A 72,089-nucleotide genomic window follows, 5' to 3' on the forward strand; every position below is an offset into this window, starting at 1 on the left:
TAATTATATTAATTACTCTTAAATCCTAGCAAACACATTTAAAAAAATTAATGTAGAAATAAAAGAAAAATTGTAAATAAATCATAAAATTTACTAAACGTTATTAGTATCCTTATTTGGGCCAGAGTGGTACAACACAACATTTTGAGGGTTACTCCCTGCACCACGTCACATTACTTCCTGTACCACCACATACCAAAAATACCCTTTTTCAACGGATATCGACATTCATTGAAGAATTTTTCGAAAACTTCAACGAATGTCGACATCCGTTGAAGGCTTGAAAAATCCTTTAACAAATGTCGACATTAGTTGAAGGATTTTTCAAGCCTTAAATGGATGTTGACATCAGATGAAGATAAAATCTGCATACTCCTGGCAATTTTAGGCACTCCACTAGTTTATGCAATGGTGAGCTGAACGACGGGAATAAAAATCCCCTTGTTACCAAATCAACCTTCGGAAAATTGATATATAATTCCATCCAACTCTCAATTTTGAAGTTTTATGCCTTTTACAAAATTTTGTCACCAAAGTTGACACGTTCCATATCTATTTTCAGTCAGGTATTCCACATGGTATTTGTTGAATGACTATGGCAAAGATGTGCTTATTTTTTAGACAGAAGAAAGGAAAGAAAGATTTGGGGGCTAGAATAAGAGAATACTTCATATCTCTCACCTATTCAATAAAACTTTAATTTGGGCATATTTATTCCCTAACCATATGATACTAACTCATTGATTTGAACAGGCAAAATGTTACTAAAAAATAATTCTATTACCTTTGCTTAAATTATTTTTCACTAAGTTGTCAGATGTTCTTTAATTGTTGCTACACTAACAATTATTATATTATTAATGCAACATGAAATAAAAAAATAAAATTTTATAACTGTCAACTTGTATTCTATTATTAATGCTACACCAACAAATAAAATTATTATATTATTAATGCTACACCAACAATTTCTCCAAGTATTCTATCTGTCAACTTGTATCTTAAACTACTGCATTACTGAGCTGGAAGTCATGTTAATAACCAACAGTACCTTATTACTGAGCTGGAAGTCATGCTAATAACCAACGGTACCTTATTACTGAACTGGAAGTCATGCTAATAACCAACGATACCTTTATATAAAAAAAGAATATAAGGAGGGCATGAAGTTATTACAACGGATGTCGACATTCATAAAAGGCTTGAAAAATTCTTCAGTTGATATTTGTTGAAGGATTTTTCGAAAACTTCAACGAATGTCGATATCTGTTGAAGGATTTTTTTCAAAAATTTCAACGGATGTCGACATCCGTTGAAGAAAAGAAATGGGGGTGTAGGATTTTTTAAAATATAAAGGATAGTTTTAAAATTTTTAAAAAATGAGATGATATGATGAACAATGTGGGATGGTGTAAAGAGTAACCTCCAACTTCTTTTGCGGAATAGTAATATTATAATAGATGATGAATTAAAACTCATAATAAAATCTATTATCACATGTTGTTTTCAGCATCTCATGATAAGTTTTGAATTTATTATAAAAATGACATTGTGTAGGCTTATTATAACAAGTTTTGTAAAATAAATTATAATAATTTTTTTTATTACGAAAATTAATGACAGGTAAATTTCATTTGTCAGAATAAATATCATAAAAAAACATTTTTTCAGTAATGGATGTGAAAACTACTCATGCATTTACCATGCAAGTCAATTTGCAGCATTTTCTTTGCTACATTAGTGACTCAAAGATGTTTGTTTGTTTCCACCAATAATTTCTGAATACTTACAAAGGCTGGCGTCACGTATTATATTATAGAATATCTCATTGAATAATTTTTTAGAAAAAAACTTAAAACCTAAAAGACGACATCGGTTAGTGATATGCATGGTACGACATGCTTTCACTGCTGAAAAAGATTAGAAGAGTGCTGTCGTATCTCAGTTTGGATAATGTCAATTTAGATTCAAAATATTGTAGTGATATATATCCACAGATTCATTTCACTGATAACTCAAATGTCTACCCATGACTGCACATATGCTTGAAACCATGGGCGGAATCTATCTATTCGAGTTTGGGGGCAGCCGCTCCACAAATTTTCTTAATAAAATATTGTTGTATGTGAAAATTAGATTTTGAAATCGATTTAATTAAAAAATTATAGATTTTTTTTTTCATACTAATTATGTTAATGATTTTCAATTTGAGTGAAATAAAAGTACTGTACAAACAAACTTGAATTTATGGAAGGCAGATAAATTCAGTTTAGACTGGTGGTTGTATTTTTTTTTTTCTCTTTTATGGTGTAGTAGGTTACAAATGATTATTTAGTGCACTAATACAAAAAAATATTTAATGTATGTTATTTTTTATTTTTGACATAAACCTTGACATCATATTTGATTATGTTAAATTGATATCAGAATTAAAAATTGATGTTCAAGAATGTCGGTTATATCAGAATTCGATGTCCCTTAACGACAGGGACTACAACACACTAGCATCAATGAACATCATTTCAAACTAAAATTAGATAATATTTAATGTCTATTCGTATTCGTGTATTAACAACAAATCTTTTTTTAATTTTATTTTTATATTTACAATTTACATGAACCTAAAAGGCAAATAATATCCCAACACAAAGAAAATCTCTCAACACAGATTATATATCAAAACTATAACTATTAATACTAAAATTATCAAAACTAAAACTCTCAAAGCAAAATACTAATATTATTGTAATCCTAACTCCATCGTTTCAGTATATATGTTTTTATTCTTATCTTATTTTTTTCATGGTATCATTATTATAGGTGATGGATTCTTTAATCGTTAAAAAAATAACATAACTTCATTATGCATGTGTATTAATGTTTAGAGTTTGATGTTTCTAATATATGAAAATTATATCTTATTAACTTTGTCCAATCTTCTTTAATTGTAGTTCTAATGATGATTTTTATCTAAGACATGATGTAATAATCACATTTCAAGGAATCTTTATGCTTGTTACACTAAAAATAACAACAAAAATAATCACATATCAAAGTCATAACTTAACATGCAAAAATTAATAACTTTAAGATGAAAGAGTTCTAACCTTTGAATATATTGAATTTGTTGTGATATGAGTTTACCTACAACTCTAATAAAATTGGAAACATAGGTTAGAATAAACTAAGTAGATGGTATGAAAAAATAAGTAACACTTATGTTTGTAATATGGATTTCAAATCAAATTTCCTTATCTTATGTAGAGAAGTAATAGATTTTTATTTCAAATTTAATTTTACAAAACTAATTTATAAAAGAAGATTTTTTGCTTACTTATATACTATAAATTTATCTTATTTTTAGTCAACATATAATCTTTAATAAAGTAAATTATAATTTAAAAATGTTACATGGTTCAAATAATTTAAAAATAATTTAAAATAGTTTAATAAGATTCAATTTCTTAGCGCCAATGAGAATGTAGAAATTGATATGTGAAATAATGGCAATGAATTATGACTACTACCACTTGCCACTTATTCATTACCAATAATAATAATCACAGATACTGTCATTCACAATATAAATAGCCAATCTCAGCGTATAGACCACAAGCTCAAAAATTCAAAATCGAAAAGCTTTCAAGAAGAAAAAAACTAGCATTCAAAAGTGAAGATGATGCTTAGGTCTTTTGTTGGAAAGGTAGAAAAGGGTGTTTCAGACTTTGTTCACAGAAGACCACAACTGAGGTACTACAGTGAAGCCACAAGTGTGGGAGATGATGTTAGGGAAGGATATTTTGCTGTTCTTGCAATCAAAGGTGGAGAATCCAAAAGGTTTGTTGTTGGGTTGCATTACTTGAATGATCCTGCTTTCTTAGGACTGCTTGAACAAGCCGAACAAGAGTTTGGTTTCAGACAAAAGGGAGCTCTTGCAATCCCTTGTCAGCCTCAGGAATTACAGAAGATTCTAGATGGTCGGAGACCATGTAGATAAGCACCACACCAAAGGTGGAAAGGATGTGATTAATTAAGATACTATATATGTTCCTAAGTTTCCATCAAGTTTTAATTTTTTGTTATCATTGTCATGAGTATGTAATCGATTCGTTATATTCTCTAGATCAATTGATTTTCACCACTTCTTTAGTTGATGTAAAGGTTTTCTAATGGAAACTTTTTTCATGTACATGTTGATAGTTGGACATCATTCAAGACTGATACCTAGGTTAGAAATTTTGTCTCAAGATGGTTGGTGAAACAAAATAGTTTTAACTTGTATTCTAATAGATTTTGATGTAGACCGACTTTGCGTGGCATGGATCATATAGATAAATAGAAGATGAAGACATTTTCTACAACACATAAGTAAAGTTGAAGAATATTTTGTTATCCATAGTATAAGATTTAGGTTTGTGCGTACACTTTAACGTTAGATGAATATTTCACTCGTCAAATTAAGTGAAAATCGTAAGGTATTGTATTGTCTATTAAATAAAGTACTTATGTGATCTACTCTTTTTCCCAATACAATATCTTTCAAGCAAAATTTCTTCATGTTTCTTTGTTTGTTGTGACAACCACTTAATCAAAATTATGGGACTATTAGACTTTGCTCTAACAATCTTTCTCCTGCTTAAGATAATAAAGTTATTTTAAAAAACAAATCCTTCTTTAAAGTTGGACATAAATGATATACAATTGAAAAAAAAAAGTATTTCTGCTTTATGTTTTTATATTGATTTGTCTATTTCACTAAAACAAATGAAAATACTGATAAAGTGTCAGATAAAAATCAATGCATTTTGTATTTTGTCTATCCCACATTCACATAGTCATCAGACCTACACAAAACAATAAATAATTTATATCTAGACAATTAGATATATATTGAGATACATCTTTTGTACATAATTCAAATCTAATTTTCTATATATTGATTCATGGTAGTTTTGTTTAGTATCAATGTGAATACCCTTAACTAGAGCATTGGACTCCCCACTACACTCACTTAATCTAGACTGATCCAATCCATTCGTTTCAACTTTTAAATGTAGTTTTATGTCGTTAGACACATATGAGTAAGGACTTTTTCCACTTTCCTGTTTGTTGGTATTGTAATGTTTGTCGTGAGATACACTTTATGCATTTAACTCTATCTCTACAACTACCTTCTTGACTTTAAGATCTTTTTTAACCAAGTCATCAACATTCTTAGCAAGGTCACACCATTCACCATTCCTATAGAACATCAAGCTCTACAGTTTCCCACTCTTGTTTATCATACGTTTGGCAAACATGCTCATTAGTGACACATACACTGGCCAATGGACTAAAATTGGTTTTAAAGTTGCACTAAAATGTGTAGCTCGTCGGATCGCTCGTTTGCACCATTGGGTCACTCCACTAAAATGTGAAGCTTCATTTCTATCTATTAGCTCAATATCTATAATTAGATATTTCTCCATTTCTATCTACTACCCCAATATCTAAAAGCTCAGGTGCAACAATTAAATAGAAACCTAGAGCTTCAACTCTTAAATAGAAACTTCTCAAGACATGTTAATTTTCCACTCAATCACCACCATCTCAAGATAACTTTGGTGACAATAGTGATACTTGAAGTATGCCTTTCTAAATTCAAATCACTTGTACAAAAATCGCGTACAACGTCGAATATTTTGAGCTTTTAACAGTGAATTCGCGAACGACGTTATATTAGGAGACGTTAAATTGACGTCGAATTTTGTTAATATATGATGTTAATCACCTTTTTTTTTTAATTAATTGTGATATTTTTTACAACTCTACGAGATCTGAAAAAGCAAAAAACAACAAATTTTAGTTTTTGGTATTTTATAAAGCAAGAACTATGAACGTAGTATCAAGAACAAACAACAACAAACAAATTCAATCAAATAACAACAATAACAAACAAGTTCAACCAAACAATAAGAAACAAATTCAACAAATAAGTTCTTCAAAACGAAAACGAAAACTAACTTTCAAAAAAGTTGTGATATTCGTTCTTTTAAATTATAACCTATATTAATAAAATAAAAATACAATAAAAACAAAAAAGTCATAATAACATATCAATTTCTACTATTTACTTATCTTATGCTAATTTTTTACCTAAAAGAAAGTATGGGAGTGTATTACCAAAAAAATAGATACACTGAGATAACAAAGCATCTAAAACACCTATTGGTCACTCCTTGCTGCAACAATCTAAGCTTTTTTTAATTCTATAATATAGTTTTTAAAGATATAATAATCAAGTGACTTCTACCGACGTAAAAAATATTGAATTAATTGATGGCATATGACATACATATAATTTTAAGTAACTTAATTTTAGATGAGTGGTTGATTACAAACATCAACCAAAATACGAAAAAATACTTTTAAATACTTGTTATGATCGTGGTCCATATTTTTATTTGCATGTTTTGAATGAACAATAATATTTGACAATATTTTTTGATAATATTTTAATATTATTTACGTGTTATTATGTTACTAGTTTAAAATTATTTTAAATCAATAACAATAATCATAAACACCAATATAAATCAATCACATAATAACACATAAATGATATTAAAATATTATAAAATAATTATGAAAATATTATGAAAATATCATTATCCTTCCTTAATATCTATCCTTACGTTTACTTGAGTAGCTCTAATTTATACTCAACGTCAACTTAAATAATACAAATTTGAAAAATTCTTAATAATAATTATAATTATTTTAGTTATGTATAGTCAATCAAAGCGGCCACCTTTAATAGCTACTATTTTTGTTGGCATTATATTCTGACACTTAGTCACCACTGTTGCTGTAGTGGTTGTAGTGGTTGTAGAAGACATAAATGCTTTGAAATAGATTCCTATATCAAATCTCTGAGCCGACTAATTAAGAAAAATTGTTGGAACAATATCATTGTCAGCTTTTTTATAGGGAGAGATTAACATTATAATTCAAAAATATTCTGATTGTTTTAGTTTAAACGTTTTTGAAAAAACTTTTGACGAGAACATTTTAAGATCTACAATACAAACTTTGTGAAACAAATGGAATTTATTATTTATATAAATGATATATATAAATTTTTATATTTATAAATGTTATTTTTTATTTTTTTTTAAATATAATTTTTTTTATAATTATTTTATCTTTATAATATTTATTAAATAAATAGAAATATGTAATCATTATTATTTGTGATTTTATGGTAAAGTTATCAGAAATGTAAACGGCTCTTCCACTGCTTACATTTGATCTCAAACGATTACAAATATCATCTATATACACTGATTATAACAGAACGATCTCTATTTTTAAATCATTTTGATGTTCAATCATCAATTATTTATTACAAATTCGATACACAATGATTACTAGACCATTAAATTATTCCCACTGACCTAATCTTTAATCATGTAAGAACAAACTTTCTAATAATTTTTTGATACTCAAAATTACATTATTTCTAATAAAGCAAAGCATTCATAGTGAGTTAAATTACTTTGTGAATCTACCACTCTATTTGTGGAAGTTTGGATATTGTTCCAATAATTTTTTATTTTACAAATGAGGTGCAATCTTTATTTTACAAGTCAAATTTTTGAGTTTGAGTTAGACATACAAACCACACTGACTAAGAAAAACTAATATTCACCTGTTTCTTGAATTCACCTTAGATTGTTTGTACGAAGGCTCCTTTTGTTGTTTTTTCATTTTGATCATTGTTCTGTAACTATGTTTAGAACTTTATCATTTCACGCACCTGATGCATTGTGTTCTGGACTGGTATGAACGTATTGGACAGAGATTGATCTATGCATGCAATCATGCTGTTTTGTACTCACATACTTGTCTCCAGGCCCCCTCCTCCCCTTACGCGTAATGGAAGCGGTTTGATGAAACAGTGTAGACCCCATTGACATTGCATACAATGAAGATATTGCTAAATGAATTAATAATAACAATCACATGTAAACCTCGGTCACACTCACATTAATCTCCAACCACAAGATAACTAAGTGGTTGAGGTTCGTTAAGATAAACTTAAATTTAGAAGTTAACAGTACTATTTTAATGTTTTAGAAGAGCAAAAATCAAGAAGTTAGTGTGTTATGTTCTAGGTATTAATATTATCGTTTGGAATAAAAAGTCAAATATTTGTCTTATAAGTTATAATGTGCAGTTGACATAAAATACACAGACGAAATAAATCAATTTATACATAAAAGAGTGTATTTGCTAATTAATTGGTATCAAAACCAGATTAATACGAGTGTTTGAGTGCTTGAGAAAAAAAAATTAGAGCGTTAGAGAGTTTAAGTGAGATGACCAACCTTGTATCCTTGTTCCAGTTGAACAAAAAAGTCAATTGTGAAAACTGGAGTATGTAGATGAGAGTTCTCCTTGGTTTCTAAGACGTGTGAGATGTAGTTGAAAATGAATACCTAGAGTTAGTAGAATATGTAGAACAAACAATTGCCCAAGTTATTGCGTTGAGAAAAAACGAGTAAAGGACAAAATAACCATGTAAGTGTTGTACCAAGTTGTCGATGAATATAATTTTAAGAAGATAGCAAATGTTACATCTTCAAAAAAACATCGGAGATATTGGAGAAGGCATATAAAGGAGATGATCAAGTAATTTGGCCTCAAACTCTCAAAGGTGAGTTTGAAATCTTGAGGATGAAGGAGACGAAGGGCATAACCGAGTACATAATTCGAGTTGAGACTGTTACAAATCAACTTGGCCGAAACGGAGAGTCGTTACCCACTAGCCGAGTTGTAAAAGAGATCTTGAGGTTGTTGAAAGACAAATTTGAGAATATATTTTACGTCATTGAAGAATCCAAAGATTTCTCAATGTTCACGGTTGAAGAACCTACGAGGTCCCCGAAGCGCACGAGTAGTAAGTTAGAGCCACTCGATCAAGTACTTCAACCAAATGTGGCCTTTAAGGAGAAGAAGGAACCTTAGAACATAGGTCACGGTGGTCAAGGCTAAGGAGATCATGAAAATGGAAAAGAAAAATTCGATCTACAAAATTGACATGTCCAAGGACAAGGTAGATGTCGAGGAGGTTGGACAAGCAATTAAGGAGTCAAGTGCTATAAATGTGAGAAGTATAATCATTTTGTTAGTTATTGTAATTTAGGAGTCAAATGTTATAATTGTTGGAAGGCCTATCATTTAGTGAAATACTACTAGTTTGAGAAAAAGAAGGAGACAAACTCTTATTTATGAAGAAGTTGTTCTAACAACTTAGTTTGGTATCTTGATAAAGGAGTGAATAATCACATGTGCAGAGATGCAAACCTGTTCAAAGAGTTTTCCAAAATTAAGGTTGAGCACATATAGTTTAGAGATGAACTCAAGGTTGAGCATATTTGTTTTGTGCGGGTCTAATGATTATGTGAATGTAGGATAGACAAAATATAAATTGCATTGGACTTTGCCTGACACTTACCGACAGATATATCGACAAATATATCTTTTAGTCATATAGTGTTTAGCGAGTTATCTTAGACAGTCATTTTGATAAACATTATTTATTTCAATAAATAATTTTGTTAAACTTTAAAATTAAGAGTATCTAAACTATTTTATTTTAACATTTTTCATCTTTAGTTCTTATGTATTTTTCATCCATGCTTTCTATTTTCATTAATCTATTTCTATATTAAAATCAGTGGTAACAAATACTAGAAAGGAGAGGCAGGTTGATATTGAAACCAGTGTGGCTGCAATATATTAGAATCAGTTCGACAATATACTAAAATCTGCAAATAAATTTAAAATATGTGATTTTGTTGTAGTGTAAGAGAAAAAAAAATGGTAATGAAAGGATTCTAAAGGGGTATAAAATATAAACATTGAACAACTATATACTTAATAGCGATTGGGGACCTCAACAACAAAGACTTTTTTGTTTGGTATGGGTTTCATCAAAGGTAAAGTGTTCTGTGAGGAGAACTTTATGGAATAAGGTTAACTTGTAAAAAAGAAAACTAAAAGTTCACATTCTAACCATTTGTCCATTTTTTTTTTATTAAGAGGAGAAACATGTGTAATATATGTTTATTGGTGTGAAAGACTCGTTAAAGATGGGTGAACTTAATTACTACTTTTCATTTTATCTACATGTGCATTTTTGTCTGCGCAACGTGAATATCGGTATGATTAAAAAATGTTGAGTGACACATTTTGTAGTTTATCATTTTTAAAAAAATATATACGGAAATAGTAGAACACATTGTTTTAGGTAAATTTCTTGTAAGCTAATATAATTATTTAATTAATAAATCTCTGTTCTTTTTTGGTTATGGACAAATGTCTTGTATCATTTAACAACTTGTTCATACAATGAAAAGTTAAGAGATGTGTATGTTTTCTTAGATAAAGTCATGAAAAATAATTGAGCGCCAAGACAGAAAAACTCGTTGTGTTAAAATTCAGATATAGGCATTTGAATAAGTCAAAATATTAAATCAATAAATTATTTATTAATGTGAAATAAATCAATATATACATACTCTTTAAATAATAATGCACTTAAAAAGATTTTTATTATACTTATTTTGATAACATATGTTGTGGCTGTAGTTACAATCTTTTTATTTAGATTTTTAATTCTACTCCTCACAATCTCATACGTTCACAATAGTTGAATTTTGCTCTCTTCTTGTCTTTTTTATTAATTGATCCATAACATTCATCATTTGAGTTATCATTATATATCATCTTTTTTAGTTCTTCAATTACTTCTAGTTGGTACACGCATTTTATTTTATTATAATTTTGTATCTAATTACTCTTTTGATTATCTTTGCTTAAGATGAAATTCTGGAAGATTAGGATGTTCAAAGAATGTGGGCTGGATATCTGGGCCTTAAGAGTCAAGAGAACAGTCGAGAAGCTTATAAATTAAAATAAAAATAAAAAATTCCTAACAAGTTGACTAGATTATAATATTATTTTTTAATTTACCTAACTTGACAAATTAGATTATTGAATTTCTATTTTGCCTAACCAAATCAAATAAGATGATTGAATTTCTAATTTACCTAACCTAATCAAATTAGATAATCTAGATTATTAACTACTTTTGACCTAAACATCACTGCAATTTAATTATTTATAGAAATCTGTTCAAATAATAGGTAATACTGCACAATACATTAAAAATACCATTAATAATAAACTTTTAGATCTTTTCACACAAAATATGGTATATATTTTCTATTGAAATTACAAATATAATTGTAAAAAAACTAAAAGGTTTTGTAAATTTATATTTCAATCAGATCTCCATCTTATCATTTCTACACAGAACTTTCACATCCTTTCACAGCTACAAACACTTATTCAACAAAAAAGCAAAAATCTAAACCAAAAAATGATTAGAAAAATTAAAACCTCTGACTTATACTCCAATCATAGGAACTTAGGTACATATAAATCCCTTCCTGCAGCTTTGATGGTGTCTGGTCTCACTCTCCAACCATCTAGAATCTTCTGTAACTCCTTAGGCTTACAAGGGACTGCAAGAGTTCCCTGTTGCTTGAAACCATACTCTTCTCCAGCTTGATCTAACAGTCCCAAGAATGCAGGATTAGTCAAGTAATCCAACTCAACCACAAACCTTTTGATTTCTCCATCTTTGATTGCAATAACTGCAAAATACCCTTTGCTAACATCTTCTGGCACAGCCCCTGTGTTTTCCAATTGGTTTTCATTGATGTAGTTCAGTGCAGGTTTTCCAGGCACAATCTGCGAGACACCCTTTTGAATCTTTCCAACGAAAGACCTCATCATCGTGAAATCTAAGACTGGGTGATGATATCTGATCGTGATTTTCAACTTGAAAGGTGTGAACTTTGAAGTTGGGGTGCGTGTGAGAAGAAATTGGGTATTTATATTGAGATCATGAGGAAACGCACACGAAGTTTCTTGTGAGGAACCATACTTGCTAGTTCGTCTTGACAAACATTGCATTCATTATTAATTAATGCATTATTTGACAGGTCATTGGTCAAAATCTTTAATTAAAAAATCGAAATCCTCGTAGGGGGGAAAACTTGCCGAGTTTCATGACTTGTATGTATCATTATGCAATCCTCTGTTTTCTTGGAGTGTACGGTGTTTTCTTCGGGTAGATGGTGACGTTGAAATAGGAGACATTTTTCAAACATAGGTTTGGGTTAATAATTGATTAGAAAATTAAGGGTAGTTGAAATGATATATAAATCTATTTTCGTAAAATTTTGTGATAACAATCATCTTATAATTTTTTTATATAAACTTGTTCATAATTTCGGTATTTTCTTTTAAAAAAGTCTTACATAATCTACTTCATACTTTCCCAAAGTATTTTGAAATTCAATTTAACTATTATATATATTTAATACTTTATTTTTACATTTATTAAGCGTGATGTAACTTAAAACACGTGTTTGATAAAAACTAAAAGCTTAACTTTTACTAAAGTAAAACGGACTTTAAAATATTTACGGGAGAAACTATATTTTATTCTATAAATTATTTTAAAAGTTTTTTGGATGAATAATAATACTACAAGGCGGTGCAAACTAAAGTTTATGAGTTCTACAGCAACACGTTTATTACATTTATGAAGAGTAACGGAGTTACCTTGGCATCTTTGAAAAGGTGAAAGAGAAAGACAAAGACCATAAGATATTAATGTTTATATATCATTATCTTATTTAATGTATATTAGAGCTGATAAATAAAAATAAAGTAAATTGAAAAGAGCTTAGAACCTATAACATGAGTGCGAGACAATTTTGCACGAGTAAGAGAAAACAATAAATTAATTTGAAGAAATTATGAAAAAAATTCAAGAGAGATGGAATTATACATTTTTTTTGTTAAGAATTAAATATTTATTATTCAGTTAGACAAAAATAAATTAAAATGTTTAGTTTCTTTTTTCTAGAAACTTCCCAAGTTTAAAAATGAGTGAAAAATTAATTAAAATTAAAAAATATATAATTCTATGTTTTGCTATAATATATTCATGTATATTTTTTTTCCAGGATAGCACTAAACAAGTTGATCCGTAGGTTTGATAGTAAAATAGTTAAGGATCTCGTCTATTAAACAAAGTATTGGTGACGATCACTCAAGATGACCATGATCGAAACGCTCAAAGGACCTCGTTTAGCTCCTATATGACCAATGTTGACAAATCCCAATAAGACTCGGTATGTCAAGCCTTCAGCATTCTACAACAAGTCAAACGCCTACTTGTTTTGGCAACAAAGTCTTTTTAGCTAAACAAAAGCGTCTAGGCCTCTTCATGCCAATTCAAGCCAGCATTCCCTACACGAGTATGGAGAAGGGATATTCCTCTTAGAACAAGCGTTTTGGAACTTTGTCAAGTACATCACTTTAATGATACAAACACTACCTTCCTGGAAGATCCAAATGCTCTAAGAAGAAGTCTCCTACCAGCATTGCCCCTCGACGCTCCCCTCAACACCGCTTGATGACGCTCTCCAACAAGATCGATCTCTTATCGTCGTCTCTTCGATCATAAACGTTGCAGAAAAAGAAGCACTCTAGGACAACTGTATTGATCTAATGACTTACATTCTTGTTAAAGATACTAATGATGAAGCCCCCAAGATGTTGGATGACACAAATGGTTATCAACAAAGATCAACCTTCTACCCCTACCACCAAACTACCAAGCCTTACACCTCAACCTCCTAGCCCACCTTCTCAAAAAATGTTTATCCACATCCCACAACCTATAACCGCACTCCCACCTGATACTACCTTAGCTTTACCCCTCTTAACCTATCAACCATCCACCTCATCCATTATTGATTGTGTGCATTCCATCATTGTTGACAACAATGCTTGACAAGAAGCAAAAATTATCGCAATGTTTGAAGCTAATAAACAAGAACATATGCCAAATTCGCTTCCATCGTCAATACCCTCAATAACCTAGTCTCCCAACTTTTTCCACCCAAACCACCAACCCAACCACCACCTCCTTCATTTGGGTCACAATGTTTTTATTTCGAACCTTTTTTTATGTTTATCAAATAAAGGGTTGAAATTCATGCATGCTAACAAGGGGGAGTTTATGCATCTAGGGGAGTTTATCATTTAAAGAAAACAAATTTTAGTCCTATTGTCTCATCCACTTCATACATAATTTTTATTATGATAAAATTTATGTGTATAATTCATTTTTAGTTGGTTATTACTTGTAGGAAAATATCACAACTCAACTATTTTTTGGCTTCTTCACACTTAGTTGTAAGGACATGGTGGGTGGAGGAAGAAGTATGAGTGAGTAAAAAGATTTTTCATCTAAATGTTGACTTTTAGATTTTGTAAGGACATGACTTCTTCACACTAATTTAGAATATATAACTTCACAATACTTTAACCTTATATAAATATAAATATTGAAAGTAAACAAATTTCTTGTAAAAACAAACACTAACCTATTTTTTTTAATTTTTTTAATTAGCGTTCGTCAAATCAATATTAACTTATTTAATTTTAATATCTATTTTAGTTTACCAACAATAATATTTGAAAGTTGTTTCTGTATTCGAAGGTCGAAGATCGGTCTTCCTGGATGTGTTGCTGTGCAGAATGATCGGTTTCGCTTCTCCCAAAATCTAGTTAGATATGTCTCTTACAAAGGTCTCCGAAGAATTGAATTATTATGAATTAAAAATGTCTTTACCTCGACATCAAAAACCTGTATTTTATAAAATTTATGACAATCAAATCTATTAATTGACCACTAATAACCACTAATATATCTTTTAACAGTCCATTAATGAGTGTTATTTCCTTAATTAGCCTTTAACTACCTTCAATGATCCATCCCCACTAACAAATCATCCAATAAGGGACAAACTGATTAGTCTGTCTTGTAGTAGAGAAGCTAAATTATGTTTTCTTGTAATGGCTTTATGGAGTGATTCACTAGTACAGAAAAGACCTTTAACGTTACCCTTCAGACGTCTGACCCTCGATTATCCAACATAAAAAATGATCGGTGATATTTTCTGTAAATAAAACAACTATTTAGACGTCGCCTATGGAGGGGCCCAACGTCTAAACACTCATATACGTCGGCTCCCTCAAATGGACGCCAAAACTAAATGAAAAAGTTAAAAAAAAAATAATTTTTTATTCTATTTAGACGTCTGTTATGGGGAACCGACTTCTAAAACCCTTTAGACGTATGTTATGAGGGGAACCAACTTCTAAAACCCTTTAGACGTATGTTATTGGGGGAACTGGCTTCTAAATACTCAGCCCAGAAATTTAAAAAGTCACTTTTTGACTCCATTTAGACGTCTGATCCCGCCACTCCGACTTCTAAAGCCCTTTAGACGTCTGTTATGAGGGGGAACCGACTACTAAATATCTGCATTAAAACACTGCGAATATGAGGCAGCCGTTACGCGTACTCACTTTTCATCATCTTCCTCGCGTTTTCTCTCCATGGGCTATGTTTTTCAGGTTCGTTTTCTCACTTTTGCTCTGTTTTAAATTAACTTTACTCCGATTGCATCACTCTTTGATGCATTATCTTTCATTTGAACCAATTAAAATGTATTTTCGTTCGATTTTGGTGCAGTTTTACTCGTGTTCTTGGGCGGTGATTTCTTGCGTTTTGCACTCCTTTAATTCCCTTTTAAAATCATCCAATACAAAAAAAAACGTACAATACATTCTCTTCAACTAAAATATAAAGTTATAAACTCGAATCACCATAATCAGGATCAACTCGAGAGGCCTCAAGCGGAAAAAGATCCAATCAAATACGGCGACGTTTTAGACGTCTGATCTATAGTGTCAGACGTCTATATAGACGTTTGACTTGTATGGATTGAACGTCTATATAGACGTCTGACTTATAGAGTCCGACATCTCATTAACGTCACCTATATAGACGTCGGACAACATCAAACCTTAAAAGGCCAAAATAATATATGTGTAAAGCTCTTTCTGCACTAGTGATTTTAATATTAAAGCATCCCGTAATTAGTTATAACACATAATTCATTATCTAGTTTGATTTTTTCTACTTTTTAGTTTTTTCTAACTTTTTATGCAATAAACTTTTATTTCTTTGTTTTTGTTTTCTTTCCACTCATCAACAAAGCATAGCCTTGGCGATATCGTAAGGTACTTAAATTGGAGGAACATGGACGAAATTTGTGGAGCCTGAGGGAAAAACGGTGTCAGTAAATGCAGCAGCTTCTGAGAGTCCTTTTCGAGACGACACTCAGCGTGTGTACTCGGTACGTTGTGTTTCTGAGTCGCTCATCGCTGCATTATTTTTGGTATCTTTCTCCAATGGAATTCATAATTCAATGATCCAAGTGTCGGCAAAATGTATTGGTTTAAATGTTTATTCAAGTTTTTCTTTTCTTCACTACGCTCATTCAGTACACAATTAAGTGCTTTTCTTTTTAATATTGACCTGCATGGTATAAATTTCATGTAAATCATGAATTTTCAGAATTTGATGCTGATAAATCATATGATCAAGTTAGTGTATAAAAAGACTGTGTCTAGACTTTAAACTTCATGAATTAGTACTTAATTAATTGAATTAACGTAGATTTAAACTTTCATGGGTGATCTAATAGTATATTGATGGGTCTAATCATACGTTATTAAGACAATATCAAATTATCTACCGATAATTAACGGTTTATACAGCCAATTTGACCAAAATAGTATATACAAATAAACGTGTTAATGAATGAATCTGAACAAACACATTATATACTAAAAAATTGAATGTGTTGGTCTCAACTTATTTCGATAAAATAACCAAGTAATCTGACAACATTTTAATTTCTATTTGATTTTTTTCACGGGCTCAAATGTGTGTTCAGTAATAATGTATTTTTGAACCCTTTGGTCAATCAAAGACTAAACAAACATAGATTTTTTAGTTGATTAATGTTTTAATAAGTCCAATTCAACCCTCCTTGGTCTTGAAGTGTTTTAGATTTAATAAAAATGGAGTTGAATAAAGAGAACAAAAATAACGTAAAAGAAAAAGTGCATGAGAACAATACTAAAGATGAGGAAGAAAAGAAAAAGAAAAAAAAATAAGAAATGAGGTCCTCTCATAATGAATTTGCCTTGTCCACATACTCCATTTAGGAAAGACAAGGAAAAACAATTCACAATATTCCTCAATATGATTAAGAGATTACCTATCAATATTTCATTCACTTAAGTAATTAAACACTTGTCAACTTCCGAAACAGACATCACAAGCAAAGTTCATCGACGAACGAAAATATGGGAAAGTGAGTGACGAAGAGGTGCACATAAGAAAAGGGAAGAGTGCACCAAAGTGAAGTGCGAATGCAAGATAAAAAGGAGGATTAAATATTTTATACGAATTATTGATATAGAAAATGTCCTTCAATATTACATTTTTTTACTGCACTAATTTTTATATTGATTCTTGATCTAATTAACGGATATGAAAATCTTTGTAATTAATTACAGTTTTGTTACTGTTCCACTTTTTATAACAATTCTGAGTATTACTGATATAGAAAATTTTTATAATCTATTACAGTTTTGTTATTGTATCACTTTCTATACTAATTTTATGTGTAACCGATATAAAAAGGTTTTTTAATTTATTATAGTTTTGTTATATTTACGACTACCGCATTATATTTTATACGTGATGAATTTGAATCGGTATAAAATGTCGTTATAAGATATTTTATACCAGTGTCTGTTGGTAAAAATGTTGCTCGTAATTTCTTGTAGTGTTAACCAAAGTTCTTTTTTGATCAACCTTTCGTGATCTTTCTTCCAAGTTGGAAATGTTTATTACAGGGGACTCTCAAAATTCTATAGAAAGCGATTTCTGCATGATGCAAGAAGCGCTTTGTCATCTCGTTCAACGAATCCTCTGTTAATTTAGTTTGATTCACCGCGCTCCAACGCGCTACTTGCACTAAAGCAGGAATTTATGTCTTTTTATGTTTTACATTTCTTGAACTATATATAGCAGATTTCTTTTTTCAGTTTTGTAATAATTCAGTGCTTTCTTTCAATGAGAGTGTTCTTTTCATGTTTCTGTGTTTCTGCACTTATTCTTTCGCGCTTTCACAAGCCTTTTGATGCATTCATGAATTGGAGCAAAACCAAGCGCGTATGGATAACAGACTTTGCATCAGGTTCTTAAGAATAACTATTAATAAATAAATAAATAACCCATAATAGCTAGTCGTCGCGCTCCCTTTGTTTCTACGCCAATTTAATTACGGTCATTCTTAAAATATCCTTCTTATTATTATCAATGTTTCTTTCTTTTTTTAATATAACAAAAAATAGTAAATTATTATTATTATAATATAATTATAGACATAAACATAAATAAATTTTACACTTTTATTATAAATAGTATTTTGCTTATTTTGTAGATAATCTTTTATCAGAGATAGTTATTTTAATTAAAAACATAGTTGAATTATAAAAAAAAAAGGTTACATTTAACTAAACTGTCACTCAGATAAAATTAGTAAAGTAATTACTTTAATTTAAAAGAATGGTTATTTAAATCATAAAATTAAAAAAAAAATATGTGCATACAAAAATAAATAATAGTATAAATTTGAAAACATTATTTGATTAATTACAATTTTGTCCTCTTCCATTCTAAGATCAATTTTGGTTCTTCCATTTTTTTTTATCGATTTTGGTACTTTTGATATATTTAATTTTATCTTAATAGAATATATTAGGTGTAGCATTCGGTTGGACGAAAATAAATAAATAATGCATATGTAAGTATTATAATAAAATTAGGAATTTATTTGAAATGAAGCGACTATAATTGCAAAAGTAAATAAAGAAAAATAGTACATATGTAACCTTAGACATTATAACTACATACCAATTTTAAATTATAGAAATCTGGAAAGTTAATAAGAAATTCAAAATATTAGGGCAAGGATTTTGGTCCACTGGGCTGTGCATTCTCCTCCGACAATCTACCATCTGCAATTTCTTAGGTCGACAAGGGAGTCATTACTGTCTGACTGCAACTACAGCATTCAGGCTGAAACAGTAATCTTAGGGTAAAAAATTATATATATTGTTTGAAATTTAAATGTATATTAAGTTAAATATTAAATAAAAATGTAAAAGTAAATATTATTTATAAATTTATTTTAATAAATTGAAAGTATAGTCAATTTTTTATACGAGTTGAATTCGTATATAAAATGTCTCAGTGAAAGTTGGAAAAATGTATCACATATGTTACTAGAATGAAAACTTGAAAGAAGAATTTTACCACGCAAAAATTAACTCTTAGATTGCAACAAACACGAAAAAACCTTCCCTTAAATGGTGAAGAATTTGTTCTTCGTCATAGTGGGTGTTGCCAGACACTGTATCTTATCATTTGATGAGTCAAAACTTAAACTATGCATACGCTGATAACAGTTAAAATCCCAAAAGGGAATGAAAGCGTTGCTGTGAGATGCGTTTCATGACTTGCAATTATCATTTTCTTCACTCATTGGAATTATCATATTCTTCTCCTGTTTTTTCTTTAAAAAACGTTTTTGATTAAGTCTCGATTATTGGAAGTACGAAAGTAAGATATTTTTAGTATTATCTTTTACTTATTATTGTCTCATGTCAGCGAATGGCAATGTGAATGCAGCAAAACGCTTTCATTGTACATATGTGCAGTAGGGTCATAGGGCCTGGGACAAGTGAGTGCAATAATGCATAACTGCATGGATTCTTGTAAGAGTACAAACATAAAAAAATCCTACTCCTTGAGAATTTTTATGAAATCAATAATAAATAAACAGTAGAAAAGAATAAATTGGGAGAAGACCTGCATATTAAGTCTGTTGTCATCAATTTCTTCCTGAATGGTTTCTCTTTTAGGGTGATTTTCTTTTTGCGTAATTTGTTCTCTGATGTCTGAACAGCATAGCTTTGACCCCATTTATGCATACTTTTTACAGTACTACAGCGATCATTGAACAGGTATACAAGAAAATGTTGCATAAAGTACTTGAATTAATGCATAGAATAAGGTCTATCATTGGATACTGATATATACTTCCCATATATTACCATGCTTTAAAAAAAGATATATAAACATCAGATAGCCAAATATGAGGCATAAAAAACATTGCATAAAATTGAAACATGAAGTCATTCTATCTTCATATATCAAAATTAAAGAAGGAGAACGATATCAAAGAAAAATGCACTTTGGTTTGTAAAAGCTTAGTTGTATATTTATTATGATACCTATATAGTATTAAGACATCAGACCCCCATGTCATATGGCTGAGATTACTTGCAAGTGAGAGGTCAGATTTGGTGATATTAAAATCTGAATTGGTCGATTTCGATTGAAGAACATATGGTAGCCAATTGAACTGACTACACAGAATCTCCAACACTGCACTAAATTGGGGTTATTTATAGACTTACTTTTACACTAGCTCAGTACTTATTTTGCTGTTTCTCCTCTCTCACTTTCTTTTGTCATTCAGGCTTGTAAGGAAGTACTGGAGCTTTCCTCTGTCTAAAGTCAGATTCTTCTGTAGCTTTCCCTAGTAGTCTCAAGAAAAATGCAGCAGTTAATGAACTTTTTTCCTTAGCTTCTGACATCTGCCACCACTGTTGCTGCTGTAGTTTCCCATGTGATCTCTTGGAGCTAAAATTCGGAGACCCTTTTGTTAGATCTTCAATTTGCTTTATTTTCCATTTGAAAAATTATATATTTTTATGATTCAAACTCAAGAATAGAAGTTATGAACCCTAAATACTTCTTTGATATGTTTTAATTAAAGTTTTCCTGATCTGGTGACTTTTTTTTAAGAGTTGCTCCAACTTACAATCCAAATAGGAAGAAATTAAAAAGAGAATTTTGAACAAACATACATGATGAGGATGAGGATGGAGATAATCATAGAAAAAGAAAAAGGTTGTATAGTGGTTGCACCAAGCTAAATCAAAGAGAAGTTTGACTCTCAATTGATTGGTGCAGTGAAGTTATGCTATAATGAGCTATTAGAAATTTTACACTACTGAATTATTAGTAATCATTTAAGCAAATTGTACAGATTTGTTCAACTGCAGGAGATACAATGCTACATTCAACTCATTTGAATTGAATCTGTTAATTTGCTTCCATCTCCCACACTTTGATCTCGTCTTTCTTCTAGAATCTTCTCTAATTCTTGAGGGTGGCAGGGAATTTCCAAAACCCCCTTTTGCCTGAAACCATACTCTTCTCTTGCTCTCTCCAACAGTCCCAAAAATGCAGGGTTACACAAATAGTGCAACTCCATAACAAACCGTTTGGTTTCTTCACCCTTTTTAGCAACAACCACAAAGTGTCCTTCCAAAACGTCATCTGGCACTTGTGCTGATGCATTCAGTGGATCGTCGTTGATCATCTGTGTTAGTGATCTTCTTATTGGTGCTAACACTTCTGAGAAACCATCGTGAATCTTGCCAAAGAAAGACAAAAGCATCATGAACTTAGTAATGCAATATTATCTTAATTAAACTCTTGATGATCGAGATATGACAGGAAAGGCTTACTTTTATAGATGAGGTTGCAGTTTCATGATAATGGAGTGTGGATATTTATAATGATGACAAGGAGGATAAGATGCATGAAAACTCTTGAGAGGTACCACTGTGGAGCCTTTGCTTATTGGTGCAGAAACATGGACACTTAATGAAACATTTTGAAGGTCTTTTTCAACCTTCTGGACTCACATATAGATAATTGGCGTGTATTTCTTACGCGGTGTCTCCGTGAGGACACCCGTGCTATTTATTCATGTAAATTGAATCTAGCACTATCATTTCTTTTCTTACAAGCCTTGCCATCTTTTATTTGTGCCCTTCTCTTGTTTTTTATGTTTCTGCATGATTAGGTCATACACTGGAAACTATCTTTTTCAGATGTACTGATATGTTTGTACATCACCAATGGAAAGTAATGAGTCTCTTTTCATGATAGCTACCACGTACCCCCAAAAATTTACCTTTATTTTAACACTTTCTGGCAAGTGGCAACACAATTGGTGTTTCATTTTCGTCATCAACATCACTAGGATGAGCGATTTTCTGGGTCCAGAATGTGGATGACCCTTGAATAATACCTTTGCAAGCAAGGATTTTGAGAATCTTCATTAGATTCTCCACTTGATTTCTAATGGAATTTCACAGTTAGATTTATTTTAAACCATGAATTTAAATTGCATCACAACTGTAGTGACAATATAAAGAAAAAATTGGTCATTTTAAATGATTTTTCAACTGAAATTTGAGTTGAATCAACAACTATTTTCTCACAAATTTTCACAATAAACTGCAACCACGATTTAGATTGATGTTTCAGATCATTGCAGGAATAACTAGAATTGGATTTTGATGGAAGAACACGCAATATGTCTCCATCATTGGGTGTCTAAGCCAGGTAAGACTGGGAGGCATTCCACACATGTCATTTAATGCAACATTTGGCTCATTCAATTCTTCCATTTGTTGAATCTTTAAACTGTTTGCAAGTCAAAATGATATGTAATGATTTTGAGATGTTCAAAATTATCAATGCAACAGACAAAGTTTTGTATGTAGCAGTTGAGTGTTATTGATAGTGCGATTTATAAACTCTCTCACCCTTTGAAAATCCTTCGGCTTCTTCAAGAATTTGCTTTTGATTTTGAATCTCGACACTCTTCTTTCTCTTTCTCCTCTCATTTTCTTCCTTGTGTTTAAACTTATTCAATCATTGATTGGTCCAAAAACAATCCTTTAAAACTATTAAATTTGTCTGGTTTTATGACTCTTAGAAGAAAATTAAATTTAGTAACAAAAAATAAATAATCTCTTGAGATATAATTTATAAACTAAAAATTATTAGTAATTAAAATAGTTTTAAAAAAATTATAATTAATTTCTAAATTAATAATTAAATTATTTTTTATTATAAATTGATTCCTAACATTAACTATCAAGATTATAAAAAAAATTGTTTTTAATTATAAAATTGATCTTTAAATATATTTTTATCACAAAAATTAATTATTATTTAAGAGTTTTTTTGTATTAAAAAAATTTAGTGATGAAAATATTTTTTCTAAACTAGTATTTTTATGCATTGTGGAATACAGAATAATGCTTCTTCTCCATTTCTTGAAAGACAAGGGAAAAAAAATAATGTGAAAAATGTAAAAAGGATAAAACCTTACTGGTCGAAAGAAAATTATACAAAGTCTTAAGTAACTAGCTTAATTTATTCAAATCAATTTATTTAAATCCTTAACAAAACATGCCTTCCCAAAATTTATTGATGCAGTATGCAATAATATATAATTTTTATTAGTGAAAAAAATATTACCAAATAATGTTCGTTATTCACTGTAACTTTCCTAATGACAGGAATTTATATTGTTTACCCTATTTTTCCCAGTGAATGAAAGATACCACTTTTATTTTATTGTAACCCTCCTTATGAGTTAATTTACATGTGGCACTACCAAAAACTTTTTTCTTTATTATAAATAATGAATCATAAATAGTAACAAATGCTAATAAGTAAATAGCTGTGATAGATTTTGCGACAAAAACATGTTATTTCTATATATTTCGCACCAAAAGAGAATTAGTGACAAACATTTATAATATAAATAATTTGAAAATAAAATATGTATCAAAAAATATATTGACAAAAATTAGTGATCACTTATGTAATGACAGGAGTACAGCAATTAAAGAGAAATATATGAAGCTTTAAGTTTTAAGCATGCTACATATTTTGTGTTAAAAACTTTTTACTTTAAATTTTTCCTAAACAATATAAAGGATATTTTAACTGAGAGGATCGAATTTAAAATGGTTTTAGTCTTTTAATTTGAGCGTGTATGTTTAAAGAACTCCGTAGAATCTCACTAATAGATAAAAATTCAATTTTATTAATGAATTTTATCAGTAAATTTTAAAATTTTTATTATTGATAATAAATTGTGTAATTTCAAATTTTTAGACTATTTATACATATTTTCATTAGTAATAGATTAGTCAATAATTTGTTCATAAATGGATATTAAAGGTCTTGTATTTTATTTCGACTTTGGGATGAGTTCCTTCCAAAATAAATGTCATAAAATTTGCTAATAACTGAATTTTTCAGTAATTTATTCGTAAATTTTTTCAATAAAATAAGTTATAAAATTTTGTTATTTTTTTTAGACTTTGATTACATAATGATAAAATTCGTATAATTAATATTTTTTAAAAATTATTCAATAAAATGGGTATTAAAACTCTTACAAAATCCAACTAAATATGGCTTATTAAATCCATTGAAGACAGGTGAGAAGAAGGCGAGAATTTCAATCAAAGTTTATATGAGACCCAAGCACCAATCTAAGTATGTGAAGCCGACTTTGGGGCCTAAACTTTTATGTGTTGTACAAAAAATCTATTTTGCATATCTACCCTACCATTCTTAAATATCACATTATTTCTATGGTTTCATATATTTCTAATGAACGTTATCCACGTGCACCTCCAAACCCTGTTTCCTTTAACATTCATTTTCATTAGATTAAATTATATACATCTCTAAATTATCTGAAACAAATAGTATCTTGGTTCGTCTACACATCTTACCACATTCATTCATCTTCTTTACTTTTGTTTATCAAATTTTGTGCTAAGATGTTCACTAATTCAGCCACTTGAGGTTTTTCTCTTCAAATCATTCTCTTTTATTAATTTATCCATCCACATAACTCCCTGCACTAGCTAACTTTTATTATTGCTTTCAAGAATTTAAACATGTGTCTTCTTGGAACCTTATTCTTGATCTTCAACTTATCCATTCTCATCAAATTAACTGCCTTCCTTACCTCCTCACCAAGATGAAACTTGGTATTATTTCTTTCAATTAAGTTTCTCTAATACCTATATTTTGAATATTAGATGTCTTTTCATAGGCATTGTCTTTCACTACCTAGCCTCGAGTTCCACTTTGCTAACAGAGCATTATTAAATAGCTTAGTTTCACTCCAAGCGGACCCTCGTGACCCCAACGCCATAGAAAGTTTATCCGAATCCTTTCATTATCAAGACTTGCAATAGTTGATGCCTTACATGACATGGATATGTGATGACTGATTTTATAACGTATATTTTCTCCACAAAGGATACAAACTTCTCCGTTTCACCTTGATAGTCTTTCCTAATCTTATTATATTTTTCTAGAAATTTCTTTTCCATTAAATGTATCACTACGAAAACTTTTTAAATTACTAACGGAATTTTACCAACAAAAATAAATTCATCATTAGATTTGAATTACCGATGTATTTAATTGACAGATTTTAAAATTTTAATTACTTATAGATTTTAGCAATGAATTCATTACTCACAAAAGAGTTTGTCAGTAAAATCTATCAGTAATATACATTCCACTTATCGACAAAAAAAGTCATCGATAAATTAATAATTAATACATATTTCACTTATCCACAAAAAAATGTGTCGAAAAAATTTGTTGGTAATGCATTATTCATTTATGGACAGAAAAATCCGTTGGTATGTATATTTCACTTATTAACAAAAAAAAATCATCGGTAATGCATATTTCACTTACCAAAAGAAAAATGTCAAAACAATTTGTCACTAATACATATACTTCACTTACCAACGGATCTATCATTAAATTTGTTGATAAATGAAATATACATTACTGACAAAAAATTATGTCGGTATAAGAGCAAGAATTTCTCCATCCATTTTGTCTCCTTGTCCGCGAGACACATTATTTATTTCTTCTTCATCTTCTTTGCGATATTTATTGACGAATTTTATCAATGAATTTTTTTTCCGGTAATTATCGACAAATTTTTCCATCAATAATTATTGACAGAGTTATAGACAAAAAAATTCATTGGTAATTACTGACGGAACAAAATTTCATCAGTAAAATTTACCAACAATACTTTTATCAATAAATTTTATGCATTACCAATGAATTTTAGTCGTCAATGATATCAATTTTTCTTGTAGTGCATTGATTTACAAAATCGCTATATATTCATAATGTACAATAGAAACCTTCATTTCACTAATCACAAGTTTTCTCTCAGTTCACCTTAACCACTATACAAGTCTTCTTCCTTTTAATTTAAACTTGTTATATACCCTTGTTTATGCTTTTAATTTTACTGTTTTATACCTATATTTGATCTCAGCGGAACTTGATTTAATGGTTTGTGCTTGTAGGTTTTAACTTCTTACTTTGAAAGAGTTTTCACATGTTAAAAAAATTGATGTTAAATATTGAGGTTATTTTTATCAATTTCTTTTTGTTGTTCTTTATACATTCTTACAAATTTGAGAAATTATTTTCACGGTATATTTTAGTATTTTTGGTTGCTATTATTTCCATCATATTTATAGTAGTTTGAAGTTCGGGTATAAAATTAATTGTACCCACATATTCATTTGTTTAAATTTTCCTCAATTCGAAAAAACACCCATTTTCAAAATGATAAGAAACGGATGAATCAGGACATTTTGGACTCTACTATGTCATGATTTGTTGAAATTTTATGTTCATGTGCTACTAGAGGTTATCGTGATTTGGGGGAATTGGTGTGTCAACAGAAATGCTGGTATTGTAGGCTTACGAAGCTGAAGTACAACTCTTTTTTTCTTGTGATTTTGATACTTAACATATTTTATGGGTATATTTTATGGGTTATGAGAGAGAAATTATTGGAAAGACACGAGTTCAATGGACCTTAATAATTGATACTTAGATTCTCAACAATATTTGAGTAAGATATGATTCTTCTCAGCACCAGGAGAATGGCAGAATAACGAAAACAATTGGCCTTGGAAATTGCTTGACTTTCAATTGCAAAGTTCACGGGTAATAATAATTTGCATGGAAGTATGAAGTATGAAGTTCGTGTCTTCTGTGAGCATAATCATTTTACTCACAACCTGGCTGAGCAAAAGTGCCGTAGAGAATCGGAAACTGTGGTGCTACAAAAAGTTATATCTCAAGTTACTTTTTTCTTTTAATACATTTATTCTGCAATACCAAAAGAAAAACGCTGCTCAATCTTTCTATTTTCATCTACCATGACATTTTTTTTCCTTCAAACTTACACTCCCAACACTGACAGGATATAATCTCTCTGACAACTGATCTACACAGTTGAATGTTTTCTCTTTTAACTCTAAAGTAATACTAACTTAGAAAATTAATTTAAAGCATCTACAAGAGAAAGCTTGGATGTGATAAAAATCAAATGTTTTTGATGCCTCATCTTTGTGTGTCTCTTTCATGTTTCTTCTTTTACCCTCTTGATTCAAATCAGTTAATTTGACTTGTGAAAAAGCAAAATATAGAAAGTTTTAAAGCTACCCAGAATAAGATAATAGTTGTTATTTACTTGTTTCATTGAAAGAACAAGAATGTTTGGAGATACACAAAGTAACAAGTGATTATTATTACAGAGTTTGTTTCCTAGCAGTTGTTCTCTACAATGGGAAGATGACAATCCATTTTCATTCCTTTCATCTGTGGTTATGCTTTTGGAGCATCTAGAATCTTCTGCAACTCCTGAGGTCGACAAGGGAGTGCAAGAGCTCCCTGGTGTCGGAAACCATACTCTTCTTGAGCTTGATCCAACAGTCCCAAGAATGCAGGATCAGACAAGTAATCTAACCCAACAATGAACCTTTTTCTTTCCTTACCCTTCATTGCAACAACAGCAAAATAACCTTCCATAACATCATCCGGTGCCTCATTAGGGGCACCGTCTTCACTCAAGTAGCTGAATGCAGGCCTTCTAGCCACAAACAGTGAAAGACCCTTTTGTATCCTCCCAACAAAAAACCTAAGCATCTTCGATCGGACTTTGTTTTCTTCTGATACAAAACAGTGAATTAATGAGTTAGAAGTTTCGGTGCTTGGTGTTGTGTTCAGAATTTGTCTATTTATGCTAAAGAGCAAACGCGGAATTTCTTGACTCTATCTTGGTGCGCATTGCAAACAGTGGATGACGTGTTTTTATGCACTGCATTTATTGCCAACTTGCTATTATTTGATGGATTCTCTTATCTTTGAGGGAGGGCCTAGCTGGAATTCATTGACCCCGTTTTTCTCTTATTCTTATAATGTACATGTTCAATTAGCACAATCCAAGACTTTGGCTTCTTTAAGACTAAAATTAATGTTTCTAACTGTTTACGCAGATTTTTTGTTGTAAGCGAATGCTAAGTTTTAAAAAACCATAGGTTGTGATCTTGGTTTTGAGTTGCAAGTCTAGGTGTTGAACCTTTGAAACTTAAATCGGTATTCTGAGAAATTGCCAAAGAACATTAATATATATGCATGTGCAATTGCCATAGCACTGGTTGCAAACACCTCAGAATCTTTAATATTGATTGCAGAGTGTATATTAAAAGCAGGTTTTAATGTAATGATTAGTTTGGTTTGTTGCTGTCTGAACAAATCAAAACAAACACAAAGTCTTTTTATGCAAATTGTGAGTCTTTTTTGGCTTAGGGTTGAATTGGCTTAAGATATGGGAAGCTGAAATTAATTTAGAGTTTGAGGTAGCAGAAGAGAAAACTATGTGTATGTGTGTGTGATCTTGAACTTATCTGGACTAAAGGTTAATCTTTAGTAGTGTCGTGTGGAGAACCATTTGCTTTTGGGAGCTTCTAAATGTTAGCATTTGTTGGGAACTTTAACCAAATCAATGAACTTTAAAAAATAATGCATATGAATAAATCATAATATTAAAAATAATCGAATTTTTAAATCGCCACTTTTTTTAAATATAAAATCATAACTTAAAAAAATTGATTTAACTGAAAGTGGATTTTAAAATGTGATTTTAATGAACATTTTAAAATAAAATGTATGTTTTAAAATAAAAATTTAATATTTATTATTAAGAAAATTAGAGGTTTGATTAATTATGTTTTCAATGCAAGAAATTTGCAATAAATTTCTTTCTAGTGATTCAAATTAAAAAGAAAAGAGGGAAAATTATTTTAGTCTTTCGAATTTAGTAAACTATGATTTTAATAAGTATTGACTTTAAGAAAAGCAAAGTCTATAAAACCAAAAGGATATTTTTAAATTGTTGAGAACGTTTAGGCTTAGATTCTTTTAAAAATTGAATTTGGAATCACTGTAAGGTTCCAAATAATTTAAAAAATATTACTTTTATTTTTTATATTTTATTTTAGTTAGGTTTTAGTTGTTTGTAAAGTCAAAGCCTATTTGTGTTTAGACTTCGGTTTTATAAACAATTGAAACCCAAACCTTTGCTCAAGGTTAAATTTTATGAATTTTACACTCGCGTCAACTTCTTGTTGCATTGTTTTGTTGCAAAGAAGTTTCACACTCTACCCTCATTCCAATCTTCAACCGTTGATTAATTCTTGTAGTTGTAACTCCACTCGTACACTTTCTAGCCGTTGTAACGCCATTTTTTAAGCTAACACTTGTGTCCTTCCATTTTTGCCACTATTAACTCCTTATTGTCAACACTTTTGTTCTTCCATTTCCCTCATTATGAAGACGTCGCCCATTTTTTTTTCCATTACGTTTTGTTAATGTCTTCCTAAAGCACGCATTTTGTGCCACCATTCATGTTAAGGGTACTCCATTATGGTGGCATTGCGTAGGTCATATTTCCTTACTTCCAAAATAGGCTCCATTATTGTGGTTCCTATCATCAGCGTTATGAGGTTCTTATGGTTAAAAGTTTATATTTTTTTAATATGTTGTTAATATTGTTGTATGTTTGATATGTTTAATTGTTTATTTATTTAGGATTGATTAATTATATGTTTAAATTTTTCTTATTTGAGATTGTTGTTGCATTGAGTTAGCCATAGTTTTCCGTTTGAGATTTAATACGAAAATTATACTGTTTCAAAGTTTTTTTATGAAATTGTACTTTTAAAAATTAATATAAGAGGAGGTAATATTAATAATTTATATGTATTGAATCTTAAATTGTTCGGTTGGATAATTTAAGAAGACTAATAACTTTTTCATAGTTTAAGAGTGTATACATATTTTAATATACATATGTGAAAAATCATGAATATTTACCAAATGTATTTTGTATTGATCTTTCGATGCATATTTAATTGTGATTACTAATCACTTCCATTTTGTGTAATCTAAAAACCAATGCAAAATGCTGACAAAATTTCATGAAATTTAAGATATGTTGTTTAAAATTGATATCTACCAATAAACAAAAAAAATGATTTTTCTTTAATGCAATAAGGTCACACCTTGAATACAAAAGTAAAGTGATAATTCATTTAAAGATGAGTATCGTATAAGAGTAGAAAAATTAATACAATTTGCATAATGTAATGAGTGTAGAAGTGGTAATGAAGTCAAGTTTAAATGTCCTTGTGTCAACTGTTTGAATAGGAAAAAGTTGAATGCAACTAAAATTAGGGAATACTTTATATGTGATGGTTTCCTTTAAAGTTATACAATAGGGACATGACACGAAGAATTAGTAGACTCCCCAACTGTAATCATTGAATCATTGGCAACCAATGACCACCAAACTCAACATGACACGAGTTAACTATTTAAAAAGGAAATTTTGGAGTTTGGAACTCAAGATGTGATCTTAGCCCTAAACAAAATCATTTCATTGCAGATGGACGAGCTGAACAAGCAAATGACGAAAAATTCATCTTGATCCAAAAAAATCAAGGCTTGGCGCAACAAGTGATGAAATGTTATTTCAGTTCAAATTATCATGAAAATGGTCTGTATTATAGACTTATAAAGGGAAAAAGGTGTATTCATGAACAATAATAGAAGGTTAGACAATTATTCATGGACAAAAACTTGTCCATCGTGAACAAGTTTTTGGCATCATTATAATGATTTGAGCCAAGAAATCTTTGTTTAAACCAGATTTATCATTATACAAATATGTAATTAGTCATAAAAAGAGCTAACTAATTTTTTTTCTATTTTAATTTACTGTTTTATTGGATACTTTTACATTGAATTTCACCACTATTTTTGAAAATATATTGTGTTGTAAAGTTGCTTACCACTATTTTAGTTGTTTGTGTAATCAAAGGAGAAGAGAAAAACAAGTTTTCTCACCACTCTACTCAAGGACTACACCACAAAATTTATCACATTTCTTCCTGTGTCTAAGCCATCTTAGTTAAAAAACCATTTTGCAAGATATAATGAATTTGCTTCCAGCTCTTCGTCTTTCATAATACAACAAAACACTAAAAAGTTAATATACTTTTATTCTAACCAAAGCTCGAACTCACCACCTCCAAATTCCAAATAAATACTCTAAACTAAACAGACTATCACATTTATCTTGTTATTCATATACACAACAAACACTACAAACAATCATCACACACACAATCACGTAAAAAAATAATAAAAATATAAATCGCATACAAAAGAAATCGAACACATATCCTTCAATCCATCACAAAGAACTTTAACCAACTGTGTTATGCTTTACTTCAGAATAATTTGTTATTTATTGATTTAAATAATGACGTTCACGCTTATACCACCCTTCTTTTATTTTTTTTCCTGACTCTTAAATTCTCTCGAACTCAAAAATTTTATTTTTTGAAAATTGTACTTACTAGGGAAAAGACACAAATATGTCTTCCTCATATTGTCTATTGTTTTCTATGTTTATCTGGTCAGAGGTGCAAAGATCGAAGTAGGTATGGGTGAGGAAGCTTGAAGGAGTAATGCCTCTTGTTTTCTGTGTGTTTTTCTGACCTAATGATGAATGATTAATATGTAAGGAAAGAAAGGATGAATGATTAATATGTAAGGAAAGAAAGGGAGTGTGTGGAATGTTAATGGGAAAAGATTGAGAAAAGATTTGTGCCCTCTTGGAAAGCAAGAGTTTGTTCATTGTAAGGAAGGTAAGGATTGAGAAAGGAGAGGATTGATGTGCTAAAGGAGAAAGGAGAAAAAAGAGAGAGGTGCAGCACATTTTATTAAAACTTTTTTAAGGGTAAAATGGGGATATTGAAAATTATAAGGTGCATGAAGATAAAAATAGAGGTACAAAAAGAAGGGAACAAAGTAGAATGAAAACAAACGAGAAGAAAAAGAATGATAAAAAAAAGCTTGTGGTTGTTTTCACTAAAACACTATTAACGAAAATGGAAGAGCCGGTGAATCTTTCATTCATTTATTTTTAATTATTTGAGTAAAATTGAGAGTGCAAATTTCAAAGAGTGAAGAGATGTTCTTTGATGAGGTGAGAAGACGAGAAGAGAAAGACAACTCATATTGTATAAATTGACACAAAAGTTGTGTAATTATATTGTGTGCTTACTTAGTGTAACTGCTATTGTTCACTCATACCATTAAAATATATATTAATGAAATAAGAATGCACAACCAAAACAAATTATGGACAAAACTTAACATTAAAGAGTCGATTTTTTTTAAAATGTACATAATATATATTGAAATTTCACATCTAATTAATGATAAGTTTAATTAGTTTTATATGATTAAATTAAGTTTAAAGATAACTTCTTATAAATCAATTTTATATGATTAAATTAAGTTTAAAGATTACTTCTTTATATCATAACCATGGTAATAAAATTTATTGTTTAGAAGAGATATTTTTTCAACTTTTGTCTAGTTGCTACATGACCATTTATAAATAATTAGTCTGCACAATATATATATATATATATATATATATATATATATATATATATATATATATATATATATATATATACTTGGTATGAAAGAATATATTAAAATTTTTAAATTTACTAATGACAAAATCACTTTGAAATATATACGAGTAAATCTCACTTTATAAAATGATTTTTTAGAATTAAATTAGATTTAAATTTCAGTTCTTAATAATATATATGAATCAACTTTTTATATATTATATAATAAAATAAAATAATAATAATCATTAATTAAATAAGAATCCACAACGAAAACAAATTATGGAGAAAACTTAATTTAAAATGCACATAATTTCAAAAAATATAGAATCAATTCTTGATTCTTATATATGAAAGGATTTTGATTTTTTTATATTATATATAAAATAATAAAATAATAATAATAAAATAAAATAAAAATTGATAATACAAAAAATAATAATAATAATAATAATAATAATAATAATAATAATAATAATGAAATAATAAATAAATAAATAAAATAATAATAATAGTAATAATAAAATACAACAATAACAATAATAAGATAAAAGAAGTTTTTCAGTTGTGGGGTATGATGTTTGATTATGAGTGTGGGTGACAGGTTGGAGTGAAGGAGGGTTGCCTCTTGCGATTACATGGCTTTCTCGTTGGACTTTCAAATATTATGGAATTGTTTAAAAGATTAAGTTCAAGAAAATTCACTCTTTAATTTTCTTTTAACGTGTAAACACAAAAACATACATTTGTTCATAATTAGTATGATATTTCTTAGTTTCAATTCCCTTACTTTTTTGTATAAAAGGAGGTACAATCTTTATACAAATTACTTATGAGGGAGTTTACGATGGAGAAATATAAAAGTCATTTGTATTGATTTATGAGAAAGAATAAACCACTTACACATTTGTAAAAAGTTTAATATGATTTGAAAACATTTAGATCAATTCAAGGTCATTTCGCTTGCTAAAGGACTTTATAAATTTATTTTTGTTCATTAGAAGACATGTGAAGGATTTTAAAGGTTTAAACTTTGAATTTATCTTCTAACACTCTTTGTAGTTTTGCTTGGAATAAAAGTTTGTTCCTGCTGCTATGAAAATGACGAAAATCCAATTTTGAGTACATGCCTTATGGCCTCATTTAGAGTATTGGCAGCTAAGAGTATTGGCGGCTAAAGGCAATCTTCTAATTGGCATGATATTGATACACCTTATCCTTGGACGATTAGACGATTGCATTATGATTAAGTCTGGAATGTCTTAATTGATGTCGATATGTTATTTGATGTTCCAAAACATTTGCATACCTTCTAATGAAAGAAAAGCAAACTTATAAAACCTTTACCAAGCGGAATGATTTTCCATTAACCTAAATACATTCAAGCCACATTAAATATTTTACCAAGATCCAAACTTGTGTGTGGTTTATCCCCTTTTTGTTAACAAAAAATATGTCATGCAAATACTTTTTAAATTTTCCAAATCAACTTGATAAACTTCTTTGATAATTTGCACAGAGACTATATTTACTTTATACAAGAAAAAAGAAATTGAAACAAAAGAATATCACACATATTATTAACTATATAAGAAAATGTAAGCTTTTATACCTTCAGACTTGCAACTTAAGGAACAAATGCATTGTAGAAGGACTAAATAGAGCCTAAGTATTAAAATTGCATCAGACTAAAAGCTAAATTTACTTATTCTTCTCCATACACAATTTATACACCACCAAATCATCGAAAAAGATAGGTGCACAGAGATTCACCGCCTCAAGGTCGGTGACAGGTACGTACGAGGGAAATTACCGAATTGATCGAAGGATAGAAGATCAAAGCGTTGGCTTGCGGTGAAATCCAGTGCCGGGATCATCATCCGAGGGAAAAACCTGAAGCCCCGTGACAAGCGCATCAGGAGGGCCACGTCGACACCTTTGCTCCATCTCCTGCACCGCATCAACATTCCCAGAGAACAGAGCCTCCACGGACCCGTCCTTCCGGTTGCGCACCCACCCCTTTAACCCTAACTGCGTCGCATTTTCAATCGTCCAGTTCCGGTAGAACACTCCCTGCACCCTCCCCTTTATCACCACTCTCTCCTGCACCCAATCAGCTTGGCCAATCTAAATCACAATCTCACCACAGATGGCATATAACAATAATCAAGATTGAGTTCGTCACTACGCACCGTTTTGGTAGAAGAGGATCCTTGCTGTGTCGTCATCGCAGAGATAGAACGCGTGAGAGGAGAACGGAAATGGAAGATTCTAGAAGCGTTGTTTCTAGGATAAGTGAAGAGGGTGAATCGTGGCGGAATAAGCGTAACAGTAGATGGTGCCATTGCTCCAATTAGTATTATCCTTGTTGCCACATTCGTCTGGGATTAAAAACGGGGTTTCTAGATTTGTATTGGGCCGAGTGAGGAAGGCCCAAGCTATATTGGGGAGCCCAAAGCGTTGGGATTGGAATGGGGATGAGGTATGTGTTAAGGGTTTTCGTGTCGGCGAAGCACATGACGGCGAAGGTGGTGGAAGGGAACAACGGGAGAGAGGTGGCGAGTGCGTCCAGCGTGGAGCATGCACTGAGAAGCGCGTTCGAATGGGGGAAGGGGTGTGACGCGAGAGCGGCGGCGTCCGTCGGGGAGGTGTTGGCGATGCGGCTGAAAACGGAGGCGCCGGAGGTGGGAGTGGGAGGTGGGGTCCACTTAAACGTTGAGAAGGAGATTAAGAAGAAGAGTGTGGACAACGGAGATAAGGTATGGACCGTGGTTAACGCTTTGAGGAAAAGAGGAATCAAGGTTTTCGTCACCGACGATCACAGTTAAGGTTCGCGTTTTCCCAAAAGTTAAAGAAAAATGGCTGTTTATGAATATTATTTTTAAAATTAAATAAATTTTCTTGTTTATAAGTTTCTAATTTTTCATGAAATCGATTTGGTAGGGTTCGTTTATAAATCAAGTTAAACATATGCCACATAAAAAAAAAGTATACTAGAAAATAACATGTAGAATTTATATATATATATATATATATATATATATATATATATATATATATATATATATATATATATATTGTTCTTGCACTTTGTCAATGATTTTAATGAAGGCATAAATTAGAAAATGCAGAAGCAAAATGATATTTTATTGTTAGTCTCAAACCAAGCTAAAAACTTTGTATTGACATTTTCGTTCTTGCTAACTATCTTATCAATTTAAAAGTGATCTTTAAACAAAATTGATTGCTGGTTTGGAAGATGAAATGCTAACCTCTTAACAGTTGGTCATCTTTAATGGATATCAAAGCTAAATTATTTTTTCAAATTGCCTCACATGCTAACAAATATTTATAATCATTGTATCTTTTTATTTCATTAACAATAACTGTTTCTTAGAGTGAACTTTATTATTTGTAATCTATTTGATATACTTGTGATTATTTCAATATCGTTACTTTACTAAATTGCTTGTATAGGATTGAAGTATTTTATGAAATTAAATAATCAATATTTATAATTCAGTATTGAATCAATAATAAATAAAAATACAACACAATTACAAATACAGCAATAAATAATTATGAATACATAAATATTGAATCTGAATATATATAATTGAAATATTTAAATAATTAATAATTAAATAGTAAATACATGAAGAAATAAATAAAGCAAACATAACCTATAATTTTAATAGTCCAATGTGACATGTGGCAATGACACGTAGAAAACTACCATATGTCATTATCTAGATTTCTATTTATTCTTTACGTATGTTTCTTTGATTCTATTTAGTCCTAATATTTTTAAAATTAAACAATATTGTGCTTATAGACAAAATTTATTATTTATGTAAATGTTATAATGATATTTTTATTAAAAATGACTTTTGAACGTATATTATTAATTTATGTTTTGTTATATTATATTATTGTATATTATTAATTCATATTTTGTTAATCATGACTTAACTTTTAAATTGAATATAAATATGGTTTAATCATTCATGAATTCATGAATTCATGAAGTTCCTATTTTCGCATGGAATCTCAATTTAGTCCTTTAGTTTCTGGACATCTCAATTGGGTCTCAAATTTATGAAAATTGCAACAATTGGATCCTTTCCTTTAAATTGTGTCCAATGGCGTTAGTGTGTGTCTGACGTAGCACGCTGTAGTCAGTTTCTTAACTAACGTGGCTGACTGAAGAGGGGCAGTGAAGCACGTGGATAATAACAATTTTTTAAGTCCTCCCCACATAGTGCGACCTTATCAACCCCTGCTGAAAGGGAACCCTAGCTTTTGCAGCATAGCCAAGCATAGCCACCACCCCAGAATCGGGAACCGTAATCACAACGTCGCACTCAACGGGGCTCTCAGTGGCCAGTATTTCCCCGAATTTCCTCCTAGACTCGTACACAGACCTCCTGAAGACAACATAGTTGGGAAGTGCGAAGTATATGTGCTCGAAGATGCATTGCTTTGTCTCCTGATGAGTCACGAGGCAGAGGGATTGGATTCCCGTGTGGTCCACCACCACAACCTCACCCGGGTTCACCTTTCTCTCATACGTCGCATCGATCAAATCCAGCGCGCATGTCTCCGAGGCGAAAACCATAGCGCCGTTCTTTCTCCTTCCCATCACCAAAGGTCGGAACCCGAAGAGGTTCCTCACAGCCACCAGCTTGTCCTCCGTGAGGAACACCAGGGAGTACGCCCCCTTCAGATTCTCGCAGGCATCCACGACTCTGAGTAGGAAAGGTCTGTGCTTGGAGGTGGCAATCAGGTGGAGCACGACCTCGGTGTCGGAGGTCGTGTTGAAGATGGACCCATTGTCTTCCAGTTTGGAGCGGTAGTTCACGAAGTTTCCATTGTGCGCGACGGCGACGGAGCCGAAACGGTAGCCGGCAACGAAGGGTTGGACGCTCACGAGCTTGGAGTGGCCAGCGGTGGAGTAGCGGACGTTGGCAATGGCGCAGGAGCCGAGCAACTCAGATAACTTCGATTAAACCCTAAATACCCAAATTGATACCCCAATTTGTGAAATGGAATGAACTTTGGACGAACCGAACCCTAGAAGTACTCAGAACAATCCCAATCCCTAATTCGATCAATTCAAAATCTGAATCCCCATTTTGGTTTAAAACATTTATTTTCTTTTTAATTAAAAAATTGTTATTATCCACGTGCTTCACTGCCCTGCTTCAGTCAGCCACGTCAGTTAAGAAACTGACTACAGTGTGCCACGTCAGACACACACTAACGCCGTTGGACACAATTTAACGGAAAGGATCCAATTGTTGCAATTTTCATAAATTTGGGACCCAATTGAGAAGTCCAGAAACTAAGGGACTAAATTGAGATTCTACGCGAAAATAGGGACTTTGTGAATGATTAAACCTATAAATATTAGTATAACATTTATACATATGATAAATTTGGTTCCAATCAGAAAAGGATCAATTTTATTATTTTGTATAAATTGTATAATTAATTTATTTTTATAAAGAAACATCGATTAATAATGTATTAGTTTTAAATACTTATTTTTTCGTAAAAATATTTATACTTAATTAGCTTTAATCTTATAAAAAAAATATGGATTAATAATATATAATAAAATAATATGTTAAAAAATCATTTTTAATAAACATATCAATATAACATTTATATAAATGATAAAATTTCTCTCAATTTGGAGAGTCAATATTACTTCATTTTGAGAGAAAATTGGACTAAATTGAATCAAAGAAATATATTAGAGACTACATTGAAATGTAGATAATAACACTTGATATTCACTAACACGTGAGAGTATCCTCCCACGTGATACTAAAAATGTCACGGGTCATATCAAGAACATGATGCGTGGTAACAAAATTTTATAAAAAATATAGAAGAAACACATATTAACTTCTGACATATGATTAACGTTATTAGTAATTTATTTTAAGAGAACATAATTGAGACACTTTCTTTTTCAAAAGTTAGAACGAAATTGAAATTCTTTTCAAAAATTGAGACACCATTAAAACTTTTTTAAAAGTAAGAACGAACTTCAAACATTTCAACCAAAGTGGAAACTAAAAGAATAATTAAACATTAAAAAAACACAATTCTTTCTTCTTATTTTTACTTTTATTTTTTTTGTAAAAGATTTATAATATCTACATGATGACTAAACAAGTAGTATAATGATAATTTAAATAGTTATAAGAAAATAAGGCTAACCCATTAGTAACTTGCAAAATTTTGGAATGGGCTTAGCTAAGCCCAAATTAAAGTAGGTTAAAATTTTAAAAGTAGCCTATATCTTTAGTAAGTTAAATAAAACGATGTAATGAAGCTTGTATAGAAGTTCATGTCGTCTCGCCTACATCAAATGTAGATATGAGAGATGCACCTTCCACCAATGGAAGTGTAATGTGATGCAGTTAGAAGAACCTTCCGACAGCAATGGAGGGTGACAATGGAGGTGAGACATATGTAGTTGCTGATGTATGTATCGAGTTGAAGCGACGCTGCTGTCATGAAAGGAAGAGGGAGTTTTTATTATTTTAGGGTTTAAATTAGAGTTTTTATTATTTTTCAATCAAGGGTAATTTGATCATTTTAATATAGGTATGGGGTGGAGGAAGAAATTAGGGGTGCAGAAAGAAATGGCCTTCGTTGGAAACAAAATTGATCTTTAAAGCCCTTTACAACATTTTGGGTACGTTAACGTGTAGCGAAAAGGCAGCATTGTTATTACACAGGCTTCTCTAAATTCATTTTAGGAGAAAAGACATAAAAAAAATTAAAATTAACTTTTTTATAAACTTAAATTAACTTATGTACAAGTTAATTGTTAAAGTTCTCTCAAAATATCTCGAAACTCTTAATTTCAATTTGAGCATAAACTAGTTTTGATTTATAAAAAAATGTATCCATAACTTTGTTCACAAGAAGGAAAAAATGTGGTTCATTAATTAAAATTAGTGTATGCATAAGCTAATTTATATAAACTCTCTCATAGATTTTCTAAATTTGCATTTTGTTATGTATACACACACTAATTTTAATTTATGGACAAGTTTGCTTAATTTTTGTTCTTATTTTTCTCCGTTAGAAGTTCATATGGAGAAATTTATAAATAGACCCGTAGGCCATTTGCATAATCTTTTTGATAAAGACTTTAAAGAAAAAAATATAAGAAAAATAATGCTTTCGTAAACTAAAATTAACTTATATACAAATTAAAAATAAGAATTTAGGCAAGTTACCAAATAGAGTTTCTACCAATTAAATTATGCGTAGAATAATTTTAATTTGCAGAAAAATAATTTAATTTTTTTCTCTCATAAAATTCCTAACTAGTATCTTGTTCAAACATATTTTTGATACAAGGTTAGGATCACTCTCTCACCTCAATAGCTTCATAATTCTTATATAAACCAATTTTTCATCTTCTAAGTATTCTTAACAAAACCTTAGTATCATCACTAATTCACAGGCCCTTAAGTTATAACCATGATAAAGACGTAGTCTTTTTATATTACTTATAACTTGTATCCATCAAAATATATGTGTATTCTTCAAAAGATACATTGTAAACTTGTACGTGGTCGCATTGGAAATTGTAGAGCAATGAAAGGTACCATTCAATAAAAAAGAATATGGGTAGAAATATGAACTTTTGTTTTTCATTCATTAAGGGAAATCACATTTAAAAGATTTTATCAACAAGATTTTAATTGAAAATAAAATATTTTAAACAAAATAGGAAGCTAACAAAACATATTTTTAATTTTATTTCTTTTCCAGAATGCTAAGAAAAGATAAAAATACTCAAGTTCAATTAGGAAAGCAAACTCCCCTTTTATTCTAGTTGGAAATCATTTGAGAAAATGGTTCAGAATACAATTATGAATTTAAGTCATTGAGTAAATATGAAAAAGTTGAATATCATAAAGAAAAATACTTATAAATTCATCTTAAGATTTTATGTTAGGTGATGTTAACTTTTTATGTGAGATGAATTTATATTTTATCGATGTTATATCTCTCTAGTAAATCTCTCTCAAAAGATTCATTAATAATATTAGAGACAAGTATTTGTTTTGGTGGTCGAGAGAAATAAATCATATATCAAAAGTTTTTAGAGAGAAAATTCAGGTAAACATGTCTTGTTATAATATGAACAATATAAAAATAAATGAGTACTAATAGTTTGAAATGTTTCTTATAGACAAAATATATAAATATGAATAAACTCACATTTGAAAAGAAGATTGTTAAAAATACAAATATGAGTTTAATTCCCACACATTAAATAAATATAAAGAAATTAAATACTATATAAAAAACTTAAATCTACGTCTTATTAAGATTGAGTTTGAGTGTGATCAAAACTCTTATATAAATTAGATTCATATTTTCATTGATATTTAATCTCTACTCATAAAATATGTCATTTTTATTTTATGGAAGTAAATAATTTATGATGTCTCTAACTATTGATTTTACCAACATAATAACTAAGACATATATAGTAAGAAAACAATATTATAAGAATATGTAAGAGAAAAGAAAAATGTTATAGTATTTATTTATTATGCTTTTCCAATACCACCTACTAGTACACGATTTTTCGTCAAACCATAGAATTTTACACGGGAAAAGAAAATCGAATATATGAGATCCTGATTCCAATCCTTATCCAAATTACATATTCCAAATCAAGAAACAATGACCGAAAACATGATGACCATTACAAAAATAAAAAAAGACAAAGTTGAACATGTGTGAAAAATGATTGAAATTGAAGGATTGAAATTGTAGAGGGAGAAGAATTTAGATCGGAGTGCACGTGGGTTTTGAACCGACACAGTATTTGGACTATAATATAAGAGAAATCTACGCCTTGACTATGGGCTTAATAAACAGAAATTGGAACGAAAAGGAAGATGATTGTGTCCGAAAAGTGTTTTTTTTTTCTTTTCTTAAGAAAAGTGAAGGGTAACCCTTAAACGAAGTCGTCAAATGTAGGAGACGTGTTGAAGTTAAGGGAAAAAAACACACTCGTGGCGTGCAAATTCAAACTCCAACACAGCACCATGTGTAGTTGACGTGGGATGGTCCCACTCTTGTATGGTGGCTAACCACGTTGTTGTCTTAGTCAAAAAATAACCCTAAACCTTTTTCAAACTCAGACATCACCAACATTAATGCTCCAACACCAACGCCAACAGTGTAGTAGTAATCAATGTTGTTGATGCCTTACAACAACTGTAAATTTTTACTGTTAATCAAAATATCATACAGGTCTAAAATCTAGAGAATAGATAAGTTCGAACGTTATGGATGTGATTAAAAATAATTATAATATATTAAAAATGTTTCTTAAGAATAAATTTGATAGACTTTCAAATTATATAATGAATAATATTTCAAATACGATATTTGACATATTATTTTTAAAATATTATTACTTTTAAGAAAATATCAAAGATGAATCTTTATATTTTTAGACCTCAACTAAAAACTTTTTTTTAATATTCTTAATAATATTATATCATTTAAGAATTTAGGTTAATAATAATTTAAATATATTTTTTTATCATTTGAGACATCTTTAAAAATAAAGTGAAATATATTTTGTTTTTAAACTTTGGATTGAAATTAGAAATTGTTTATGTCCTAAACTTTGATATAAATTGACTCAAAACTTAAATAATGAATAAATATAGTTCTCTAAATTTAAATAAGTTAACTTTTTTTAACGTGTCAAATTGCGTTTCATGTTAACATTTAAATTGTTTATATTATTTCACATGTTCTAACTTAAATTCAACTTAGAATTTTATTTAATATATAAAAATGTTGAATACTAAGATTAAAAATGACTACATTAATTCATTATTTATTATTTTATATATTTAACACATAAAATGACTACATATATTTTTATTTTTTAACTTTAAATTGAAATTTAAATTCATTTATATCTTAGATTTTTTATATAGTTTGATATAAAACTTTTAAAATGAATAAATATAATACTTTTAACAAAATTGAGTTAAATTTTTTAACATGTTAAATGACGTCTCAAAGTTAATATTTGATACATTATAAGTCAAATGTCAATCAAAAATTATGTTTTAAAAAATTAAACTGTATTGAATTAAATGACTATATTTTATTCATTGAAGTTTGAAAACTAAAATATATAAAAATTTAAAACAAAAACTAATTTTAATTTCACATCTACAAATATATTTAATTCTTAAAAATAAAAATATAATATAATTTTAATTTTAAAATAAATAATATTTCAAATAGGATTGTTAACTTCGTAATAAATTTTAACCGACGGGATAACCAAAATTTTGAAATAAATTAATCATCAATTGAATTTCTGAATATATTTTATTAATAACATCTTACTAACACCCTGTAAAATAAATAGCCATAGCTTACTTACACAACCAAGTACACAGGTATATAATTTCACCAGCCAAATTTTGTGAAATTCTCTTTTTTGCATCAAATAATTTTAATAAATTGTTTTGCATGCCAGTGTCTTTTTCAGACTTTTTATTTTTCTCTGTGTCTTCTATTGTGGGTAAAATATAACTATTTAAGTTAAACCTGTCATTTCATGGCAGACCAGCTTTTAGCCGAAGCAACCTACAATAAATCAATCGATCAATATTCACGATATCAATTCATATCTAAATTATTAGAATGCTGTCAAATTCATTCCCTTTCCATCAAATAATTTTCAAGCTTATCATTTATTTCTTTTGTTTACTCTTACATGCTCTAGACTCTGTATTCTTTTCTTTTGTGTATTGATGTTGAGAGTGACATAATTTTGATGATCAAAACAATATTTTTATTAACTAATAGTCAAATGTTAGAATTTTAACAGATAAAGTTCATGTTACCATTAAGGAGTTTAACTATCAAAGTTATTAATAATGAAGATTAAATGGAAGTTACAATTGATGTTGTTTTAATATTATATTTGTAGTAGTGGCTACACATCTATATTTATTTTTTATAATTATAAAAATAGTAAAATTATTGTTATTATTATTTTAATTATAAAATAAAATATAAATACTTTTTATAATTTCATTGTAATCAATTTTTATTTAGTTTATAGATACTTTTTAATAATAAAAAATCAAATCGAAAAAAATAATTAAATTTAAATAAACATTTATTTAAAATATAATATTGGTAAAATAAATATTTTAATTTTAAAAAAATTATTTAAAAGATAAAATAGAAAAACAAATGTGTACACTAAAAAAATCACTTTAAGTACAGATTATATAATAAATATTAATTTGTAAATACTTATATAAATTTTCATTCATCAAAACGGTTATGGATGGATAGACCATTGCAATGTTATTAACTATTTTATTTAAATAATGTAAATATTTTATCTGTTTCTTCTATACTCTTTTTCCAAATTCTTAGTGAAGAAAGAAGCTATAATATGTTTTAGGGAAAATGTACATTGGAGTTTCTATTGTTCTGTAGAATATGGAACAAGGTTAAATCTTGTGTATAAAATCGTGTGATGTTTCTAGTACTTTTTACTATCTTCTCCTATACTTTCAAAATATATATATATATATATATATATATATATATATATATATATATATTAAAAGAATAATATATTTTAAAATATCAAAATCAATATATATTAATCGATTTTAAAGAATCCGTAGATTGACAATAAAGAAACTCAGTATAAAGTTTAAATTCGACCATGCATGGATAAATTGATGGTTGTTTACAGTAAAAAGAAACGACGACGGTTATTTTTGTCTATCTGCACCGGTTCTACAACTGAGGTATATATAGGCGAGGCAAAAAGTCTACCACTTTTTGCCTCGGTTCTGAACTGAGGTAAAAAATATATGTTTTTTCCTCGGTTCAAATGCAACCGAGGTAGTAGAGGGTATTCTTTTTCAAAATTTTGGCCTCGTTTGAGGTGAATCGAAGCAGTACATTAATAGACCGTGGATATATCTATATCTCAGCAGACACATCTTTATGGCATTAATAGGAGCAACAGTCTCAGTTTTTGTCACAGGATGCTTGATTTCTAATTCCTTAACTTTCTTCAAACCATGACTCAACCATTTCTTCCCAATTCTAAGTGTCCCATAATTCCACATCTCCACCTTTTGGAGTGAATAACTCCACTTTTTCTTTCAACTTGTGAACAACTTTTACAGCAGGACTCTCCCTAATTGTTCTTCTCACCAAAGTTCCCAAAAATTGGCCCATGAGACCCATCACAGGACAATACATCAGTTTGATCACCCATATCCAACAGCAACGAACTACTCAAATAACTCTGGAAAACCCCCAAACTCTACTCTGCTCAAATTAACAACAACATCCCTTGAACCATAAACTACAAAACAAATCTCATCCTTATAGCGACAAGAGTAAACTTTCACACCAGAACTCTTCCTAACATCATTTCAATCCAACTGTCTCCTAAATCAATCGTGCAACACAGAGCCAAACCTCTCTCGCTCATTTAGCCCTCCATCGCATATGCCTTCATATTTCATCGACAGCCTGCAAAATTCAATGTCAAAGAGGTCAAGGTAAATATTCAATGACAAAACCCCTTCTTGTGGGAGACCATTTCCCTTAGGAAAACCCCCAAACTCTAGATTTAACACTCTAGCATCAAGCATGCTCCGAATGAAACCATATAAAATAGGATCTTCTATCTTCTTCTCCATTACGAAAATCAGCTTTTACAAAACAACAATGCGCCAGAAGAAGAGAATAATGTAGGGATACTGACTCGGTTATCCTTAAACCGATGCGTGAGTTTAACCACATCATAGTAGGCCTCGGCTTCCTGTAAAAACGAAGCATAATCTCCAAACATAATGCTTCGGTTCTACCAATTACCCGAGGCAATTGAACCTTTTCAAAAAGATGTCAGACTTTGCAGGGTTTTGTTTAGAGGTATAGACATCAGGTCTGTAGTTAACCGAGACAATATCTCCCTTCTGCCTCGCATGCTTCTGAACCGAGGTATATAGCTTTGTACGCTTCGGTTTTTGCATAACCGAAGCGTATATGGCGCGTTAGAATCCACTTTTTTTACTAGTAGCAGTGTTTGAAAGCCAGATTTTTGATAGTTTCAATCGCCATTTATTGTAGTAAGGTAAGGTTGTTTCTATTGTTTTGTTTTTATTTTTTTTATTTTAATTTTTCTATCTTTCTTGATAATAACTTTATTTAATACTTTCACTATAACATTATTTCATTATAACATTATATACATTATAGTAATATAAAACTACTAAAGTATTATATTATATAATAATAATAATTTACAAGAAACTACAAATTATCGATGAAGAAGATTTTATACTGGGAGAACAAAATTCTATGTATGTTGCTACTTCACCCTTAACCTACGCTGAAACGACTGAAAAAACATCATCCCTAAGCTCATACCATTTTAAGGCGATCATCGCAAAAAAGAAAACCTACACAAACAAATAAAAATTAAATCTCAAACCCTAAACCCTAAACCAGATATCAAATCAGTTAACATATGTTAAAAAAGATTTCGATATCTAATAAATATTTTTTTTTAAATTTTAATAATTATTTAATTTAATTTAATATTTTAATATAATTTAATATATTAAATTAGATTTTATATTATTTTTTTTATTTTCATTATTATTATTTATTTATTTATTTAATATAACTATTATAATAATAGAAATTATATTTTAATTATTATTAAGATGTAAATGTATATTAAATAATATTATAATTTTAAATTAAATTAGATTATTATTAAATTTTAAATTTAAAAAATTTATGAATTGGATTTTGAGATCTGTCTATTAAAGTGCATAATGACATTAATAAAAAAAATTAAAAAATTAAAAAAATTGGAGGTGTAGGATGAGATGTTAGAGGTACAAAGTGAAACACCCTTATTTTAATAATCTTTGAACATTTACTTGTTGTTCCTTTTAATCATCCTTGTGTTGTGTAATGTTGCCTCCCTAATCTTATAAGGGATGCATTGCTAGTGTATCTCTCTAAATCAACTCCATAATATTGAAAAATCCTTGATAGCAAAACTAGAAAAGAAAGATGATAGACAAACAATATTTTTGCCTTTAACATTAACTTAGAAAAGATAGTGTTGGCCAATGCAGTTGAATGCCACTCTTGAATGCATGAATTAACAACATATAATACTCAAAAAGTCGTTCATGAGTACTCTCCCTTGTAGTTTATGCAATAGCAAAAGCCAATTGCATTTCATTCAAAGTTTTAAAGTAGTGCAACCAAGTTTCTCATACAATCAATACAAAGAGAGATTTTGTTGAAGTTTTTCAAACTAGATGAAGACTCATACTCAAGTTTTAGTTTAGCAATGTTTGTCCATGTATACTCATCAATCAAGATTTCAACCCCTTTTACTTTTGAAATGAGTACACTTCCAACAAATTTGTTAGAATAAAAAAGAAGGTTCAACAAAATCTAAAGATAAATTGGTTTAGTTTCAAACTCTTAAAACTTTTCAAAACTTATTTTTAATAAGCCTTGACTGCGTGCATGCGTGTGTAGGTGTGTGCGTGCATGCGTGCGTGTGCGTGTGTGTGTGTGTATATATATATATATATATATATATATTAATGTTGTCAAAACGAATCATCCAGTCCAATCCGATTCGGTTTACCACGAGTTAGTTACTGTCAACCCAACTCGACTCAGAGTGTTGCTCCCTCCACCACCACATACTTCTTCCTGCACCTTTTCATCTCTTTTTTGCCCTTTATTAATATTTAATTTTTATTTTTATTTTTTTACTAAAACTGTAACGGAAGTGGATAAACGAATGTCGACCATGGATATTCACATCCGTTTAAGAAGTAAACGCATATCGACATCCGCTCAACGTTTTCAATAAGAGTCCCAACATGAACAAAACCTTCCTTCTACCTCAACTGACAGAAAGATAGGTTCAGGTTCAAAACTAAAAGCTTTGTAGTTCGTCGTGTTGCTCCTCTGTTTGACGGTGTTCGAAACCAAGCAACATGGCGGATGGTAGATGAGCTTGACGACCTCAAGCAATGTGGTCTCTTCAACTGCCGCGAAATTGCCAAGATTGTGAAGCAGCGACGAAAATTTGAGTACAGGCTGAAGCATTCGTGTCCTCTAAAGTAGGATTTCTTGGCCTATATTGAGTATGAGACTCAACTTGACGCTCTCTGCGAGCTACGCAAGAAGTCCGTAGCACGATAATTTAGAAATCAAGGTAACAAGAAGCTGAAGAAGTCCAAGTCGAATGTCGCCGGCTTGCTTAAGATTATGGAGATTTACGAGCTCGCTTTGAAGCGCTACAAGGGTGACATGGATCTCTGGTTTCGCTATCTCGAGTTTTGCAGGATCAGAGAAAATGGCAGGATGAAGACGATACTTAATCTTGTTTTACTCAATTATTCTCCGAATATTTTCATTGCATTTTCGTTTGGATTCTTCATATATGTGTGTATAACATGTAATTCATCATGTATGTTTGTATATGTGAACAATGTTGTTTTAAATAATATGCAGGCATTGACTAAAGTTATTAGGTTTCATCGAAAGGTTTCGGGAGTTTGGATTTATGTTGCGTCTTAGGAATTTGATTGCAACTTCAATGTTGCGACTGCTCGTGCTTTGATGCAGGAGGGTCTTAGAGTTTGTCCAACTTCGAAAGATCTTTGGGTGGAGTATCTTCGAGTGGAACTTACCTACCTTATAATAAGTTGAAGGCACGAAAGGTTGCTTTGGGTGAGGATGAGGGAACTCTCACCCGTGATGATGAAAAACAATGGAGGGATGAAAACAAAGAGTTGTTCATGTTTCTGGATGAAAAAGTGGAGGGTGATGATATTGATGGAACAAATGTTGGAAGTGATCAATCGAAAATTGAGAAGAAAGAACGAAAAAGGATATGGAGAATGGATTGGAAAGAAACGGATCTGGGGAGGGGGGTGGGGCTGCGCGGATGTGAGTGAAAATGAGAGATAAGAATTTAGGATTTTCATAAAAAAGTAAAAAATAAAAATAAAAATGGTAGTTTTGTAAATAAAATTTTTTTGAGGAGGTACAGAGAGTTATTGGGGTGGTGGAGGGAGTAACTCCCCTCGACTCATTTATTATTGAATTGAAAAAGTTCGAACCTAGCCCGATCCACCACGAGGGATTAAACAGGTTAGCTTTCTGGTTTACTTAATTATAAATTTTCTTTTTTTTAATCTAAAAAAAATTATAATTTTTTTAATTCAAATTTAAATAATTTTACTCTAAAATGACGTTAAACTTAAAAACGTTTAACATATAATTCAAATGTAATAAAAAAACAAACTCAAAAAGCGAATAAATAAGTTTATTATATTGATAATTTTTGTGTCATTCATCCATTTATAAGATTAGCATTTTGAATGAATAAATTTATAATATTTTGCTCTCTTGAAACATATTTTTCTTTATTCCAATTTACAATACAATAAAAATGTTAACTAATAATATTCAAACACAAAATAATAAATAATTAAATTAAACTAGATGAGTTGGTGAGCCAATCCGGTTCACCACGAGTTTAACCTAAGTGAGTCGGGTTAAAAATTGACTCGTATCAAAACATTTCATATTTTTCAAACTCAACCCAACCCGAATCCGTGGTGAACCGGGTTGACCCTCGAGTTCTATCCGATTTTGACAACATTAATATACATACCAACTTTTAAATATAAATTAATTAATTTTAATAAAAAAATTAAAAAAATATGATATTATCATATATTCAATATAAAAATTTATATTTAATATCAAATGTTTAAAAATAAATAATAATTATATAAATTTTAAATCAAAATTTAAATAAATGAAGAAATTATATAAAAATATTACATACTTATACATAAATAAAATTTCATAATAACCAAAACACTAATTAATTTTAAAAATGTTAATAAAATAAAGATGTTAAACTTAAATACATTTAAAAAAAATTATAGAATGAAAACAAATATTCAAATTTAATAATATTTAAAATATTCTATTTTTCTTAAATTATAATGAAATCTCTTTTTATATACATTTATAAAGATTATAGCATACTACTTAAATAAAATTCCATATAAAAATAGAATAAATTAATAGTAAGACGTTAGTATTTTGTTAATAGAATCAATCCACAACTTTTTTTTTTACTTTTCTTTCAAAATTCATCAAACCAACCTTATAATTACCAAGTGTTAATAAAAGAAGTTAAACTAATAATTTCTCTCATCCTTTCTTCCAACTTTACTAATAAAGCACCTTGTAACTCCATAAAATTAAAGCTATGATATTTTGGAGATTCGAGAAAAATTTCTAAATGTCAAATTACTTAAACTGTTAAAAAATAATTTAAATAAACAAAAGTCTATATATAAATCAAAAGTTAAGAATCAAAGAAATAAATAAAAGTTTTTTTAAACTATCTAGTAAATCAACACTTGAAATTGAGAAAGACAAACATTCTTATTTGAAAATAAAAAAATAAAATAAAAGTGAGTAGAAATAATTAAATGTGAGATAAAAATTTATTTTATTCATTTAATTTGATAATACACCTTTTGAATATAGTTACACAAAAGAATATATATATATATATATATATATATATATATATATGAGTTTTTATATTCCTTAATAAACAATAAATGTTTTAATAATCTAAACGAAATTATTTTATATCTAATTAAAAAGTTAAATATTACTCATATTTATATTTATATTTTGTGAATCGGAGAATTCTCCATATTAGACTAATACTTATACAGATTAATTTTTTAGTTAAAAGTTAATTGGAAAAATAGTTTATTTTTTGATTAAAGTTTGACACAATATTTTATGAGATAAATAGAAAGGTAAGTCTTATTTTTGTTTTTGAAGACAATGAAAGATCCATTTTGGCTGTTTATAGTAAGAAGGGGCTGAATGACATCATATCGCAATCCGTTCACACTTCACATGTTACTTAACAGTTTAACCGGTTACACTGCTCTAACTGACAACTTCAATTAATCAATATTATAAGAATTTTTAAGACTATTAATACATATGATTTTAATAATAACTATGGTTATACATGTGGATGATCCACATGATATACAATGGATAGTGCATTTCCATGTCATGCATGTATGATGTAGTATGTCATACTCCATGATCCATGAGTAGCCGACACATTTTTGTTGGAATCATAGTCACGGCTGAGTCAGAAATGGTAAGTAGGGACCACGTTCATGACTGTTCCTTCCTCTCAGAGTCTTAACTCAACAACTTCATCAGAGTCATCAAATTTAAATTTCGTATTTTCATACAACGAATGTTGTTGTTGGCAAAATTTCCTTTTCAACAACTATTGTTTTGTTCTTCATTACATTGCTAAAATTATAACTAGTTAACTACCAAAACCACACTTTTTCTAACAAAATAATATGTTTTCCAACAGAATAGGACCCATTTACAAAAGAAAAGTTTATCAGTATTTTAATTTTCTAATTATACTTGAACATTTGTATTGGTATTTGATACAAATGTAATGAAATTTAAGTCTAATTAGAAATATTCTTACTAAAATCATCTTAAAAAAAGTACGTCTATATATATTTTTTTCTGTTTACAAAATGATGCCTATCTATATCACAAAAGAAAACTGTAATTCACTGAACACTGAATCTGAATGTAGTACAACTTGAAATCTGAATATACTACAACTTCATCCTGCACGAAAATGATTTAACACTGCATTTTGAAATCTGTGTCAGATTTTCTTTACTTTTGTACACCAAAAACAAAAGTAATCATTGCCATTGCTAAATTTCCTTGTTTCCTTACGGTTAAAGAAGACAAGAGTAGAGGAAAATTAAAAAAAAAGATAAAAAAAGTTGGAAATGAGTAGAAAGAGAGATTATTGCCTTTGATTTATATAAAGCTATTTAGAAACAGAAAAATATTTTGTTTTATGAACCTGACAAGAACTTTGGTCCCATGTATATCCATTTATAATTGACAATCAGGGATCACGTAGTTTTTTATGTAGAAAAATGTTTGTGAGTTTGTTTAAAAATTATTATTGATTGATTTAGATTTTTGAAAGAACATCATTTGTGTATAAAGAAAATAAAATCTTTAGAAAAAAACCTTCAAATTGCACCAAAAAAGATAAAAAAAAAGGTGTGAAGATGACGTACCTTTTCAGCTTTCAATATTCCCTAATTCTTCCTTGATAGTTTCCGTTGGCAGAGTTCCTCTAGCGTGATAATTTATTTTTCTCTATACTCTCTCATACATTTTCTATCTCCATTATTTCATAGTGTCTCCCTCCATTTTTCGTCCTTTCCTCCCCTTTTTCTCTATGACAGCGTGCATATTTATATACACATAATAATATTATGAAAATCTTGCCTTAATTGTGAATTAATTGACAATAAAACAAAACAGGAAAAGAATTGCTTTAATTGTGAATTAAATGACAATAAAACAAAATAGGGAAAGAAATAGTCATGATTGCCCGAAAACAAATTAAATAATATTCAAAACATTAATTATCATTATTGTCAGAAACTGATGCAACAAATTATATTAATATACTATTTTAATTATTGTTTATAATTATTAGCATAATATTAATTCAATTTATTACCATATTAAACTAACATTTCAAAAATATTGTGTTTGGTATTATTTTATCCCTTTTTACCCACCATTAATTATTATTCTCTTATTATATTTTTTTTATTTTTATTAATTTACTTATCCGGACGAAATTGGGTGTTGACAATATATATATATATATATATATATATATATATGTCAAAGATTTATTTTTCTTTGTTCCAAATGCCATTGAAATAATATTAAGTCAGTTCACATTTAAGATATTATTCATTTTAAATTTTAGAATTTTATCATAAATTTGTCTTTACAAATATAATAAAAGTTAAAAATAATGTATTTTTTTAATTATACTTTGACTTTGAAAATATATGATATTATTGGATATATCATAACAATGATATTAATGTAAGAAATATAGCAAGTGACTTAATTTTCCGCTAGAGGTCATGGAACAAAGATAAAGGATTCATGGAAATGTTTGTATTAGAATCACGTACGATGAAATCGTACAATCAAATGTTCGTAATATTCAAATGGCAAAGTTTGAAAACCATGGTAGCAGCCGTGGGTTTTGAAAAATTATACTAAACGATAAGTAAAATTATTCATAAAAGATAGCACAAATGAAAATAAACAATACCTAAAAGACAATGATTTCTTAAAACCAGCCATTGAATACAATAATATGTTGAAAATATAGGTCACGATAATACATAGCAAGTTACATAAAAATTACTTTCATATTTTGTTGCTTTCGAATTCGTTACCCATCTCCAAAGATATGTTTTACTTATAAAATGTAACATATGATAGACACACAGAACTACAATAATAATAAAATGTAAGACAATTGTGACGGTTCAACCCACGTAGATTATAATTCGAACGTTGTTACTAAGTGGTCGGAACATAATATGCATGCGATTTGAGTAACTTTACACGTTCACAATTCAAGTAAGTGGTGTGAAAGTGATGAAGCAAGAAATGGAAGATGCGATGTTAACAAAACTATATATAATTATTTGTTGTACACAATTTATAGTTTTGTACATCTTATTAAATAATTTTGAATTATAATTATTAGGGCCATGATTAAGAGGATAATCTTGGACGAAGCTTCCAATTAGAGAGTAATAATGAATCTTAAAATTAAAGATTAGAGAAGGTGTGGGTTGGTTTGGTGTGATGACCTTATCATAAAATCCAAATACCAAAATACGAATCAGATGTAGTAACTAGCTAGGCTTCTAGATCATTCTTGTTCTTTCTTGAATCCTCCTTCTTGAACTCTTCCTAAAAATGTTATGTGTGCTGACGTGGAAGGCAACTGCATCAATACTTTACATGACTCAGCCAACCCACCAAAGCCACATGACAAAAAAGACCTAAACGTCCTCACAACCCAATACACTTTGTACTGTTAGTATTTTATGGAGCAGGCACGAAGATATTTTCAATTATTTTTACATTTCTTTTTTAAATTTAATGGAAAAGCATCATAATCTCTTCAAAAGTTCTCATTTTCGAATTTTACGTTATCGAGAAAAACAAAACTTTTTACGTAATAAAACTTACGTTGGTTAACATGAAATCTATGAAAAGAAATACGGAGATATTGTGGTAAATTTCAAAATATTTTTATATCGGATATTTGTATAAATGATGTATTACAGTGATACATTATTAGTTTTTATTTTGATTGATATTAATTTACCTGTGTAAGTGATGTTTTCTAAAATTGATTTAAATAAAAACTGATGTTACATTAAGATATATAGAAGAAATTAATATATATTTTGTGGCATTTAAAGTATGTGTTTTCCTACTTCCTCCAACTCTCTCATTGCCTCCAACATCATAAAGCACCTAGCCCACTTCCCTAAAACGCCTTTAAACACTAGGTTGTCATGAGAGTAAGTGGCGACCCTCCAATCATGTCACTATATATGTTTGTGACTCACATCTCCATTGCACATATCCTTATTGATATATATATATATATATATTTTGCACATATCCTTATACAGTTCTTCTATCACTTGAATCATCACTTTTGTCACTTGCAACACCATGTCACGATGACGGTTGAATAGATGCAACCATTTGTTTCGAAAAACATACTACCATGGGTGTCGTTTATTATCATTACCAAGATTATTTATACATAAAGGATCGGTTAAATTTTATGTCAATTTCGACATCAAACGTATCAGGAGCTCAGTGAAACATATTCAACTTAGTTAACAATTTATTTTAATAACTTTTTATAATGAATTACGTGTTAATGTTTTATTAGTATGTATATATCAAACAGAACAATCATAACCTACCATATAGACGGTTGTAAAAAAAGTTCTCAATAAAAGTTGTTAAAAGAACATTTTCTTTCAATTTAACATACAAGTGAAAGTCGTCAACAAAGTTATAGTAATAGAATTAAAAAAAATATTAGACACAATCAAAGGTAAATGATCGTAGAATTTACTAGAAGTTTTATAGACATATAGATGTACTTCACAATTGTCAACCAAAGAGATATTAGCTTCCAAATTATATCCAAGAGCATTCAAAAAGGACAATCGGGTTCGACACATGGCTAGCAATGCTAGAAAAAGTGAAGACAAATATTTCACCAACTAGGAAGAACATTTTTGGGTAGTTGAATATGCCGACAAGGGCACCTACAGGCTAGAGTACTTGTGGGATAACCCATACCTAACACTTGAAATGTAACCTAAATGAAATTCTATTTCAGTTAGATGCTTGTAAAAAGTTAACTTTCTGTGTACTCTTTCCTTACTCGACCTTTTTTTCATAAGGAGGGTTTTGGTCGAGAAGATTTTAGTGAAAAACTTGATTAATAAAATGAGAGTTTTCTCCTATTTACAACTATTTTATGACTTTATAACTTGATTAATATATGCAACTACAAGAGTTCTCTATTGCCTTCCTAAGCGAACTTAATTAAGTAGTTTCCTAGAGAAATGACTAAACCAATCCAGGAGTTCCTTGTCGTTTATATATATATATATATATATATATATATATATATATATATATATATATATATATATATATTGACATTTCTCACAAAAAAAAACAATTAAACACAATCTATTGCTTTACGATGTCGTCAAGATTCATCATCTCTTCATGGTCAAATAATAGGAATTGTTGAAGTTGAATCAACTTAGTCCCAATTCCCACAAGAGTCTTCTTTTCATCGACAAGTGCCAACTTTAAACCATTATTCTCCTTCTTCAAGTCTTTGTTTTCCTTCTTCAGCTTTTTCTTAGAATCAAGGCACCTCATCTTCTAGATCTTCAATCTTTTCTCGTTCTCTTCCCTTTCTCCTTCAAGGGTTTTCTTCTCATCAGCCCATGATAGTTAACCTTATACTTCTTTTTCAAATTGGCCAACTTATTAGCCATTTTCGCCTTGTCTTCATCGGCTAACTTCTATTTTAGCATGCTGGAAATTCTGTGTCTATACACGAGTGTGCAACTATAAAATTCCAAGAAGATACATATAAGGGTAACTGGCTCAACCTCTTCTACCACCTTTCTTTCCTCATTCGTTAAGGTCACTTGGACACCTTTGCACATCCTAAGTTGGGGACTATCTCACTCCCCGTAATTAGTAGCCTTGCTCCCATAGTTGCAAGCTTGGAGGTTGAACTCTCCCCTTAATATTTTCCTATATTTGTCGATGCCTCGACCTTTTGTAGGAACATTCCTTTACAACACTTTGGGGCCGACGAGTAGCCACCACAAGCCTTGTCAAATTGGGCACCATATTGATTGTTCTTTTCTTCTTGGCTTCATACGACATCTTGTTCATTAAACAATGAAACAAGTCTTCTTTTGTCTCCACCTTTGTTGTGTGTTGAGCCATATAACTTGCAAACACCAAAAAAATCTTTAGATTAGCTCAAAAGCATCCAAGTTACAAGATACTCTACACTTTTCTTGCAGGTTAGTAACCGAATGAGGTGATATGTAAAAACTAATGATACTCATAACTTGAAGTTTATAAGAAAGTTGCTCTAAGATGCCTACGATCCTTATATCCTTGATGAACAAAATGTCATTTGACCATTAGTTGTATCTAAAGGGGGCATCGATCCAGTAGAAAAGAAACTTCGACTTATTATCCTCATTATAGAAATGTGATCAATTAGAAAGGTTCACTACCACTTTAAAAAATTCATTCTTAAAGGTTTTGAATGGTTAAGAATATGCACTAATTAAACATGTCCTCGACTTACTCGCCAAAGACAACCATGTGATAGCGTCTCGTGGTCAGATCAAGTAAAAATAAAGGAAACACTTGGTTGAAGGTGACAGGTAAAGGGCTTGACATATAAACCTAAACGTCTAGATACAATCTCAATTATTCGGATAAAGTTGCGTTGGCGCAACATTCAAAAGATGAAGAATACTTATGGTGAACTCGTCAAAAGGTTGTCGAACTGCAACTGAACAAAGAAAGACATGTACATATAAAAGAAGTCCTCCTCATACTCCTCCCGTCCATGACATGCATTTTCTATGGTGCATACCCTTTTAATAGACACAATATTGTCTACCTCCAACACTCCCAGACATATATATTCTATTTACCCAAGAATTTTGCAACTTTGACCACTTAAACTTAGAAAAATCCTTCCTAACTAAGGGATGCACCTACTCATAACCATCCTTTAAAGGTAAGTTGTCCTCGATAACCTTCTCAGAAGGATCCTCCCGATAATCTCACCTCCATGACTACCCTTTGGGCCCTTGAAGCTTACGCACTAGAGGATGACGAGGTCCGACTACTATCACTGTCCTTCCCCTTAGTAGAATCCATATTAGATCCACTATGCGACATGCATATTACTAGACAATGCTATTACAATGAACTTCTCTCACAAATATTGAGAGTAGAGAAATCTCTCAAAGATTAAGGTGCTCAACTAAGACAAATGAGCACTCTATTTACAAAAATGTTGGCACCCTTTCACCTCCCTACCTTTCATCTCAACCCTTAGATCTTTTCAGATCCAAGGCCCAACAGTCGCAACTCTTCACCTTCCTAGTGTCGCCTAATTTTTTATGTCACTTGACAACTCTTCATCTTTCACATCTAGTCATACCTGACACATTAATCATTACAACCTCTTCATCGTTATGCTTCTCGAGGTTGAGGGGATACTATACCCGTAGGGTTACATAACCAAAGAAATACAAATTTTCTTTGCACTATGTGACACTTAAGACTGGCACCATAGTAAAAAACATAAGGTTCAAGTGCAGGCATATCGATCGTAGGGGGCTAGTGTACAATTTACACCCGACTATATCTTAGTCATCAATGCCTAGGTGTACTCGATCCATATGGTATGGTCGTAACATAAGGAAGCATGGTTGAATACATGTCAGCCCACTACGACAGTGCTCCTCACATGTCTGAATACATTTAGGCCACCCGACTAGTGCAGGCATATCAATCGTAGGAGGCTAGTGTACAATTTACACCCGACTACATCTTAGTCATCCATGCCTAGGTGTACTCGGTCCACATGGTATGGTCGTAACATAAGGAAGCATGGTTGAATACATGTCAGAATACATTTAGGCCACCCGCACTTAAATGTACTTGATCCTCATGGTATGATATCATGACAACTTGGTCGAATAAATGTCGGCCAACCAGAACCTGCAGTTGGAAAGTGTTGACTATGTTAACTAGCCAAAGACTAATAAGATAATTAGCCTCCTGGATCAAATCCAAAAAAGCTCATAAGTATATTATAATAGCAAATTCTACTAGGTATTTACAACATTGATTACATTCTGATGCACTTAATTATTTGACTTAGACAAAACGAGTATCCTTGGAGAGAACGAATACCTTTAGCTTGAAATTTGAAGTGTTTGAAGTTGGAATCTTCGCAGAATAAATTTGCCTTTGTTAAAAACAAAAATTATAATTCATTAACAAGTTTTCTTTATATGTTATTTATTTGGATTTCTTATGACTACGCTGATAATATTCTACTCAAATCTAGATAATTTTATTTAACCTTTAGAAACGAAACAAGTGCTAGTATGAAATTATTTCTTCCATCTCAAAATGAATGTAGTTCTACCTCCTTTCTGAAAAAACAAATTTATTAATATTCTCACTTTTTAATATATTATTTCTATTTTTATTCATAATTTATCAATAAACTAATAATTCTCTCATCATAAAAATAAGGCATTTACAGAGAGAGTAGAATTATTGTAGTAACATTATCCCCCAAAAAAATAATACATTTATCATTAATGTGCAACACAAATTTAAAAAAAAAGGATGGAGTAATTTTTGTGAAAGGAATAAGGTACTATTAATCTATTAGGCTTCAATATTGCTACTATATATTTTTATCGTATTGTTACCGCGTTAGGAATTAAGATTAATTTTAAATTTTCATATTTAAGGGTGAATCTTATGAGGTATAGAGAAGTTCAAGTCCCAACCTCATCGTTGGATTTGGATAGCAGAAAGAATAGATATTATGGTAAGTGATTAAAGAATGTGTAATTGTTCTTTTACTTTTTATTTTCATATAAAAAAAAACTCATCCACACTATTTTACAAAAATATGAATAATTGATTATAGTGATTTTGTATGAAAATTAGAATTAAAACTAAATTTAGTTTAAGTATATTATTTTGATTTTTCAAAATTATTGATTAAGATCTCACTATTTACATAAGTGAATATATATATATATATATATATATATATATATATATATATATATATATATAACACGCGTATGTCTGTTTTTAGTTGGTAGATTTTAGTAATGTGTACTGAGTTTTACTAGAGAAAAATATCCTTATATATGATGAATTTTAAGTTTTAAGGTTAAGGGTATTTTAATAATTTTCATTCTCAACTAAAAAAAGAAAAATTCCAAACCCTTGCTCACCTCCCTCATTCTTCTCAACTCTTTCTCTTTCATCTCTCTCACTCTAACATTTTCTCTGTACCCTTTCTCTTTCATCTCTCTCACTACTCTAACATTTTCTCTATCATCCTATGGTAGCTCCAACTGAAAAAATCATAAACATTGGCTGTTAAACAATCTTACAAAAAATGATTTTATAATGAGTTTTCATTTTATAATTTTTGTCTTATTTAATTTTATCCAATTTTCACAAGCATAAAGGAATTGGTAATTGACCTGGAAAAAATCATAAATACTTACTGTTAAACAATTTCTTACAAAAAATGATTTTGTAATGAGTTTTCATTTTATAATTTTTGTCTTATGTAATTTTATCTAATTTTCACAAGAATAGTGACATCAAAGAAATTGGTAATTGGCCTGGAAAAAATCAGAAACACTCGTTAAACAATTCCTTACAAAAAAATGATTTTATAATTAGTTTTCGTTTTATAATTTTTGTCGAATATAATTTTATCTAATTTTTACAAGCATAATGAATTGGTAATTGGCCCGGAGGATTTTTTTAGAGATGATGATTCAACATATGCAGATGATGAAATTAGAGAGGTTAGTGAAGATGGTGAAATTGAAGAGATTTTGAATGAACCTTTGCCTGAAGGTGAATAAATCAATGACTTAACTCTTTACAAAAGCAAATTGTTTTTGATTTTTTCAATTGGAGTGAGAGAGATGAAAGAAAAATGGTTGAGAGGAATGAGAGAGGTGAGTAACGGTTTGGGGGTTTCTTTTTTTTAGTTTTGAGAATGAAAATTATTAAAATAATTTTAACCTTAAAACTTAGAATCCATAATATATAAGGGTATTTTTGTCTACTAAAACCCCGTACATTGCTAAAATATAGCGACTGAAAAACAGACGTACGCGCCTTAGCAAACTCATATATATATATATATATATATATATATATATATATATATATATATATATATATATATATATATATATATATATATATAACAGAAAAACAGTATTGAATCTATTACTTTTAGATTTGAATTAAATATATATAAATTTCTTCTAGATATAGATTTTTTTAGTATTTCTCCAGAAATAGTTACGTACATTAAGTAATAAAAAGTTGATAGCAGCATGAATGGAGGCGAAATGAGAAACGATCAACGTAATTAATTAAAATTGGTTAATAAGCGATAGTTACAACCACATTAGCCATTGTCAAGGCTTTAAAATGCTTTGATTTTTATGACCTAAATTTGGTGCATTACAAGTTTTAGTCGTTGATTGATTAGAGGTTAATGTGAATTACACATGGATAGTGGATCCACTTACGTGACATAATTGAACTTAAGATGGGAAAAAGTATGAGATTAATTAATGAACAACTTTGAAAAGAAGGGAATGACAAATTTGTAAGCATTATGACAAAATTTGACACCTCCAAAAGACGAAGGAGATTTTTCCACATTCCAATGATGACTTAGTCTTTATGTGTAAAACGCTTTTAGATTTGAGAAAAAAGGCGTAACTGTGAAAGTTCCACGAAGCACAATCATCACTGCATTCCAATTGTACACGGACCATACAATACAAAAGTACAACGTTGCTGTCTCATTTTATTCCCTCCTCGGTCCCACTCTAACACTTCAATTCATCAACCACCACTAAAACACGTTTCAAACACAATTTTTCTTTGGTAAAAATTGTTTTCACCATGTGTGAATCTAGCATACCTAACCACATTTACCATAACATGACGATTGTAGGTTAGTTTTCAAAATATCCAGAAGAAATGTATAACTTCTGTCAGGTTTAAATCTGGTCACATTTTCTAACAAAGGAATTTTATCTATACTTTATGAAAATCATTTGATTAACAGACTCACGTCTTAAATTATTCAAAGAGATATTGTAACATCCCAAAATATAGTAATTACCATAATCAGAATTAATTACATTAAGCAAATAAACAGTGCAATCTTACAATTAAACCGAACGAGCGTTAAATGTCGAACGTACCAGAACATACAGAAAATAACGAACGTTAAAACATACAAGAGTTCAAGGACGAACGGCTTTACAAAACTATAACCGAACGTCCACCAAATAAACTTATCGAAACTACAACACATGAGAGAGCGCTCTAAGGCTCGGCTTTGACTTCCACATCCACCGGAGTTGTGTCCTCCAAATTTTCTTCTTCTAGCATTTCTTCAAGGGACGCATCACCATCTGCTCACATCCACGCGGATGATCATTGCAAGGACAGGACGAACGTACATAACAAGATGACAACACAAAGAATAACGAAAGGGTAAGCTTAAGTAATTTAAATTCGTACTTCAACATTTCTATTCAAACAAAACCCATAACTTCATTACACATAACATCATCCAAAACATAAATATATGAATACTAGACCGACCTTCCGGACTGTATGAATCTGTGTAGTTACAAGCGTCCTTGCACCCGAGTGGTGTAGTAACTGGGATACACCAAACAGCTGCCACTCGAGGTCAGTCCGTTCTTACGTCGCCCATGTTAACTTATGGACTAAGGACCTCCTGCCGTTCCCACACATGACATACTTCCTCTACATGAAGATAGTATTCACGGAACATCAGGATGGACTGCGAGGCTTAACTTATCCACAGTCATACTTTACTAAAAATTTAATATTCAGTAAACATCAGAGTCGTCCCTCCATGGAACGCTCGTTCAAATACCAAAATCATAATTTCACTTCTTATAGTGTTCGCACACCTTAATACTTCCTTTTATTCACATTTTCATTCTATGTTCCACTTTCTTAAAAGAGACGAACGTTCAGCCCCCTTCATAATGAGGACAACCGTGGAGAACAAAACCGAAGAATTTACCCCGTTCCAAAACAGAATAGAACCGATTACCAAATAGATGGACGACCTGTATTAATCAAGGTTACTCGACACTGTCGGTCGACACAGATGGATGATCTGTGGTCACAAGGGTGATCGACACAGTATGTCGACACAGATGGATGATCTGTAGTCACAAGGGTGATCGACACAGTAGGTCGACACAGATGGATGATCTGTAGTCACAAGGGTGATCGACACAGTAGGTCGACACAGATGGATGATCTGTAGTCACAAGGGTGATCGACACAGTAGGTCGACACAGATGGATGATCTGTAGTCACAAGGGTGATCGACACTGCTCATTATGAGCTCTATGTAAAGGACCGACACAGCTCAACCTCGACCAGAAATCTTCCCGAATGAAAGTATTTCAATTCAAAGAATTTTTACTAGAACAGCAAACGGTCAAGAACCGTTTAATGTCGGACGTACGTTATCATAGAGAAGTTCATATTCAAGTTTCACTTACATTCACTCATTTCTCAGCATATATATATTTCATATTTTCAAATACTCATATCAACTCATACTTATGATCATATACCAACAATCAAATAACACAGTTCATACTTCATGCGACACACATAATGTTCATACAGTACACGACAAACATACAAATTAAATTTAATAAGCTTCCCTTACCTGGTTAGCAGTGTACTCCCAAAAGCAAGATTTTTGGTTCGACCTCTAACAGCGTTCTACACCCGGGTTCACTCAACAACTTCCACTTAGTCTAAAATACCAAAAATCAGAATAACTCAGACCTAGAATCCATGCATGCAACCAAAACTAGGGTTCGCATGAAACCAGAAAAATATAAACGGTTGACTACGAGAACTTACCAGTTCCGATCCACAATCTGTTCGGTCCAAAAGAAAGATCACAGCTGGACGAACGTTCCTACGGCTCTGAAACGTGATCGGAGAGGGAACCAGTGAGTTACAGAAGAGAGAAGTTTAGATGTTTTAGAGAGAAGTTGGAGAAGATGAAGAGTTGAGGTTCTGAGGAAGGAAATGAGAGGTTCAGGTGAGAGGAAGAGTTTTTCGAAATTCAAGTTTTGTTCAGTCCACGTTCGAGCGGACGAACGTCTCTCCATCCGACACCTGCACACTCACTCTGATTTCAGAACCTTCCAAAGTGACAAGTGGCGCTCGTGCATGCAGCGGTTGGTGCGTTTTTAATGCACTGAACGTGTTACGAGACGCTTTTATGGAAGCTGACAGGTGACTCAGCAGTGTAATAATTACCGATTTGACATGTTAATTACGTTTTAAAATTTCGAGATCTCACATTCCACCTATCTACAAAAATTCTCGACCTCGAAAATTTAAAGACTCACCTGAAAATAGACTAGGGTAAGAGTCCTTCATGGCGCTCTCAACCTCCCACGTTGAATCACCAGCCTTAGCGTCCCACACCATCTTCACCAAACGAACTTCCTTGCCTTTGTAATACTTGGTGCGGCTATCTTCCATTCGGACTGGATGTAGTTCCAACGTTCGGTCTGGACGAAGCTGAATGTCTTCCAACTCCAGTACATGTGATGGATTTGCTATATACTTCCGAAGTTGAGAAACATGGAAAACGGGATGAAGGTTGGATAGCTGGGGCGGCAATGCAAGCTCGTACGCTACTGGTCCGATCTTCCTCAGGATCTGGTACAGTCCAATGAACTTGGGAGACAGCTTCTTTGGACGAACGGCTCGTCCTACACCAATGACTGGATTGAGTCGAAGGAACACATGGTCTCCTGCAGCGAATTCCAACGGTCTTCTCCTCTTATCAGCGTACGACTTCTGCCTGCTCAAAGAAGTCTTCAACCTCTCCTGGATTAGCTTGACTTTCTCGGTCGTTTGCTGGATAAGCTCAGGTCCAGTCAGCACGTGCTCTCCTTCCTTGAACCAACAAAGTGGCGTTCGGCATTTCCTCCCATAGAGTGCTTCGAACGGTGCCATTCCAATGCTCGCCTGGAAACTGTTGTTATACGTGAACTCCACTAGCGGCAGGATCTCATCCCATGCGCCTAAGTGATCTAGGACGCACGTCCTCAGCAAATCTTCTAACGTCTGGATGGTCCGTTCAGACTGACCGTCCGTCTGAGGGTGATATGCCGAACTCATTTGCAACTTACTACCGAGCTCGCTTTGAAGTGACTGCCAAAACCGTGAAGTGAACCTTGTGTCTCGATCGGAAATGATGCTCGACGACACTCCATGTAGGCGAACGATCTCTTGGATATACAACTTGGCTAGGTTGGTCATCGACATCTTCAAGTTAACTGCTAGGAAGTGGGCGCTCTTCGTTAGCCTATCCACGATCACCCAGATTGAATCATGATTCCTAACCGTGCGTGGTAGATGAGTCACGAAATCCATGGATATGCTATCCCACTTCCATTCGGGGATTTCCAACTGTTGAAGTAATCCGCCAGGTCTTTGGTACTCCGCCTTTACTCGTTGACAGGTTAGACATGATGCCACAAAACGAGCGACATCACTCTTCATTCCAGGCCACCAGAATGATTTCCGGAGGTCTTGATACATCTTAGTCATGCCAGGGTGCATGCAAAGACGGCTGTGATGGCCTTCCTCCAGAATAATCCTCTTCAGCTCGCCATCATTCGGAACGCACGTTCTGCCCATGTATCGCAACATGCCGTCCGTTCCCATATTGAACCACTTAGCTCGATCCGTACCGAGCGCGCTTAAGATCTTCACCAGCTCTTCATCCTCGCGTTGCTTCATCCTAATCCGATCAAACACATCGCTAGATATGCTAAGGTTATAACACTTGATACTGCTCGGTTCTAACTCAAACTGTAACCTTAGATCTCTGAAACTCTCCACTAAGCTCCGCTCGCGCACCATCAAGGACGACACATGTACCACCTTCCTGCTTAGAGCGTCCGCTACCACGTTCGCCTTCCCTGGATGATAAAGTAGCTCGAAGTCGTAGTCCTTCAAGAACTCGAGCCACCTCCTCTGCCTCACATTCAACTCCTTCTGATCAAAGAGGTACTTGAGACTCTTGTGATCACTGAAGACTTGGAACGTGGATCCATACAAGAAATGCCTCCAAATCTTCAGCGCAAAAACGACCGCTGCCAACTCCAGGTCGTGCGTTGGGTAATTCCTCTCGTGAGTCCTCAACTGACGAGACGCATACGCTACCGCTCGCTTCTCTTGCATCAAAACACAACCCAGACCTTGGTAAGAAGCGTCGCAGTACGCCTCAAAAGGTTTAGAAGTGTCCGGAATAACTAACACTGGAGCGCTCGTCAATTTCACTTTCAACTCCTGGAAACTGGCCTCACAACGATCGGTCCAAGCGAACGGCTGATCTTTTCGGGTCAACTGAGTTAGCGGCGCCACTATTCTAGCAAAGCCTTCAATGAAACGCCTGTACTAGCCCGTCAGTCCAACAAAACTGCGCACCTCAGTGACCGAACGCGGACTCTCCCATTCCAGTACCGCTCGTACTTTCGCTGGATCTACCGAGATGCCTCCAGCCGACACCACATGACCCAAAAACTGAATCTCCCTCATCCAGAATTCGCACTTAGACAACTTGGCATATAACTCCTTCTCCCGCAACACTCCAAGTACAAGTCTAAGATGTTCCTCATGCTCGTCTTCGGTCTTGGAATATATGAGAATATCATCTATGAAGACGACCACAAACTTATCCAAATAGGGCCTGAATATGCGGTTCATATACTCCATGAACACTGCTGGGGCGTTCGTCACTCCAAAAGGCATCACCACATATTCGTAATGCCCATAACGAGACCTGAATGCCGTCTTCTGGATGTCGTCTTCCTTAACTCTGATTTGATGATATCCGGATCTCAAATCAATCTTCGAGAACACAGCAGCCCCATGTAATTGATCCAGCAAGTCATCAATCCTAGGCAATGGGTACTTGTTCTTGATGGTCAGCTTATTTAGTTGTCTGTAGTCTATACATAATCGAGAGCTGCCATCCTTCTTCTTCACTAACAACACAGGCGCTCCCCAAGGTGATACGCTCGGTCTGATGAATTTCTTCTCTATCAACTCTTCAATCTGCTCCTTGAGTTCAGCTAACTCCGCAGGCGACATTCGATATGGCTGAACCGAGATAGGAGCCGCTGTCGTCACCAAATCAATGGTGAACTCCACTTCACGCTGAGGGGGAAGTCCAGGGATCTCTTCCGGAAAAACGTCCGCGAACTCAACCACAACCGATCGTCCAGTACCGCCTCCAATGGACGATCGTTCTTCTACCACTCCTCTGGACTCCTGATTCTCGTGAGTCATAATCAGGAAACAGCTGACGCCTTCCATAATGTCTTCTTTCAGCTGGCCGAGCGTCACTGAAAGAACTTCTTCTTCTTCACCAGGAAAAATCAATTCCTTCGCTCCACAGTCAATAAGAATGCGATTGGCAGCCAACCAATCCATTCCTAAGATCACCTCCAAACCTTGAAGAGGTAAGCAAATGAGGCTAACCTTAAACTTACGTCCCTCCACTTCTATAGGACACTTGACGCACATAGTGGACGTCTTAACCTCACCAGCTGCTGGGGTAGACACCACCAGATCAAACTGCATCTCGCTCACTTCTAATCCCAGTTTTTCAACACACGCCTTCGAGATGAAGGAGTGCGTCGCCCCCGAATCAAACAAAGCACAGCACGATCTACCAAACAGCATGCATTCACCAATTATAAGGTTACCTGAGCTCGCTGCCTCAGCGCTCGTTATAGCATACACTCGCCCACTTGCTTGGGCTCGTCCTCCTCTCGTCTGATTTCTTCCAGCATTGGGTGGCCTCATCACCGCACGCCCACTCATATTGCACTCATGATCCGAGTGTCCGTTTCTTTCACAACGAGTATAGTGCTTTACTCCCACCAACTGAGGGCATGAAGACCTATAATGTGGCCCTCCACACCGGTAGCAAACCATACTTCCCTGTCCAAACGGTCCGACAGGAACCACTGCTTGAGATCCGCTCGTCTGAGATGATTGGTTTGGACGAGCGTAAGGAGGTCTCCTCTGCACAGCTCCTCCCCTGGACACGATCGGTCCTCTACTCACTTGTTGCGACCTCTTCTGCCGTTCCGCTTCTGCCATGTTCCTTTCCAATACTTTGGCTCTCTCAACCATAGCAGGGAACGTTCCGATACACAAACTGGAAATCAGTACTTTCAAGTCGCTCTGCAATCCGTTTTCAAACTTTCTACACTGCCACACTTCACTCGTGGCCATGGTATTGAATCTGACGAGGTGCTTGAACCTATTGGTATACTCTGAAACAGACATACTCCCCTGAACTAGTTGCAGAAATTCAACTTCCTTTGCAAACCGAACGCTGTCCGGGAAGTATTCTTCATAAAATTTAGTCCTAAACACTTCCCAAGTGATCGGCTGTCGCGCGTTCGCTAGAATGGCTCTCGCGCTCGTCCACCAATGACTTGCTTCTCCCGTCAACAAATACTCTGTGTACGCTAATCTATTCTCATCTGGACATCTCTTGGCATTGAAGATCTTCTCTACATCCCTTAACCACTGATCTGCTTCATCTGGGAGACCTTTCCCACTGAACTTAGCCGGATGGTGTTGGAGAAAACTCTCCAAGCTCCATTCAGCAGCAGGCGGGGCAGCGTTGGAAGAAGACGCTCCCGCAGTGTGCCTGGTTGCTGCTAGAATCTCCATCAGCTGCCTTTGGGTTGCTTCCGAACTGGTTCGCGAGGCTTCCAAACTTTGCATGGCACTCTGATTTTGTTGCATCAGGGTGGCATTTTGTTCCATTAAGGTTGTATTCTGTTGCTGTAACCGATCGATCACCGTCTCCAACAACCTAGCGTTGTTAGATGCATCTGGTTCAGTAGGTTGAGGTGGAGGAGGGAGTCTAGGCGCCATTCGTTCTCTGGATACAGAGGAAAACGAACGTTAGCAATGTGCAAAGAGTTAAAAAACAGTAACTCATTAAACACAATAAGCACACAGCAAAAGCACAATGCACTCATAACCTACAGCGTCCTTTAAGAGAACAAAACTGCTCTGATACCACTAATGTAACATCCCAAAATATAGTAATTACCATAATCAGAATTAATTACATTAAGCAAATAAACAGTGCAGTCTTACAATTAAACCGAACGAGCGTTAAATGTCGAACGTACCAGAACATACAGAAAATAACGAACGTTAAAACATACAAGAGTTCAAGGACGAACGGCTTTACAAAACTATAACCGAACGTCCACCAAATAAACTTATCGAAACTACAACACATGAGAGAGCGCTCTAAGGCTCGGCTTTGACTTCCACATCCACCGGAGTTGCGTCCTCCAAATTTTCTTCTTCTAGCATTTCTTCAAGGGACGCATCACCATCTGCTCACATCCACGCGGATGATCATTGCAAGGACAGGACGAACGTACATAACAAGATGACAACACAAAGAATAACGAAAGGGTAAGCTTAAGTAATTTAAATTCGTACTTCAACATTTCTATTCAAACAAAACCCATAACTTCATTACACATAACATCATCCAAAACATAAATATATGAATACTAGACCGACCTTCCGGACTGTATGAATCTGTGTAGTTACAAGCGTCCTTGCACCCGAGTGGTGTAGTAACTGGGATACACCAAACAGCTGCCACTCGAGGTCAGTCCGTTCTTACGTCGCCCATGTTAACTTATGGACTAAGGACCTCCTGCCGTTCCCACACATGACATACTTCCTCTACATGAAGATAGTATTCACGGAACATCAGGATGGACTGCGAGGCTTAACTTATCCACAGTCATACTTTACTAAAAATTTAATATTCAGTAAACATCAGAGTCGTCCCTCCATGGAACGCTCGTTCAAATACCAAAATCATAATTTCACTTCTTATAGTGTTCGCACACCTTAATACTTCCTTTTATTCACATTTTCATTCTATGTTCCACTTTCTTAAAAGAGACGAACGTTCAGCCCCCTTCATAATGAGGACAACCGTGGAGAACAAAACCGAAGAATTTACCCCGTTCCAAAACAGAATAGAACCGATTACCAAATAGATGGACGACCTGTATTAATCAAGGTTACTCGACACTGTCGGTCGACACAGATGGATGATCTGTGGTCACAAGGGTGATCGACACAGTATGTCGACACAGATGGATGATCTGTAGTCACAAGGGTGATCGACACAGTAGGTCGACACAGATGGATGATCTGTAGTCACAAGGGTGATCGACACAGTAGGTCGACACAGATGGATGATCTGTAGTCACAAGGGTGATCGACACAGTAGGTCGACACAGATGGATGATCTGTAGTCACAAGGGTGATCGACACTGCTCATTATGAGCTCTATGTAAAGGACCGACACAGCTCAACCTCGACCAGAAATCTTCCCGAATGAAAGTATTTCAATTCAAAGAATTTTTACTAGAACAGCAAACGGTCAAGAACCGTTTAATGTCGGACGTACGTTATCATAGAGAAGTTCATATTCAAGTTTCACTTACATTCACTCATTTCTCAGCATATATATATATTTCATATTTTCAAATACTCATATCAACTCATACTTATGATCATATACCAACAATCAAATAACACAGTTCATACTTCATGCGACACACATAATGTTCATACAGTACACGACAAACATACAAATTAAATTTAATAAGCTTCCCTTACCTGGTTAGCAGTGTACTCCCAAAAGCAAGATTTTTGGTTCGACCTCTATCAGCGTTCTACACCCGGGTTCACTCAACAACTTCCACTTAGTCTAAAATACCAAAAATCAGAATAACTCAGACCTAGAATCCATGCATGCAACCAAAACTAGGGTTCGCATGAAACCAGAAAAATATAAACGGTTGACTACGAGAACTTACCAGTTCCGATCCACAATCTGTTCGGTCCAAAAGAAAGATCACAGCTGGACGAACGTTCCTACGGCTCTGAAACGTGATCGGAGAGGGAACCGGTGAGTTACAGAAGAGAGAAGTTTAGATGTTTTAGAGAGAAGTTGGAGAAGATGAAGAGTTGAGGTTCTGAGGAAGGAGATGAGAGGTTCAGGTGAGAGGAAGAGTTTTTCGAAATTCAAGTTTTGTTCAGTCCACGTTCGAGCGGACGAACGTCTCTCCATCCGACACCTGCACACTCACTCTGATTTCAGAACCTTCCAAAGTGACAAGTGGCGCTCGTGCATGCAGCAGTTGGTGCGTTTTTAATGCACTGAACGTGTTACGAGACGCTTTTATGGAAGCTGACAGGTGACTCAGCAGTGTAATAATTACCGATTTGACATGTTAATTACGTTTTAAAATTTCGAGATCTCACAGATATCAACTCATCAAAATATTAGGCTGTTACTCTTACTATTATTATTAATATATTAAATTTGCCAAAATATATATGTTTATCTCTCGTTAGTTCAATGAAGAGTTTTGACTTCAATTATTTTTTATGGTATATATTATTGCTAGAATGAATGTATATCTAGTTATAGTGAAAAAGAGAGGGTTCAAGGCTATGGTTTCCAGCCGAAGCCTATACTACAAAAAAGACTATGATTGTTAATACAACTTGTTCGAGGTTTCACAGTATATAAATTGATGCAAACTTTATTATGTAGAATCGATTTAGACTTAAAGTTTATTTCTTAACATGGTATAAAATTATGAGTTTGAGCTTATCCTACCTAGATTTATTATTAATTAGGCCTATCGTTATCGAGCCATTATTAGACTATCCATTAATATCTAGTCTCACTCAAAATTTTATATTTTTCGGCATGAGGAATGTGTGTTGGAGATTTCACATCGATTAGAGATTACACAAGTTTACAATATATAAGTGAGTGTAAACCTCACCTTACAAACCGATTTTGTAAGGTTAAGTTGTAGGGAGGTTAAACACACACATGTTTTCACAATAGTAAGATATTGTCCGCTTTAAGCTAAGTCCTTACGAATTTGCTTTTGGTACCACTCCAAAAGGCCTCTTACCAGTGGAGGTATCTTATATGTATATAAACTCATGTTCATCTCTTATTTTTATACGATGTTTGACTTTGTTTGTATCTTAACAATCCTCCCCTAAAATAAAGGACTATGGTTCTTCACCTCTCATACAAAGTCGAAAGTCTTTTTTTATCCACGAGTACACCATGGTCTGAATTGACTAAGCATCTCTTGGTCTCGTTTACGACCCATGGTCACACCACTAAGCATTTCTTTCTCTCCACCTCCCATGATTCATCGAGCTACTACCACCGACCACCTACCAGAGCTTCACCTTGCCATGATAGGACATATTCATCTAAGCTGGTCACCAAAACTAATCATCGGTTCTGATACCAAATGTAGGGAGGTTCAACATACATAAATCTCCATAGTGGTAAGATATTGTATACTATAGGCCAAGCCCTCACAAATTTTCTTTTGGTACCATTCCAAAAGGAATTTTACCAATGGAGGTATCTTATGTGTATATATACTCATGTCTATCTCTTGTTTTTATACGATGTGGGACTTTGTTTGTATCCTTACATATGTTAGGCTTAAATTTTATTCCTTAACACAACCAAAGCCAAAATCATTCAACAAATTTTCAAACCCAAGATTGTCGCGAGAGAGGAACCTAGGAGCGGGAGCGAG

General features: G+C 31.9%; 6 protein-coding genes, 1 non-coding gene and 1 pseudogene across 7 annotated transcripts; 3 read left to right on the forward strand and 5 right to left on the reverse strand.

Annotated features, from left to right (window-relative positions):
• Positions 1 to 3,676: 3,676 nt before the first annotated feature.
• Positions 3,677 to 3,997, forward strand: LOC108324642 (auxin-induced protein X15). Its single transcript, XM_017557584.1, has one exon. It carries the CDS (start codon positions 3,677 to 3,679, stop codon positions 3,995 to 3,997), a length of 321 nt encoding a protein of 106 aa, XP_017413073.1.
• Positions 3,998 to 11,206: 7,209 nt separating this feature from the next.
• Positions 11,207 to 12,003, reverse strand: LOC108325626 (protein SMALL AUXIN UP-REGULATED RNA 12). Its single transcript, XM_017558717.2, has one exon. The coding sequence runs from the start codon at positions 11,845 to 11,847 to the stop codon at positions 11,467 to 11,469; it is 381 nt and encodes a 126-aa protein (XP_017414206.1). The 5' UTR covers positions 11,848 to 12,003; the 3' UTR covers positions 11,207 to 11,466.
• An 8,955-nt stretch (positions 12,004 to 20,958) lies between these two features.
• Positions 20,959 to 21,889, reverse strand: LOC108324644 (uncharacterized). The gene is made up of 2 exons (XR_008247932.1): positions 21,661 to 21,889; positions 20,959 to 21,566 (listed from the first exon to the last, which is right to left on the reverse strand). It is a non-coding gene; the product is annotated as an uncharacterized LOC108324644 (transcript).
• Positions 21,890 to 27,520: 5,631 nt separating this feature from the next.
• Positions 27,521 to 28,047, reverse strand: LOC108325752 (auxin-induced protein X15). Its single transcript, XM_017558841.2, has one exon. The coding sequence runs from the start codon at positions 27,995 to 27,997 to the stop codon at positions 27,677 to 27,679; it is 321 nt and encodes a 106-aa protein (XP_017414330.1). The 5' UTR covers positions 27,998 to 28,047; the 3' UTR covers positions 27,521 to 27,676.
• Positions 28,048 to 34,396: 6,349 nt separating this feature from the next.
• LOC108325238 (uncharacterized) lies at positions 34,397 to 35,709 on the reverse strand. Its single transcript, XM_017558275.2, has 2 exons — positions 35,037 to 35,709; positions 34,397 to 34,947 (listed from the first exon to the last, which is right to left on the reverse strand). The coding sequence occupies exons 1-2, from the start codon at positions 35,187 to 35,189 to the stop codon at positions 34,681 to 34,683; spliced, it is 420 nt and encodes a 139-aa protein (XP_017413764.1). The 5' UTR covers positions 35,190 to 35,709; the 3' UTR covers positions 34,397 to 34,680.
• On the forward strand, positions 35,316 to 35,672 carry LOC108324645 (uncharacterized). The gene has a single exon (XM_017557586.1). It carries the CDS (start codon positions 35,316 to 35,318, stop codon positions 35,670 to 35,672), a length of 357 nt encoding a protein of 118 aa, XP_017413075.1.
• A 1,378-nt stretch (positions 35,710 to 37,087) lies between the features above and the next one.
• Positions 37,088 to 45,608, reverse strand: LOC108324646 (amidophosphoribosyltransferase, chloroplastic-like). The gene is made up of 3 exons (XM_017557587.2): positions 45,385 to 45,608; positions 45,231 to 45,327; positions 37,088 to 37,843 (listed from the first exon to the last, which is right to left on the reverse strand). Exons 1-3 carry the CDS (start codon positions 45,606 to 45,608, stop codon positions 37,088 to 37,090), a joined length of 1,077 nt encoding a protein of 358 aa, XP_017413076.2.
• A 2,344-nt stretch (positions 45,609 to 47,952) lies between these two features.
• Positions 47,953 to 48,911, forward strand: LOC108324647 (U3 small nucleolar RNA-associated protein 6-like; annotated as a pseudogene).
• Positions 48,912 to 72,089: the final 23,178 nt, after the last annotated feature.

The sequence above is a fragment of the Vigna angularis genome, chromosome 3 (assembly GCF_016808095.1).
Source record: "Vigna angularis cultivar LongXiaoDou No.4 chromosome 3, ASM1680809v1, whole genome shotgun sequence".
NCBI lineage: Eukaryota > Viridiplantae > Streptophyta > Magnoliopsida > Fabales > Fabaceae > Vigna > Vigna angularis.

Coding starts and splice junctions, on each gene's coding strand:
- LOC108324642 (XM_017557584.1), top strand. CDS start 3,677: ATGATGCTTAGGTCTTTTGTTGGAAAGGTAGAAAAGGGTGTTTCAGAC.
- LOC108324645 (XM_017557586.1), top strand. CDS start 35,316: ATGGGGATGAGGTATGTGTTAAGGGTTTTCGTGTCGGCGAAGCACATG.
- LOC108325752 (XM_017558841.2), bottom strand. CDS start 27,997: ATGCTTAGGTTTTTTGTTGGGAGGATACAAAAGGGTCTTTCACTGTTT.
- LOC108325626 (XM_017558717.2), bottom strand. CDS start 11,847: ATGATGAGGTCTTTCGTTGGAAAGATTCAAAAGGGTGTCTCGCAGATT.
- LOC108325238 (XM_017558275.2), bottom strand. CDS start 35,189: ATGGCACCATCTACTGTTACGCTTATTCCGCCACGATTCACCCTCTTC. Junction 34,948..35,036: donor GATCCTCTTCTACCAAAACG/GTGCGTAGTGAC, acceptor GATTGGGTGCAG/GAGAGAGTGGTGATAAAGGG.
- LOC108324646 (XM_017557587.2), bottom strand. CDS start 45,608: ATGGAGAAGAAGATAGAAGATCCTATTTTATATGGTTTCATTCGGAGC. Junction 45,328..45,384: donor GGGCTAAATGAGCGAGAGAG/GTTTGGCTCTGT, acceptor AAATGATGTTAG/GAAGAGTTCTGGTGTGAAAG. Junction 37,844..45,230: donor TTGTTGTTAATTTGAGCAGA/GTAGAGTTTGGG, acceptor GTTTAATCGAAG/TTATCTGAGTTGCTCGGCTC.